General features: G+C 49.1%; 3 protein-coding genes across 3 annotated transcripts in view; all 3 read right to left on the bottom strand.

The window, feature by feature from the left end:
- Positions 1-7,672, bottom strand: part of ccm2l (CCM2 like scaffold protein) — a 9,964-nt gene extending 2,292 nt beyond the window's left edge. Inside the window, 11 exon segments of the mRNA XM_080469526.1 lie at positions 1,266-1,274; positions 1,276-1,411; positions 1,937-2,075; positions 2,207-2,363; positions 3,221-3,284; positions 3,472-3,601; positions 4,345-4,916; positions 5,650-5,833; positions 5,972-6,055; positions 6,125-6,289; positions 7,484-7,672. Coding sequence (XP_080325652.1) covers positions 1,266-1,274; positions 1,276-1,411; positions 1,937-2,075; positions 2,207-2,363; positions 3,221-3,284; positions 3,472-3,601; positions 4,345-4,916; positions 5,650-5,833; positions 5,972-6,055; positions 6,125-6,289; positions 7,484-7,513 — 1,670 coding nt within the window. The 5' untranslated portion in view covers positions 7,514-7,672.
- Positions 7,673-14,046: 6,374 nt separating this feature from the next.
- Positions 14,047-35,806, bottom strand: srpk3 (SRSF protein kinase 3). Its single transcript, XM_080470479.1, has 17 exons — positions 35,384-35,806; positions 33,544-33,637; positions 31,034-32,049; positions 28,813-28,921; positions 27,279-27,366; positions 27,017-27,104; positions 26,791-26,897; positions 24,243-24,408; positions 22,956-22,981; positions 22,309-22,401; positions 22,098-22,146; positions 19,491-19,700; positions 19,320-19,417; positions 17,238-17,345; positions 15,569-15,638; positions 15,389-15,481; positions 14,047-15,086 (listed from the first exon to the last, which is right to left on the bottom strand). The coding sequence occupies exons 1-17, from the start codon at positions 35,391-35,393 to the stop codon at positions 14,902-14,904; spliced, it is 2,610 nt and encodes an 869-aa protein (XP_080326605.1). The 5' UTR covers positions 35,394-35,806; the 3' UTR covers positions 14,047-14,901.
- A 2,972-nt stretch (positions 35,807-38,778) lies between these two features.
- Positions 38,779-70,686, bottom strand: plxnb3 (plexin B3; the record flags this gene model as incomplete). The annotated part of the gene is given in 41 exon segments (XM_080468588.1): positions 38,779-42,725; positions 43,009-43,083; positions 43,265-43,340; positions 44,554-44,618; positions 44,954-45,101; positions 45,182-45,342; positions 45,454-45,620; positions 47,232-47,316; positions 47,397-47,500; positions 47,697-47,775; positions 47,856-47,936; positions 48,021-48,167; positions 48,597-48,663; positions 48,778-48,956; positions 49,088-49,305; positions 50,250-50,350; positions 52,204-52,355; positions 52,935-53,096; positions 53,167-53,271; positions 56,561-56,692; positions 56,782-56,947; positions 57,028-57,201; positions 57,907-58,043; positions 58,151-58,256; positions 58,415-58,566; positions 58,639-58,808; positions 58,962-59,052; positions 62,601-62,714; positions 62,932-63,048; positions 63,709-63,817; positions 63,921-64,029; positions 64,123-64,282; positions 64,362-64,494; positions 65,077-65,177; positions 65,283-65,411; positions 68,031-68,210; positions 69,443-69,520; positions 69,522-69,629; positions 69,631-69,998; positions 70,001-70,176; positions 70,652-70,686. Coding segments are annotated over 41 exon segments (5,322 nt in total). The 3' UTR covers positions 38,779-42,620.
- Between the last annotated feature and the right edge of the window lie 1,056 nt (positions 70,687-71,742).

Here is a 71,742-nt window from a genome sequence, read left to right as displayed (position 1 = left end):
GAGTAAGGAGTGAAGAGTGATGCGTGAGGAGTAAAGAGTGAGGAGTGAGGTGTGAGGAGTAAAGAGTGAGGAGTGAAGCGTGAGGAGTAAAGACTGAGGAGTAAGGAGTGAAGAGTGATGCGTGAGGAGTAAAGAGTGAGGTGTGATGAGTAAAGAGTGAGGCATGAGGAGTAAAGAGTGAGGAGTGAAGCGTGAGGAGTGAAGACTGATGTGTGAGGAGTAAAGAGTGAGGAGTTAGGCGTGAGGAGTAAAGAGTGAGGAGTGAGGCATGATGAGTAAAGAGTGAGGAGTGAAGAATGAGGTGTGAGGAGTGAGGCATGGGGAGTAAAGAGTGAGGAGTGAGGAATACGGTGTGAGGAGTGAGGCATGGGGAGTAAAAAGTGAGGTGTGAGGGGTGAAGAGTGAGGAGTGAAGAGTGATGTGTGAGATGTGATGAGTAAAGAGTGAGGAGTGAAGCATGGGGTAAAGAGTGAGGAGTGAGGCATGAGGAGTAAAGAGTGAGGAGTGAAGCACGAGGTGTGATGAGTAAAGAGTGAGGAGTTAGGCGTGAGGAGTAAAGAGTGAGGAGTGAAGAATGAGGTGTTAGGAGTGAGGGATGGGGAGTAAAAAGTGGGGAGTGAAGCGTGAGGTGTGAGTATTGAAGTGCAGGCATGCCATCGTAACTCTTTCTCTACCTCTCTCTACCTCTCTCTCTACTTCTCTCTCTACCTCTCTCTACCTCTCTCTCTACCTCTCTCTACCTCTCTCTCTACCTCTCTCTCTACCTCTCTCTACCTCTCTCTACCTCTCTCTACCTCTCTCTACTTCTCTCTCTACCTCTCTCTACCTCTCTCTACCTCTCTCTACCTCTCTCTACTTCTCTCTCTACCTCTCTCTCTACCTCTCTCTACCTCTCTCTACCTCTCTCTCTACTTCTCTCTCTACCTCTCTCTCTACCTCTCTCTACCTCTCTCTACCTCTCTCTCTACCTCTCTCTCTACCTCTCTCTACCTCTCTCTCTACCTCTCTCTACCTCTCTCTACCTCTCTCTCTACTTCTCTCTCTACCTCTCTCTCTACCTCTCTCTACCTCTCTCTACCTCTCTCTCTACCTCTCTCTCTACCTCTCTCTACCTCTCTCTCTACCTCCCCTACCCGACCCAGGGTGGGTTGACAAGGTTTGTACCTCCCCCTCATTCTATCTCTCTGTCTATCCCTCCTCTCCTCTATCCCCTCATTCTATCTCTCTGTCTCTCCCTCCTCTCCTCTCCTCTCCCCCCATCCTACCCTCTCATGCGACGCCGACGTGTTGCTCATGCTGCGCTTGATTCTCCCGAAGCTGTCGGTTAGAATCCCACCCTCCCGGATGCCGATGCTTTCCAGGAAACTCTCGAAGGATCCGACGTCTTTGTCAGGGATGAACGGACGCATTCCTGAGACACCGAGGTAAACAACAACAAGAAAGAACAAACAATAATTACTAAACAACAAATAAACAACAAACAAAACAGCAGATCAACATCAATAGAATAGAAATACTTTATTAATCTAAACAGTTTGATGTCATTTAAGTTTTTAATCTCAGTCCAGATTCTAATGAATCTGATAAAACCAGTGATGATAATCTGATGATAAAACCAGTGATGATAATCTGATGATAAATCCAGTCATGGATAAACTAATGAGGGTCCAGCTGCTGACGTCTAGATTTAATTTGACATTGTTATGATCAATCAAGAGGATCAGGAAAAACAGTATGACCCCGTACCCCACTCTGAATGTACCCCCCCCCCAACCACCACCACCACCACCACTCCCCACCTCTGACCCCCCCCCCACCCCCATCACTCCCCACCCACCTCTGTGTCCCCCCCCCCCCCCCCCCCCACCACTCCCCACCCACCTCTGTGTCCGTCCGTCCGTCCCCACCCCCCCCCCCCCCCCCCCCCCCCCCTCACCCAGCAGCAGGAACTTGCGGGTGTCTCCATACAGTTGCAGCAGTTGGGAGCAGAATTGGTGGATGTTGGCCTCCAGCCTGTATTCTCTCAGCAGGACGGCAAACTGCTGCAACTCCACTGGAACCAGCTTGTTACGCAGCTACACACACACACCACACACACACACACACACACACACACACACAACACACACACACACACACACACACACGATCATGATGATGATGATGATGATGATGATGATGATGATGATGATGATGGTGCTCATACCGTGATCATGTACTCCTGCATCATCAGCAGCGCCGGGTTACTTTCTCCTCCGTCACTGACTGAGGCCAGACTGTGATGAGAATCCTGCAGCGAAGAGCTCTCACTGTATGTCTCACTGTAGTAGAGCTCAAAGGCCTCCTGGGAGCCCTCACTGGCACTGAGAACCATGAGAACCATGAGAACCATGAGAACCAATGATAACTCATGATAAACCATGATAAACCATGATAACCCATGATAAACCATGATAACCCATGATAAACCATGATAAACCATGATAAACCATGATAAACCATGATAAGCCATGAGAACCCATGATAAACCATGATATTAATTAAACAGAATTCATGGAAATTCGTGAGAAACCACGATGATTCATGAGGGTGAATGAGGGTGAATGGGGGAGGGTGAATGGGGGTGAATGAGGGTGAATGAGGGAGGGTGAATGAGGGGGGGTGAATGAGAGTGAATGACGGGGGGTGAATGAGGGTGAATGAGGGTGAATGAGGGGGGGGGTGAATGAGGGGGTGAATGAGGGTGAATGAGGGGGGGGTGAATGAGAGTGAATGAGGGGGGTGAATGAGGGTGAATGAGGGTGAATGAGGGGGGGGTGAATGAGGGGGTGAATGAGGGTGAATGAGGGGGGTGAATGAGAGTGAATGAGGGGGGTGAATGAGGGTGAATGAGGGGGGGTGAATGAGGGTGAATGAGGGGGGGTGAATGAGAGTGAATGACGGGGGGTGAATGAGGGTGAATGAGGGTGAATGAGGGGGGGTGAATGAGGGGGTGAATGAGGGTGAATGAGGGGGGTGAATGAGAGTGAATGAGGGGGGTGAATGAGGGTGAATGAGGGTGAATGAGGGGGGTGAATGAGGGTGAATGAGGGTGAATGAGAGTGAATGAGAGTGAATGAGGGGGGGGTGAATGAGGGTGAATGAGAGTGAATGGGGGGGGGGTGAATGAGGGTGAATGAGGGTGAATGAGGGTGAATGAGGGTGAATGAGGGTTACTCACTATGAGCTGCAGCAGCTGAACTCTGGATCGTAACTGTAGGACATGTCAGTCAGACAACTGTCACCTGCACACACACACACACACACACACACACACACACACACACACACACACACACACACACACACACACACACACACACATACACACACACAGGATCAGATAATGTGTTCGGGTTAGAATTGAGTGTATTCGATGCCACCAGGCTGTCTGATTGGTGGACGCTGACTCCGCCCCCTTGTGTCACTCACTCCTCTGCAGCCAATAGCGGTCCGGCATGCTGTGATGGAAACCGGCCCGGTCCACACACTCTATGGTCCGATGGCCGTAAATGATCTGGAACATCTGACAGATCAGAGAGCAGTACTCCTCTGCTGCATCCTGCACACACACACACACACACACACACACACACACACACACACACACACACACACACACACACACACACACACACACACACACACACACACACACACACACACACACACACACACACACACACACACACACACAACCGTTAAATATTGAGGATCATCATGGATGCTTGGATTAGAAACTAATGTGTCCTCTAGTGCCCCCTACTGTTCTCTACCGCCTTCTACTGTCCCGTACGGTCCTCTACTGTCCTCTACTGTCTTCTGTTGTCCTCTACTGCCCTCTACTGTCCCGTACTGTCCTCTACTGCCCTCTACTGTCTTCTGTTGTCCTCTACTGTCCCCTACTGTCTTTTACTGCCCTGTTCTGCTCCCTACTATCCTCTTCTGTCCTCTACTGCCCTCTACTGTCCCGTACTGTCCTCTACTGCCCTCTACTGTCTTCTGTTGTCCTCTACTGTCCCCTACTGTCTTTTACTGCCCTGTTCTGCTCCCTACTATCCTCATCTGTCCTCTACTGCCCTCTACTGTCCCGTACTGTCCTCTACTGTCCTCTACTGTCCTCTACTGCCCTCTACTGTCCCGTACTGTCCTCTACTGTCCTCTACTGCCCTCTACTGTCCTATATTGCCTTCTACTGTTCTCTACTGTCCTTCTGATCCTGTCCCTTTGTGGTACCAACCCGGCTCTAGTACCGACCAGGTTTCCGGTAGAGCAGGTTCTGGTAGAGCAGGCTGTGGTACTGACCCGGTTGTGGACGGCCAGGATGAGCAGGTTGCAGTAGGCGTCAGGACAAGGCGTGGGCTCCAGTGGGTTGTGGTTCCTCCTCTCCCAGCTGCCGTAGCTCTTCCCTCGCTCCCAGCTGCCGGTGCAGGCCTGCCGCCGCTCCCAGCTGCCCCCGGCCCCACCCCTCCGCTCCCAGCTGCCCCCGGCCCCTCCTCCGCCTTGTCTCCGCTCCCAGCTGCCCCCCCCACCTCCTCCTGCCACCCCCCAGCTGCCACTCATGGGCCTGGCGCGCCGGTTCTCCCAGCTGCCTCCAGTTTTCCGTGTGGGTTGCCTCCTCTCCCAGCTGCCCCCCCCCCTCTTCCTCTCCAGACTGCCCCCCCCTCCCCGTTCCAGGTTCTGGTTCTTGTCATGGTTACTTCTAGACAGCGACGGCCTCCAGTCCACCCCACAGATGGTGTGTCGTCGCTCCATGGTGCCCCCTGCAGGACGGGGGTCCGCGTTGCAGCTCATTGTCTGACGACGGCCATCGACACCCGTCGGCTTTTTCCTGTCCAGGCTGTCGTCCCCGGCAACCACCGTGTCCACATCCAGGCCTGCACCGTCACACAGTAGAGACGCCGTCATTCACTTCTCCTACGAGAACGTTACCAAGAGGTTCTAGAGACACTCTAGAGACGTCACCGAGACGTCACCGAGACGTTCTAGAGACGTTCTAGAGACGTTGCAGACGTTAGATCAGGTTATAGGGCTAACCCAGGTTTTAGTTCCTCCCTGCTTCAGCAGACCTGAATCTAATGATGATGTCATCACCAAGGTTGTGAAAAAGCCCAATAAGGAGCCCCTCATTGCGATCAGGTGGGTTAAACTGGGAGGAGCTAAAACCTGCAGGACAGGGACCCTGGAGGTCAGGGACCCTGGAGGACAGGGACCCTGGAGGTCAGGGACCCTGGAGGACAGGGACCCTGGAGGACAAGGACCCTGGAGGTCAGGGACCCTGGAGGTCAGGGACCCTGGAGGACAGGGACCCTGGAGGACAGGGACCCTGGAGGTCAGGGACCCTGGAGGACAGGGACCCTGGAGGACAAGGACCCTGGAGGTCAGGGACCCTGGAGGACAGGGACCCTGGAGGACTGGGACCCTGGAGGTCAGGGACCCTGGAGGACTGGAGCTGGACACATTTCACTATTCAGACGCTTTTACAAACATTTATTACAAAAATTGAGTTGAATGGACTAACTGTCTCCCCTGAGCCTGGTTCCGGGCCAGGTTCTGATCCTGGTTCTGATCCAGGTTCTGAAGGAGCCTGTACCAGCAGGTGGCGCTCACCGGTCTTGAGCACCAGCAGGTGCAGTGCGTCGTCCCGCAGGTAGGAGGCAGCAGCGAGCTGGTGCGTGGGGATCCTGACCAGCAGCTTCTCGTTGAGCCTCCAGGTGAGCAGCAGGCAGCGGGCAGACAGGCTCAGGATGCAGTCCTGCTCGGCGCTGGTCTGCAGCGGCAGCACCTTCAGCTGCTGCTCACACACACACTGATTATTGGTTATTGATCGGAGGTGACTCTGATCAGCAGGATCAATACAGTCTGGGTTGCTGACTGATTGGTGAGGCTGAGGGGGTGGGGGGATGGGGGGGGGGGGGGGGGGGGAACTCACCCGGGCGGCGTCCAGCAGCTGCAGCAGCTCGTCTCGACTGGACGGGTTCAGTGAGACCGACACCCAGGTCAGGTGACCCAGGAACTGAGAGCAGAGGTCAGAGGTCAACGACTGTGATGTCACTGAGGATCTGCGGTGGATCGGCGGTCCTACCTTGACTTCTTTCTCCACGTAGTCGAAGATGAGCCTCTCGGGGTGGATCAGGTAGTCGGGGGGGTAGAGGGGGACGGTGTGCAGAGGGCGGCGGTACGAAACGCCTCCGTCCACCGCCCGGCGGCAAGACCTGGACCAAACCAGACGCCTGATGGGCGAGAATCCCTGAGAGACCAGGGTCAGAGGTCAGACTGGATCAATACTGCAGGGACTGAGCACCTTCCTGCAGTGGATCCCTGCTGTGAACAGTGGATCCAGCAGTGGTTAACAGTGGATCCAGCAGTGGATCCAGCAGTGGATAACAGTGGATCCCTGCTGTGAACAGTAGATCCTGCAGTGGATAACAGTGGATCCCTGTTGTGAACAGTGGATCCTGCAGTGGATAACAGTGGATCCCTGTTGTGAACAGTGGATCCTGCAGTGGATAACAGTGGATCCCTGTTGTGAACAGTGGATCCTGCAGTGGATAACAGTGGATCCAGCAGTGGATCCCTGTTGTGAACAGTGGATCCAGCAGTGGTTAATAGTGGATCCAGCAGTGGATAACAATGTGACGTTTCATAAACTTCCACAGTCGATTCCAGTTTGTCACAGAAATTAAAACTAAATCAAAGTGTCACAACAAGACGTCCAAATTCTGTAGGATCAATAGGATCAATAGAATCAATAGGATCAATAGGATCAGTAGAATCAGTAGAATCAATAGGATCAATAGGATCAGTAGGATCAGTAGGATCAATAGGATCAATAGGATCAATAGGATCAATAGGATCAATAGAATCAGTAGAATCAATAGGATCAATAGGATCAATAGGATCGATAGGATCAATAGGATCAATAGGATCAATAGGATCAGTAGAATCAGTAGGATCAATAGGATCAATAGGATCAGTAGGATCAGTTGGATCAATAGGATCAGTAGGATCAGTAGGATCAGTAGGATCAATAGGATCAGTAGGATCCGTTGGATCAATAGGATCAGTAGGATCAGTAGGATCAATAGGATCAATAGGATCAATAGGATCAGTAGGATCAGTAGGATCAATAGGATCAGTAGGATCAGTTGGATCAATAGGATCAATAGGATCAGTAGGATCAGTAGGATCAGTAGGATCAGTTGGATCAATAGGATCAATAGGATCAGTAGGATCAGTAGGATCAGTAGGATCAATAGGATCAATAGGATCAATAGGATCAGTAGGATCAGTAGGATCAATAGGATCAATAGGATCAGTAGGATCAGTAGGATCAATAGGATCAATAGGATCAATAGGATCAATAGGATCAGTAGGATCAGTAGAAGTACTGATAGTTTTACCTCCAGATGATCTGAACTCAAACATCAGAAGAGACTCAAACCTTCTTGGTCTTCTTTGGTTCATAGTCCATGGTGGTCCAGGTCCAGGTCCAGGTCCAGGTCCAGGTCCAGGTCCAGGTCCAGGTCCAGGTCCAGGTCCAGGTCCAGATCCAGGTCCAGGTCCAGGTCCAGGTCCAGGTCCAGGTCCAGGTCTCAGACTTGCTGCTCTGCACAGTTTTTTACTCGAGTCTTTCGAGCTTCTGACTCGACACTGATTGTTGTTTTGAAACCTCTGCTGGGGACACACACACACACACACACACACACACACACACACACACACTGCTATCTTTGTGAGGACTCTCCATTGTTTCCTTGCTCTCCACTCTAGAACCGACTCTTCCCTTCATGTTGCCTCAGAAAAACTTCATACCCTTTAAAAACAGGTGAGCAGGTGAACAGGTGACCTGGTGAACAGGTGACCTGGTGACCTGGTGAACAGGTGAGCACCTCACAGGTGGGTCAGGCCCCATAAGGTTCAGTTTTCAGTCCCAACAAAGAGAGAAATCCAACACCACAAACACACACAGGAGAGAACAGGAAGCGGGTGAAGACCACTTCCTGTCCGAGAGGAAACTCCACCAGGAGCTGATAACAGCCATTCTTCTCTCTGTGGACACACACACACACACACACACACACACACACACACACACACACACACACACACACACACACACACACACACACAGAGCTGTGACGCAGGGAGGAAGATAAAGTAAAGTACTCCTGGTTAGTTACTTTAGCCGTCCTCCTCAGGAAGCAGGACGTCACCTGGTTCTGATTGTTTCTGCTCTGCACAGGCCCGGTTGTTCAAAACTGGGTTATCTTTTAACCAGCTGTTAAACACATTTAACCCACTGTTAACTTTAACCAGGTTAGTTACCTTGACGTTAAAGTTAACCTCCACTAGCTGTTTACCAGTGGTTAACCCTCACCATGGTGTTGATGATAGCAGGACAAAGGAAGGACAGGGTGGAGGACTGGACTTTGATAGAGTCGATCCTGGAATGAAGAGTTGCTCCTCTATGGAGCCCCAGAGTGGACATAGAGTGGACATAGAGTGGACATAGAGTGGACATAGAGTGGACATAGAGTGGACATAGAGTGGACATAGAGTGGACATAGAGGAATAATAATAATAATAAGAGGTGGGAATGAGATACTAACTAGTAACCTCAGATTACTAACTGGACACAGAGAGTTACTCTCTCCTTCCCTCACCAATGTGGCCTCCATCCCCTCATATTTGCTGCTCTGCAGCTTTAAGAGCCTCGTTTCCACGGAGAACATTAGATCCTGGTGTTTTCTAACTAAACCTGTGAAGTCCAGACGAGTTAAACTCTCCTTGGTCCAGAAAGAGAAGATCTCATTCTCATGTCTCATGTCTCATGTCTCATGTCTCCTCTTTAGCAGGAAGAAAGGATCTCCAGCCGTTTCCATGGTAACCTAGGTAACCACTCTGATTAAAGTTCTCTTTCACATGAAGCCATTAAAAGGCTCATTTTAGCTCTAAAAACTCCAACTTTCATTTCCAGTAGTTTGTAGTTTGTTTAGTAGTTCCTGAGGAACCAGAAGTCTGGCTTCATTAGAAAGAAGTTCTGTGGAGCGTCTCATAGCGGAGCGCCCCCTGCTGCTCATGCAGACCTCAGCCTTCGTCAATCCAGAGATTAAATGATCTGGTTCCCTCGTTCTTATTATTTTTCTCTCTGGTCACTCAGTCCACTCTCTAGATGGTTCTCTCTAGATGGTTCTCTCTAGATGGTTCTCTCTAGACGGTTCTCTCTAGATGGTTCTCTCTAGATGGTTCTCTCTAGATGGTTCTCTCTAGATGGTTCTCTCTGGATGGTTCTCTCTAGATGGTTCTCTCTAGATGGTTCTCTCTAGACGGTTCTCTCTGGATGGTTCTCTCTGGATGGTTCTCTCTAGATGGTTCTCTCTGGATGGTTCTCTCTAGATGGTTCTCTCTAGATGGTTCTCTCTAGACGGTTCTCTCTAGATGGTTCTCTCTGGATGGTTCTCTCGAGACGGTTCTCTCTGGATGGTTCTCTCTAGATGGTTCTCTCTAGGTGGTTCTCTCTAGATGGTTCTCTCTAGGTGGTTCTCTCTAGATGGTTCTCTCTGGATGGTTCTCTCTAGATGGTTCTCTCAGGATGGTTCTCTCTAGATGGTTCTCTCTAGGTGGTTCTCTCTAGATGGTTCTCTCTGGTCAGATTAAAGAAGAAGAGGAACCATGAAGCCTCTGATCCTCCAGCTCAGTTTTCATCTTCCACTTTAACATCCTGGCAGCAGGTAGTTTCTCCTGGTTTATGGTAGTTTCTCCTGGTTTATGGTAGTTTCTCCTGGTTTATGGTAGTTTCTCCTGGTTTGTGGTAGTTTCTCCTGGTTTATGGTAGTTTCTCCTGGTTTATGGTAGTTTCTCCTGGTTTATGGTTTATGGTAGTTTAATAGAGCAGATAAAAACACTGCTCTGCCTCCACCACAACGTTTAAGACAAAACACGGAAGAACGGAGATTCAAAGTGGGCGGAGCCTTGGGCGGAGCGGCGTCAGGGACGCTAACCACTGTTGTTAACCTCATTGTTAACTTTGACGGTAACTAACGGGATGACTAACCATGTTTTAAACTACACATGTTTAACAGCAGGTTAGTTAACCACTGGTTAAAATAATCAAGTTTTGAATAACTGGGCCCTGGTCGTCATACTGGCCCGGTGTCTCGGATCAAGTGGTTTCAGTGTCAACTGGTGACTTCCTGGTTCCTCCTGAACACTTTCATTTATTGTAAAGTCTCAGCTGCAGCTGCACACAGCTCACATCAGTGGACAGTCACCACAGTCAGTGGACACTGAAGGTGTCTGGTTTAACTTCAGGAGGGTGTAGATACTGAAGGTGGAGCTTCGTCTGGTTTGATGAAATGTCCTTTGTTTCCCCTCCTAACACTGTAAAGACCTGTGATGGGAGACGGAGACATTCAGTCTGTCCCTCATGTCTCCAGCAGGTCAAACAATAAACTGAATGAAGAGAAATATTGTGGCGACATGATGTAGAGATCAGGGTCTCTCTCTCTCTCTCTCTCTCTCTCTCTGTCTCTCTCTCTGTCTCTGTCTCTGTCTCTGTCTCTGTCTCTCTCTCTCTCTCTCTCTCTCTCTCTCTCTCTCTCTCTCTCTCTCTCTCTCTCTCTCTCTCTCTCTCTCTCTCTCTCTCTCTCTCTCTCTCTCTCTCTCTCTCTCTCTCTCTCTCGTAATGTAGTTTGTTTACCTGGAGTAGCCGTACATCATATTGTGTTTGACGTCTTTGACAGGCGCAGGAACAAGCCCCGACCCGGACCGATGTGGTACCTACACCGGACCTACACCGGACCGATCTGGTACCTACACCGGACCGATGTGGTACCTACACCGGACCGATGTGGTACCTACACCGGACCGATGTGGTACCTACACCGGGACGCCTTGACAGCTAGATTCTACAACAGGAAGTGAACTTGTGGTGTTGAGCGCCTCCTGCAGGACTCTGGATGAACAGAAAGTCCTTTTGTGGTTCGTGGCTCGGTTGGTAGAGCGTCGTCCCCCAAGTGGAAGGTTCCAGGTTCCATTCCCATCTCTGCCTGTCCATGTCGTTGAGCAAGACTTCCCCAGTGGAGGGACAGCGTGGGAGTGTGAATGTGTGAATGTGACTAACAGATGACGGCTCTAGCAGTGGGGGAGCGCTCTAGAAGGGAAATCATTCACCATTGTAGAATCTTCCCAGCAGGGGCGTTGCCATGGCGGCAGGCTGAAAATCTGATCCTTCGCCACAAAACAGGAAGTGACGTGTAACTGCTCTAGATGCTGCATTCTGCCTGAAACGTTCCATGTGATCACAGTCCTGCTCTGACCAGCAGCGCCCCCTGGAGGAGCTTCCAGTCACTGACCAGTAAGAACACGAGGAAACCTTCAACGCTGCAGCTTCATTCATCTTTATTTCCACAGAAGAAGAAACAACTCACACACACACGTAGAAAAACAACAACTCATTTTATAACACTGTGTGTGTGTGTGTGTGTGTGGGGGGGGGGGGGGGGGGGGGGTCAAGGCACTAGTCATCATATGAACATAGAAATGGAGGAGGGGCTTAGGACAACATGTTCTCTCTTAGTTACACAGATCAATACTCAGAAGGAGGTGAGGATCGGCTACAGTGTGCTCGACTACATGAATCTTCATCATCATCATCATCATCATCATCATGGGGGGGCTCCTCCCACAGATTCATACAAACTCAGTCCAGAAAAAAACAAACAGCAGAACTAAACTAGACCTGCAGCTCCAGCATCACAACAAAACTCCTTTTCACATCCCACAGTCGGAAATAAAAACCTTTCGCTTTAAAAATATTTATCGCAATGAAATGGTTCCTCTCTCGTACCGGAACGACCACAGAACCGCAAACCCACAAAACCAGAAGCTCAACGCTGCCCCCTGCTGCACAAAGTGGCATTACAGCAGTCCAGCCTAATTACTCCATTACTTCAGTAAAGTTCCTCTACTCCATTACTTCAGTGTAGTTCTACTACTCCATTACTTCAGTGTAGTTCTACTACTTCATTACTTCAGTGCGGTTCTACTACTTCAATACTTCAGTGCGGTTCCAGGTAAACACAGCGTGACGCTTGTTCAGAAAAAGTCGCTGCTGGAGTCATAGATGTGAAAGTGTACTCAGTGGGAGTATTTGTACTCAGTGGGAGGATCACTACTCGGAGGGAGTATCAATACGCGCTGGCAGTATCAATACGCACTGGGAGTATCAGTACTCTGCAAGGAACCTTTGGGGTGTTTGGAGGCAGCTGGATAAACTGATGAAGATGCGTTGCCATGGTAACGGGTTATCCTCAGGGTGAAATCTCAGCAGGTATAAAACACCTGACGGGACCATGTGAGTAACTAAAGAGCTACACGACATGTAGAGTCTCTGTAGTCTGTATATAGAGGCTGTTTAACCACGATAGAGCCTCTACACAGTAAACACAACAAGAAGTACTTGGCCACTAGACAGACTAGATAGAATGATTTACTGCGTATAATGCAAAGGAACAGACTATATAACGGACATATAGCAACTAAAATGAAAAAGTGACTGTATAGAAATTAAATGGCGACTATACGCTCACTATGCACACAATATATAATATAACAGAATATATAATATAACACAATATATAATATAACAGAATATATAATATAACAGAATATACAGACACTGAAGTGACGACAGACACTAATGAGGTTTTTCACCCCTGTGATGTCATAAATCCTTGTGCCGCCATTTTGGTTGTTCCTCCTGGGAAGTTTACTGAGGTTGTGTAGTGGTTCTGGTTGCTGCCCCCTAGTGTCGCCTCTCCTACTGGTTGCTGCCCCCTAGTGTCGCCTCTCCTACTGGTTGCTGCCCCCTAGTGTCGCCTCTCCTACTGGATGCTGCCCCCTAGTGTCGTCTCTCCTACTGGTTGCTGCCCCCTAGTGTCGCCTCTCCTACTGGTTGCTGCCCCCTAGTGTCGCCTCTCCTACTGGATGCTGCCCCCTAGTGTCGCCTCTCCTACTGGATGCTGCCCCCTAGTGTCGCCTCTCCTACTGGTTGCTGCCCCCCTAGTGTCGCCTCTCCTACAGGATGCTGCCCCCTAGTGTCGCCTCTCCTACAGGATGCTGCCCCCTAGTGTCGCCTCTCCTACTGGATGCTGCCCCCTAGTGTCGCCTCTCCTACAGGATGCTGCCCCCTAGTGTCGCCTCTCCTACAGGATGCTGCCCCCTAGTGTCGCCTCTCCTACAGGATGCTGCCCCCTAGTGTCGCCTCTCCTACAGGTTGCTGCCCCCTAGTGTCGCCTCTCCTACTGGTTGCTGCCCCCCTAGTGTCGTCTCTCCTACTGGTTGCTGCCCCCCTAGTGTCGCCTCTCCTACAGGATGCTGCCCCCTAGTGTCGCCTCTCCTACAGGATGCTGCCCCCTAGTGTCGCCTCTCCTACTGGATGCTGCCCCCTAGTGTCGCCTCTCCTACAGGATGCTGCCCCCTAGTGTCGCCTCTCCTACAGGATGCTGCCCCCTAGTGTCGCCTCTCCTACAGGATGCTGCCCCCTAGTGTCGCCTCTCCTACAGGTTGCTGCCCCCTAGTGTCGCCTCTCCTACTGGTTGCTGCCCCCCTAGTGTCGTCTCTCCTACTGGTTGCTGCCCCCCTAGTGTCGCCTCTCCTACTGGATGCTGCCCCCCTAGTGTCGCCTCTCCTACTGGTTGCTGCCCCCCTAGTGTCGTCTCTCCTACTGGTTGCTGCCCCCCTAGTGTCGTCTCTCCTACAGGTTGCTGCCCCCCTAGTGTCGTCTCTCCTACTGGTTGCTGCCCCCCTAGTGTCGTCTCTCCTACAGGTTGCTGCCCCCCTAGTGTCGTCTCTCCTACAGGTTGCTGCCCCCCTAGTGTCGTCTCTCCTACAGGATGCTGCCCCCCTAGTGTCGTCTCTCCTACTGGTTGCTGCCCCCCTAGTGTCGTCTCTCCTACAGGTTGCTGCCCCCTAGTGTCGCCTCTCCTACAGGTTGCTGCCCCCTAGTGTCGCGTCTCCTACAGGATGCTGCCCCCTAGTGTCGTCTCTCCTACAGGTTGCTGCCCCCTAGTGTCGTCTCTCCTACTGGTTGCTGCCCCCTAGTGCCTGGTATGTGCCGGTACGCAGGTGTTACCGCCTGTTACTGCAGGTTTTCCTGTTTACAGTCAGGGGACGTCCAACATGGTGGTCCAGTCGTACAGCTTGACCTCTGACCTCACAGGAACAACCTCAACATAGCGACTATGGAGGAACCATATCAAACGGTGATGTTTCTGCAGAGGCTCCATCGTTTCTTGAATTGATAAATCGTAATAATAGTATTATGTCATCATTACATGGAGTCTGATCGTCTCTATTCAGAGGTAATAACCATTTCTGTTCACCTGGTTCACCTGGTTCACCTGGTTTAGTTAGATGGAGCCATATATCGATCCTGCTTCGTAGTACGATCCTCAGGTGAGCTGTGAAGCACCAGTTACCATGGCAACGTCCAAAGTCAACCACTGTGGACCGTTAACCCCGCTTTACCTCTCTAAACTCAAATTCTGCTTCCAGGGTCCAGCTGGGAAGATCTAATGGAGCTCCACCAATCCCAATCCTAATCCTTAATCCCAATCCTAATTCTTACTCACAATCCTTAATCCTAATCCCAATTCTTACTCCCAATCCTTAATCCTAATCCCAATTCTTACTCCCAATCCTAATTCTTACTCCCAATCCTTAATCCTACGTTATCTGAAATCACAGTGTCAGTGACAGCTTTATCCAGCACTCCTAAGTGTGTGTGTGTGTGTGTGTGTGTGTGTGTGTGTGTGTGTGTGTGTGTGTGTGTGTGTGTGTGTGTGTGTGTGTGTGTGTCTAGGTGTGCAGCCAGGCGTGCTGCAGACACTGCGCCGCCGTGGCCCGGCGATCCGGCTGCAGCTCCAACATGGTCAACAGGAAGTCACTGAACTGAGCCGCCTGGTCCAGCGGCCACTCGTACTTCTCCAGAAGAACCTCAAACAAACCCCACGGCTTCAGGCTGGAGATGTGACGCAACTCACCTGGGGGGGAGGGGGGGAGAGGGGGAGGGAGAGAAGGAGAGAGAGAGAGAGAGAGAGAGGGAGAGAGAAGGAGAGAGAGAGAGAGAGAGAGAGAGAGAGAGGGGGAGAGACGGACAGAGAGAGGGGGAGAGAGAAGGAGAGAGAGAGAGAGAGAGAGAGAGAGGGCGGGGGGAGACGGACAGAGAGAGGGGGAGAGAGAAAGGGGGGACAGGTAACTCGGACTGACAGTTGAGTGACTGGTCTGCTGCAGTGGCCGTTGCAGCAGAGGATTGTGGGTAATGTAGTTGTGGGAGCAGCTTCACCTCTCCTGTTGAAGTACTCTCTGGAGTACCTGCCAGACAGAGCGAAGGGCAAAGGAATCGGACCCAGCAGCTCCATGATGTGAGCGATGTGATCTGAAGAGCAAACACACGTCAGCGCTACTGTGTGTGTGTGTGTGTGTGTGTGTGTGTGTGTGTGTGTGTGTGTGTGTGTGTGTGTACCTTCATCTCTGGTGTAATCTTCTCCTGAATGAGGCTCGAAGAGATAATCCCCTGTCGCAAGCTCAAACGCCTGAAACAACAACAGCAGTCAGCTGTACTGAAGACACAACAACAACAACAACAACAACAACAACAACAACAACAACAACAACAACACAACATCCCAGAGGCCTGTACTACAAAGCTGGATTTTCTCTTATCTAGGTAACTTCAAGGATTAACTCTGGTTTTCCAGGAGGAGAATAGAAATGAATTCAGAACAATCTTCTGGACACCTGGTCTGGGCTGAACCAGGGTGGAGAACCTGCTTGGTAGGAACGGTGATCAGGATCAGTCAACCAGGAAACAGAGATCCTGGATGTGTTGATCAGGGTTTGTAGTACAGGCCTCTGGGTTGACTGATCCAGATCACCGTTCTTACCAAGCAGGTTCTCAACTCTCTGGTTCCACCCAGACCAGGTGTGAGCGTTCACGTTGTTAATGCTGACTTGGTGAGATTAGAGCAGATTAATTGATCAGTGATATAAAGGAACAGCACTGTGATCACTCAGTTCCACTTTATTCCAGCAGAAAGGTTCCAGGCAGAACTTCCTCACTGCTCTTCTTTTACTTTACATTCTCCATCACTGGTTCTGGTTCTGAGGTTCTCTTGTGTTTCCTGTTGGAATATTAATTCATCACCATGACGACAGGAGGAGTTCTGGTTCTATAAATTCATGGTTCTGCAGTTCTGTCAGGTGTGATCATGAACCTCATTATTCCAGATCAACCCTCGTGGAGATAAACAGACCTGGAACAAGTCAAGAACCAGAACCAGAACCTCCTTCAGAGCCTCAGAGACCAGGATTTATTTTATTATGTCTAAAGATTGTTCTGGATTAATTTCTCATCTCCTCTCTGCTGCAGCTCAGAGCTGAACCTGCCCACCAATCACCATCCTTTAAGAATGGGCGGGGCATTTCCCAAGAGATCTGATTGGTCAGGAGGCGGAGCTCTGACCTCTTATCTAGAACATATCCTGCTCCAGAGCAGGTTAGACTTTCAGTGTTAGTTACCATGGTGATTTATCCTGGTGAGAAGTGAGCGAGTCGTAGTACAGAAAACCAGAGTTAATCCTGAAGTTACCTAGATAAGAGAAAACCAGGGTTAATCCTGAAGTTATCTAGATAAGAGAAAACCAGAGTTAATCCTGAAGTTATCGAGATAAGAAAAAACCAGAGTTAATCCTGAAGTTATCTAGATAAGAGAAAATCCAGCTTTGTAGTACAGGCCTCAGGAGAAGACACAACATGAACAACACAACAACATCCAGAATTTGGTTTATGTTTTTAATGACATGATGTGAAGTTTTTTTGGGACTAAAAGTTCTGAGAGAAGTTCTGTTATTGGTGAGGTTTTGGTTCTGAGGGGGTGAGGTTTTGGTTCTGGGGGGATGAGATTCTGGTTCTGAGTGGGTGAGGTTCTGGTGGTTCTGGTTCTGAGGGGGTGAGATTCTGGTTCTGAGTGGGTGAGGTTCTGGTTCTGAGTGGGAGAGATTCTGGTTCTGAGTGGGTGAAGTTCTGGTTCTGAGTGAGTGAGGTTCTGGTTCTGAGGGTGTGAGATTCTAGTTCTGAGGGGGTGAAGTTCTGGTGGTTCTGGTTCTGAAGTGGTGCAGTGTGGGTGGAGGTACCATGCAGGCGGTGCTCCAGATGTCAGCTGGAGGTCCGTACTCGGCTCCGATCAGAACCTCCAGGGCTCGGTACTGACGGGTCTGGATGTCCTCTGTGAAGTGTTTGTGCTGAGAGAGAGAGGAGCCGTCTGATTGGTCCATGTGACAGGAAGAGAGGAAGAGGAGGAGGAAGAGGAGGAGGAGTAAGAAGAGGAGAAGGAAGAGGAAGAGAGGAGGAAGAGGAGGAGGAGTAAGAAGAGAAGGAAGAGGAAGAGAGGAGGAGGAGGAGTAAGAAGAGAAGGAAGAGGAAGAGAGGAGGAGGAGGAGTAAGAAGAGAAGGAAGAAGAGGAGGAGGAGGGGAAGTCCAGAGGCCTGAACTACGACCCTGATTAACATAGCAGGATATCTCTGTCCCCTGGATTAACATACCAGGATATCTCTGTTACCTAGATTAACATAGCAGGATATCGCTGTCCCCTGGATTAACGTAGCAGGATATCTCTGTTACCTAGATTAACATAGCAGGATATCTCTGTCCCCTGGATTAACGTAGCAGGATATCTCTGTTACCTAGAATAACATAGCAGGATATCTCTGTCCCCTGGATTAACATAGCAGGATATCTCTGTCCCCTGGATTAACGTAGCAGGATATCTCTGTTACCTAGATTAACATAGCAGGATATCTCTGTCCCCTGGATTAACGTAGCAGGATATCTCTGTCCCCTGGATTAACGTAGCAGGATATCTCTGTTACCTAGAATAACATAGCAGGATATCTCTGTCCCCTGGATTAACATACCAGGATATCTCTGTCCCCTGGATTAACGTAGCAGGATATCTCTGTTACCTAGATTAACATAGCAGGATATCTCTGTCCCCTGGATTAACGTAGCAGGATATCTCTGTTACCTAGATTAACGTAGCAGGATATCTCTGTCACCTGGATTAACATAGCAGGATATCTCTGTTACCTGGATTAACATACCCAGACATTCTGGATCCTGATCAGCATTAACAGGAAGCAGGTTATCACCTCACTAGTTCAACCAGAGTTTCCCTCCAGGATCAGAGCGTTCAAATGAAAGGGGGCGGAGCTTGTAGCGTGTGACCAATCACAGAGGGAGAAACCCTGCCGAGCAGCTGGCTTTACCACAGAGGAGCAGTTAATCTCTGAGATTATCAAGAATTCAAACACATCCAGCAGCTAAGAGACAAGAGAAAACCAGAGTTAATCCTGAAGTTACCTGGATAAGAGAAAACCAGAGTTAACCCTGAAGTTACCTCCATAAGAGAAAACCAGAGTTAATCCTGAAGTTATCTCCATAAGAGAAAACCAGAGTTAATCCTGAAGTTATCTCCATAAGAGAAAACCAGAGTTAATCCTGAAGTTATCTCCATAAGAGAAAACCAGAGTTAATCCTGAAGTTACCTAGATAAGAGAAAACCAGAGTTAACCCTGAAGTTACCTGGATAAGAGAAAACCAGTTAATCCTGAAGTTACCTCCATAAGAGAAAACCAGAGTTAATCCTGAAGTTACCTGGATAAGAGAAAACCAGAGTTAATCCTGAAGTTACCTCCATAAGAGAAAACCAGAGTTAACCCTGAAGTTACCTAGATAAGAGAAAACCAGAGTTAATCCTGAAGTTACCTCCATAAGAGAAAACCAGAGTTAACCCTGAAGTTACCTAGATAAGAGAAAACCAGAGTTAATCCTGAAGTTACCTCCATAAGAGAAAACCAGAGTTAACCCTGAAGTTACCTAGATAAGAGAAAACCAGAGTTAATCCTGAAGTTACCTGGATAAGAGAAAACCAGAGTTAATCCTGAAGTTACCTCCATAAGAGAAAACCAGAGTTAATCCTGAAGTTACCTGGATAAGAGAAAACCAGAGTTAATCCTGAAGTTACCTAGATAAGAGAAAACCAGAGTTAACCCTGAAGTTACCTCCATAAGAGAAAACCAGAGTTAACCCTGAAGTTACCTCCATAAGAGAAAACCCAGCGTTGTAGTACAGGCCTCAGGGGGAAGAGGAGAGGAAGTGCAGGAGGAAGAGGAGGAGCAGGAAGAGAGGAAGAGGAGGAGCTGATGAAGGCTACTCACCACCCAGCAGGCGTTTCCCAGATCAGCGATCTTCACTCGCAGCCGCTCTGCGTTCTGAGTGTCCAAAGGACTGAGGACGAAGTCCGAGGCACTGAACACTAACACCACCACAACGTTACTGACACACACCACCACCTGTGTGTGTGTGTGTGTGTGTGTGTGCGTGCTCACCATCTCGTCCACTGGAGTACCCGGACTGAGTCGACTCGGAGGTCGCTGACATCACGGAACTGGAGAACCCTGATAGGCCGGAGGCGGGGCTGGAGAATCGTCCAGGGGCGTGGCCATTACACTGGTCCTCCAACCAGGACGAGCTGGACTCCGGGCTTGCTTTGCTATTGGCTGTGGAACAGGAAGTGTTGCCATTGACAACCGGAGAGCCTATAAACAGAAACGTGTAACATTAATTCTGCAGTTACAGTTGAGGCCTTCCTGTGCTCTCTGTAAAGCTCATCTGCAGGCCATGACTGCATCCATACTTCACTCTGGGCTCACTTATAACACTCCATAACGTAACGATCCATAATGTTCCATAACGTAACGATCCATAATGTTCCATAACGTAACGATCCATAATGTTCCATAACGTAACACTCCATAATGTTCCATAACGTAACGATCCATAATGTTCCATAACGTAACGATCCATAATGTTCCATAACATAACGATCCATAACGTAACACTCCATAATGTTCCATAACGTAACGATCCATAATGTTCCATAACGTAACAATCCATAATGTTCCATAACGTAACGATCCATAATGTTCCACAACGTAACGATCCATAATGTTCCATAACATAACACTCCATAATGTTCCATAACGTAACGATCCATAATGTTCCATAACGTAATACTCCATAATGTTCCATAACGTAACACTCCATAATGTTCCATAACGTAACGATCCATAATGTTCCATAACATAACGATCCATAACATAACACTCCATAATGTTCCATAACGTAACGATCCATAATGTTCCATAACGTAACAATCCATAATGTTCCATAACGTAACGATCCATAATGTTCCATAACGTAACACTCCATAATGTTCCATAACGTAACGATCCATAATGTTCCATAACGTAATACTCCATAATGTTCCATAACGTAACGATCCATAATGTTCCATAACGTAACGATCCATAATGTTCCATAACGTAATACTCCATAATGTTCCATAACGTAACGATCCATAATGTTCCATAACATAACGATCCATAACGTAACACTCCATAATGTTCCATAACGTAACGATCCATAATGTTCCATAACGTAACAATCCATAATGTTCCATAACGTAACGATCCATAATGTTCCATAACATAACGATCCATAACATAACACTCCATAATGTTCCATAACGTAACGATCCATAATGTTCCATAACGTAACAATCCATAATGTTCCATAACGTAACGATCCATAATGTTCCACAACGTAACGATCCATAATGTTCCATAACGTAACTCTCCATAATGTTCCATAACGTAACGATCCATAATGTTCCATAACATAACGATCCATAACGTAACACTCCATAATGTTCCATAACGTAACGATCCATAATGTTCCATAACGTAATACTCCATAATGTTCCATAACGTAACGATCCATAATGTTCCATAACGTAACACTCCATAATGTTCCATAACGTAACGATCCATAATGTGCCATAACGTAACACTCCATAATGTTCCATAACGTAACACTCCATAATGTTCCATAACGTAACGATCCATAATGTGCCATAACGTAACACTCCATAATGTTCCATCACGTAACGACCCAAAATGTTCCATAACATAACGATCCATAATGTTCCATAACGTAACGATCCATAACATAACACTCCATAACGTAACGGTCCATAATGTTCCATAACATAACAATCCATAACGTAACGATCCATAATGTTCCATAATGTAACGGTCCATAACGTAAGACTCCATAATGTTCCATAACATAACACTCCATAACGTAACGATCCATAATGTTCCATAACGTAACGATCCATCACGTAAGACTCCATAATGTTCCATAACGTAACACTCCATAACGTAACGGTCCATAATGTTCCATAACGTAACACTCCATAACATAACACTCCATAACGTAACACTCCATAATGTAACACTCCATAATGTTCCATAACATAACGATCCATAACGTAACACTCCATAATGTAACGATCCATAACGTAAGACTCCATAACATAACACTCCATAACGTAACGATCCATAACGTAACACTCCATAACATAGCTCACACAAGTGTCCAGTAGTTCTGGAGCATGAGCAGTCAGCGTGTACAGATCACGCCATCACTAAATTTGTGCTGTGTGGCCGGCCACAGATGGTCAGAGCGGTGGACCGCAGAGCGGTGGAACACAGAGTGGTGGAACACAGAGGGTCGGAGCGGTGGAACACAGAGCGGTGGAACACAGAGTGGTGGACCGCAGAGCGGTGGAACACAGAGGGTCGGAGCGGTGGAACACAGAGCGGTGGAACGCAGAGCGGTGGAACACAGAGTGGTGGACCGCAGAGCGGTGGAACACAGAGTGGTGGAACACAGAGCGGTGGAACACAGAGGGTCGGAGCGGTGGAACACAGAGCGGTGGAACGCAGAGCGGTGGAACGCAGAGCGGTGGAACACAGAGGGTCGGAGCGGTGGTCACTGTGCCTGGCGGAGAGCACAGGAAGGTCTTTACACTTGAAGTTGATCTGACTGAACTTCACGGTTTAGAAAATGATCAGTGTGAAGAAACTCACTGCTTTCTGTGTCTCCAGGAGGCTGAAGGCCGAGTTCATCCTCCATCCTCTGGAACAAAGACTGGTGTTAGTGACACACACACACACACACACACACACACACACACACACACACACACACACACACACACACACACACACACACACACACACACACACACACACACACACACACACACACACACACACACACACACACACACACACACACCTGGATGTCGATCAGTCTCTCCTCCAACAGTCTCTGCTGACGCTTTGCTTTTCTTTTTATCTTCTTCTTCTTGTTTTTGGAAAATTTTCCAACCTGTGAACACACACATAAACACACACATAAACACACACATAAACACACACATAAACACACATAAACACACATAAACACACACATAAACACACAAACACACATAAACACACATAAACACACACATAAACACACATAAACACACATAAACACACACATAAACACACATAAACACACATAAACACACACATAAACACACATAAACACACATATAAACACACATAAACACACACATAAACACACACTAAGACACACATACATAAACACTCTATGGTCTACAGGACAGGCTTCTACAGGTGGAGTGGTATGTGAATACTTGTAAAACAAAGCAGCTGAGTGAGTGCTCTCTCTCTTACACACACACACACACACACACACACACACACACACACACACACACACACACACACACACACACACACACACACACACACACACACACACACACACACAATTGGCACTACATAGATAAAACTAAAATCCTCGTCATTGTGAAGAATAAAGAGCTCCCCAGCAGAGAGCCAATCAGAAGAGAGCATCACACCTGGCTCACTCACCTGCACATCTCTGGGAGCCGTGCTAACTACAGGTAGAGAGAAATGGAGAGAAAAAGAGAGAGGGGGAGAGATTGATGGATGGACAGAGAACAGACAGAAAGAAAAGAAAAAGTGCAGTTAGAACTGTGGAGAAGAATAGACTGGAAAACAGGCAGACAGGTGGAGGACAGACAGGATGAGTCCAAAAGTTCTGGAATGAGTCCAATAGTTCTGGAATGAGTCCAAAAGTTCTGGAATGAGTCCAATAGTTCTGGAATGAGTCCAGTAGTTTTAGAATGAGTCCAATAGTTCTGGAATGAGTCCAATAGTTCTGGAATGAGTCCAGTAGTTTTAGAATGAGTCCAATAGTTCTGGAATGAGTCCAAAAGTTCTGGAATGAGTCCAATAGTTCTGGAATGAGTCCAATAGTTTTAGAATGAGTCCAATAGTTCTGGAATGAGTCCAAAAGTTCTGGAATGAGTCCAATAGTTCTGGAATGAGTCCAATAGTTCTGGAATGAGTCCAATAGTTTTAGAATGAGTCCAATAGTTCTGGAATGAGTCCAAAAGTTCTGGAATGAGTCCAATAGTTCTGGAATGAGTCCAAAAGTTCTGGAATGAGTCCAATAGTTCTGGAATGAGTCCAATAGTTCTGGAATGAGTCCAATAGTTCTGGAATGAGTCCAAAAGTTCTGGAATGAGTCCAAAAGTTCTGGAATGAGTCCAATAGTTCAAGAATGAGTCCAAAGGTTTTAGAATGAGTCCAATAGTTCTGGAATGAGTCCAATAGTTCAAGAATGAGTCCAATAGTTTTAGAATGAGTCCAATAGTTTTAGAATGAGTCCAATAGTTCTGGAATGAGTCCAATAGTTCTGGAATGAGTCCAAAAGTTTTAGAATGAGTCCAATAGTTCTGGAATGAGTCCAATAGTTTTAGAATGAGTCCAATAGTTCTAGGGTGCGTCCAATAGTTTTAAAATGAATCCAATAGCTCTAGAATGAGTCCAATAGTTCTAGAATGGGTCAAATAGTTCTAGGGTGAGTCAAATAGTTCCAGTTTAGTCCAATAGTTCTAGAATGAGTCCAAAAGTTCTAGAATGGGTCCAATAGTTTTAGAATGAGTCCAATAGTTCTGGAATGAGTCCAAAAGTTCTAGAATGAGTCACAGTCTTGAATTACAAAAACAACTCATCAACATTGAATTGTTAACTCTCCAAGTATCTAAAGGAGTTCCTGTTGAAAGGTTAACAGATGTTTGAAAAGCTCATCGGGATGTTTCTTCTGTTTAACATGTATTTCTTTAAACTCACCTGAAGATCCCGAAGGGGGCGGGGCTCCAGCGCGTTGCCAGATGGTGGCCTCAGCCGCTAGCCTCCTGATGTAAACCTCGTCAACGTCCAACAGGATGTTCTCTGGCTTGATGTCAGTGTGGATGATCTTACACTTTGTGTGGAGGTAGTCGAGCCCCTGAAGTACCTGCAAGTACACCCCGCCCCCGCTGGTCAGCACACCACCAGCACTGGCTCAAAGACTCCCTGACAGCTACCGAGTCAAAGAGGACCAGTCACAATCTGAAGAGTCGGATCGCTGAGTCCCTCTGGCAGGAAGCCTGAGAAACTAAAAACACCCCAAAGAGTCCCAGAATCCCGTCACACAGGAAGTCCCTGCTGGTCAGTAAAGGTCTCAGTCACTGTCTGGCTCCGGCTTCTCAAAGCCACAATCATTCCTCATTTGTGGTCAGCGAGTCGGACCCCCAGCTGATACACAAGTCTTTGTAAATCTGTCTCAGTCCAAGTTAGGGAGGTGGAGTCACAGAGTCAGCAGGACTTTCACAGGGAGTCCCTATCAAAGAGTCAAAGAGTCCTGGGAGTGACGTGAACTTCCTACTGGTCGCTCAGTCTCAGCTGGTCACTGTGGGGGCTTTTCCACCAGAAAGAACCAGGTTCTAGTTCAGGGCCAGACTTAGCCCCAGTCTTTCCACCACCAAAGCCCCGGCCAAACGGGCTAAACTGCTGCTACACTGGCCCCACATCGTTGCTGGGCCAGACTAGAACCAGACCAGGGCCAGACACATCATCAGCTGGGGGCGGAGTTATCACTACCTACAAGGAGGAAAAGAGGTTGAACCAGCGTTCTGAAATCTACAGCAAACACGGAGCCCCAGAGTGGTTATAGAGAACAAATAATAAAAACGTGTGGGAACGAGATAATAAGTTGTTCCCTCAAGTTACTGATAGGAGGGAGGGAGATCATTTAAAGGCGATGGTGGAGCCGCAGTCAGCTGGTGGATCTAGAACCTAGAACCTAGAACCAGTTCTTTTCAGGCTTTTCATGGTGACATCATTGTGACTAACTTCACCTCCAGGTCTTGTTTGGCGTTCTGACCGCAGGCTGAGGTCTGCATGAGCCAGCAGGGGGCGCTCCGCTATGAGACGCTCCACAGAACTTCTTTCTAATGAAGCCAGACTTCTGGTTCCTCAGGAACTACTAAACAAACTACAAACTACTGGAAATAAAAGTTGGAGTTTTTAGAGCTAAAATGAGCCTTTTAATGTCTTCATGTGAAGGAGAACTTTAATCAGAGTGGTTACCTAGGTTACCATGGAAACGGCTGTAGAGCAGTTCTATCATTCTACACCTCCATTCCTCCATGTTGAAGCTTTTGATTCAGACACGTCCAGAAATAAAGAGAAAGGAGCAGAAAGTCACTATGGAATGTTGGAACGGTGAACAATGAGTTCTTTATGATTTCTTTCCTCTATGGCCACTCCGGGGTTCTGGACTAAAACAAGATGGACGTGGAAAAAGCCCAATAGAGCGACAAGGAGACTCAATGTTTTCTGGCTCTTTGGTCTGCATCCGAGGTTCAGGCCAGACTAGACCAGGACCAAACCTGTTAACAGTCCGGCTCCCGGTTCCTGGATCCTGCCGGCGCTACATTGGTGGAATCAGTGATGCAGTGACGTGGCTTTAACTGGCTCTGTTAACGGTGGAAAAAGAACCGGTTCTTTGGCGGTGCTCATTTAAGAACTGGCCATGAACTAGCTCTGGTTCTTTTTGGTGGAAAAATCCTGTGTGTGGATACAGGTTCCCTGTTTAGACACGGTCCCACTGCAGTAAGTACCGGCACAGTACGGTATGGTACGATAAGGCAAAGCGTGCCCAGACCCAACTCTGCTGGCAGGTTGTGAACGACGCAGGTATGTAACGTCATTATGTGACAGTAGTCGCCGGACCAATGAGGAAGTTGCGTTGCAGTGGAGCCGCAGCTGAGGAGGCGGAGCTGCAGCTCAGGAGGCGGAGCCGCAGCTGAGGAGGCGGAGCCGCAGCTCAGGAGGCGGAGCCGCAGCTTTCAGCCTCGTTCTCTCTGACAGTGAAAACTCCCTCATTGTGAACAGCAGCGTCCAGCTCCTGCTGAAGCTCCTCCTCCTGTTACTGAGAGGAGCGTCTACACCTTGTCTGAACACCAGGGGGCAGTGTCACGCCACATGTCAATAAACCAGTTCACTAAACAAGCAGTGAGCACAGAGTATGAGAACAACAACAGAGGGTTTATACAGCGAGGCCATATTCAAATATTGCTGCTTGTCCAGAGTGACAATCATCACTGACCAATCAGCAGACGGCGGCATTGTGGCTCCGCCCTCTAGAACCGTACTGCTGTGCTAGCTACCTCAACGGAGGGGGGATGAACAACTGTAACCAAGGGTTACGTTTTTTGAACTGAACTGACCCGACCCGGCACAAACAGTCCAGTGGGACCGAGGCTTTAGATACAGGGTCCCTGGTTGAACCAGGCTCTATGGTTGACACAGGTTGAAACAGGCTGAACCAGGCTCTATGGCTGAAACAGGCTACCTGTTTGATGAGGGTCTTGACGCAGACCAGAGGAAGTCCCATGTAGTTTGACTTGATGATCCATTTTAACAGCTGATGGCCCAAAACCTCCAGAACCATGCAGACATCTGAACCAAGCTGAGGAAAGGTCTGACTGATGTGAGGACAGACAGACATGCAGACAGACAGAGAGAGAGACAGGCAGACAGTGAGAGACAGAGAGACGGACAGAGCAGCTGAAGGATACGAACTCCATTGATTCCAGAGATCTTGAAATCGTCAATGAGCTGGACAATGGTTTCCCTGTAGGGGTCAGAGGGGTCACTGTCCCTCACCTGGGACAGACAGACAGAGAGACAGACAAAGAGACAGACAGAGAGACAGAGAGAGAGAGACAGACAGACAGACAGACAGACAGACAGACAGAGAGACAGAGTCAGACAGGTTACACGCAGTGTCCTCAGGAAGTGGCTGCTCCAGGACGAGGTGAGGACGAGGAGGACACTCACACATCGCAGCAGCTTGATTTCGTCCAGAGCTGTCTCGGTGTAATGAGGAGCGCTCTTCACCACCTTCAGAGCCACGAATCGCTTCTTCCTGATCCAGACACACAATCACAGCTTCAGACTGGAACGCAGGCGTCATGTCAACTCTCCTGAAAACTTCTAGAAGTCATGTGGTTTTTGCTTCTTCGTCTTATTTTTATCCAGACGTTTCCACTTCTCACATCCTGTTCAGTTTGAATAAATTCATGAAAATGTTCAGTTCTCACAGAAAATAAAGGCTTCTAAAGCTGGTATTGGAAATAACTAGTGAGTCTGGTAAAGATGACTTTTATGTTTTCACTAATTTATCATTATTAGTTCAGGATTTTGATTTCTGTACAGAATTATTCAATTCCAGAGACTTTGGAAATATTTGATCAAAACAGTTTTAGTAAGAATAAATAGCTTTGTCAATGTAATCTAGTGGATTATTCTGCTTCTGTCATTTTGAATAAATAAAAAATTATGATTGTTGTGTTTCCATATCGTACCCATATCCTCCTGGGAATTGGTACTTTTATTTTGACAGTCACCGTAATAACAGTTGAACTCCCACTGAGCAGAGCAGTCCAGATCACCACTTCAACTCGTCATCATTCCTCCAGAAGACCTTCAGGGAACCAGAATCAAAGGTTTCTGTGAGTCTTTCCTGGACATTTCCTGTCTGAACGTCTGAACTGGACCTCTGGACGACGTGACCCAAGGAAGCAAATAAATGGAGCGGTGACCACACCTGGGATTGAACCCAACCTCTTCCAGGACAGGTGAGACTCTTGTCCACTGGACCAACATCAGTCCATCACATTGATCCTGACAATAGTTTTGTAAGCGTGCCACTTCTACACGACAAACCTTCAAACTATCGTATGAACCAACCTTATGGAGGACCGCTGGTCCACTTGAAGCTCGTCATGTATGAGGGACATGCTGAGAGCGTTACGGTCAGGGTCAATGTGATGGACGGATGTTGGTCCAGTGGACAAGCGTCTCGCCTGTCACACACATGGTTGGGGACCAATTCCAGGTGGAGTCACAAGTTTATTTTATTTTTCATTGCGTCACGTCGTCCAGAGGTCCAGTTCAGACGTTCATATGACGTCCAGGAAATGTCCAGGGAAGACTCACAGAAACCTTTGATTCTGGTTCCCTGAAGATCTTCTGGAGGAAAGATGACGAGTTAAAGTGGTGATCTGGACTGTCCAGTAGAACGTCTGTGTTCTCTCATTGTTCATGTTTAGAACTCATTGTTCTCTGCTGTGTGTGTGTGTGTGTGTGTGTGTGTGCAAAACAAAAACGATGCGTTTTCACTTTGTTGTCATGGAAACAAGTTTGCATAACTTTACACAAGGATTTAAAAGCGTTATGGTTGGAATGATAATGATAACGAGAATGAGAATGAGAATGAGAATGATAAACGTAGGACAGGATCAGAGAGGTGGTGTAAATGAATAAGGTGTAGACAGGATGTGGGGTCTGGGTGGAGGAGAGCGGTTCGTACTGAAGGTCCCAGCAGAGCCAGACGGTGGAGAAGTGGCCCCAGCCCAGCTTCCTCACCACGTGGTACCTCCCGTTGAACAGGTCGCCCACCGCCACCGGGTAGTAGCCGCCTGAAACAGAGCACCCCGTCAGAGCCCTGTCACCTCCTGTCCCCCAGCCGGCAGTGACCTGAGGGAACAGAGCCCCACCTGGCTGTACTAACCTGAAGGAACAGAGCCCCACCTGGCTGTACTAACCTGAGGGAACAGAGCCCCACCTGGCTGTTCTAACCTGAGGGAACAGAGCCCCACCTGGCTGTTCTAACCTGAGGGAACAGAGCCCCACCTGGCTGTACTAACCTGCGGGAACAGAGCCCCACCTGGCTGTTCTAACCTGAAGGAACAGAACCCCACCTGGCTGCACTAACCTGAGGGAACAGAGCCTCACCTGGCTGTTCTAACCTGAGGGAACAGAGCCTCACCTGGCTGTACTAACCTGAAGGAACAGAACCCCACCTGGCTGTACTAACCTGAAGGAACAGAGCCTCACCTGGCTGTACTAACCTGAAGGAACAGAGCCTCACCTGGCTGTTCTAACCTGAGGGAACAGAGCCTCACCTGGCTGTACTAACCTGAAGGAACAGAACCCCACCTGGCTGTACTAACCTGAAGGAACAGAGCCTCACCTGGCTGTACTAACCTGAAGGAACAGAGCCTCACCTGGCTGTTCTAACCTGAGGGAACAGAGCCTCACCTGGCTGTACTAACCTGAAGGAACAGAACCCCACCTGGCTGTTCTAACCTGAGGGAACAGAACCCCACCTGGCTGTTCTAACCTGAGGGAACAGAACCCCACCTGGCTGTACTAACCTGAAGGAACAGAACCCCACCTGGCTGTTCTAACCTGAAGGAACAGAGCCCCACCTGGTTGGTCCAGATGTGACGCAGCACTACCAGCTGCATTAAGAGGAATGACTCTAGGACGCCTCCTGTAGGACAACCATGGTAAAGAGAGATTGCATGTAGCTCTATGATCAACTTTAATCCAGACCATTTCCCAGAGCAGCAGCCTGACGGAGGAGAGGTGGTGGTTCTGGTGACTCTTAGTTCTACTGAAAGGAATCTGAGCTCTTCAGGTTAAACAGTTTCAACATTTGTTCTGTGAAGAATCACAGAACTCTGAATTCTATTCTGGAAAACACTTGGAGAAGAACTAGAACACAGATTACAAGCAGTGACACCAAGGAGGGGAAAACTCTTAGGGTTAGAGTTAACTGGAGCCCAACAGGGTTAGAGTTAACTGGAGCCCAACAGGGTTAGGGTTAAGGTTAGAGTTAACTGGAGCCCAACAGGGTTAGGGTTAGAGTTAACTGGAGCCCAACAGGGTTAGGGTTAAGGTTAGAGTTAACACTAGCCCAACAGAGTTAGAGTTAAGGTTAGAGTTAACACTAGCCCAACAGAGTTAGAGTTAGAGTTAACACTAACCCAACAGAGTTAGAGTTAAGGTTAGAGTTAACACTAGCCCAACAGAGTTAGAGTTAACACTAACCCAACAGGGTTAGAGTTAAGGTTAGAGTTAACTGGAGCCCAACAGGGTTAGAGGTAGAGTTAGAGTTAACACTAACCCAACAGAGTTAGAGTTAGGGTTAGAGTTAAGGTTAGAGTTAACTGGAGCCCAACAGGGTTAGAGGTAGAGTTAGAGTTAACACTAACCCAACAGAGTTAGAGTTAAGGTTAGAGTTAACACTAACCCAACAGGGGTAGAGTTAGAGTTAACACTAACCCAACAGAGTTAGAGTTAAGGTTAGAGTTAACACTGGCCCAACAGAGTTAGAGTTAACACTAACCCAACAGAGTTAGAGTTAAGATTAGAGTTAACACTAGCCCAACAGAGTTAGAGTTAAGGTTAGAGTTAACACTAACCCAACAGGGTTAGAGTTAGAGTTAACACTAACCCAACAGAGTTAGAGTTAAGGTTAGAGTTAGAGTTAACACTAACCCAACAGGGTTAGAGTTAGAGTTAACACTAACCCAACAGAGTTAGAGTTAAGGTTAGAGTGACCACTAGCCCAACAGAGTTAGAGTTAACACTAACCCAACAGAGTTAGAGTTAACACTAACCCAACAGAGTTAGAGTTAAGGTTAGAGTGACCACTAACCCAACAGGGTTAGAGTTAGAGTTAGAGTTAACTCGAGCCCAATAGGGAGCCTGGAGATCTCCTCTCGGTCTCTGGGCAGAATCACCTTTGCAGTAATCCGACGGGTCTTCCTGCTCCTCGTCATCGGAGCCCAGCAGCTGAGCAGGGGGCGGGCTCAGCTGTGGAGGGGGCGGGCTCAGCTGTGGAGGGGGCGTGGTCAGCTGATGGCTGGATGGAGACATGATGGGAGGCAGACCAATGGGAGGAGCCAGAGAGTCGAGGGAGTGCAGGAAGGAGGCGGAGGAGGTGCAGAGTGGCGAGTACAGGTGGGAGGAGACACTGGAGGTGAACGTCACAGAGTTCAACAGGAAGGGGTCCAGGTGGGAGGGGCTTAATGGAGGAGTGGGCGTGGCTTTGTCCGGACAAGAGGCAGATGGTGAAAAGGCTTTGTGGGGAAGATGGCGGGGCGAAGCCAGGGGGGGTTTAAAGAGCTGTGATTGGTCGTCTGGTGTTGAACTCCGAAGGGTTCTGTGAGGCGACCTGCAGGGATTCTGGGTCGGATGTTGGAAAACAGCAGGTGGTGAATGGCTGAAACTGTGGGCGGGGCTTCGTGACTGGCTGAAAAACTGTAAGGTTTGAAGGGTTTGTTGAGGATCCAGGGGGGGTACCAGGGGGGGTCCTGGGTCTAGGAAGGGGGGCGTGCTCTGACTGGTGCTCTGGAGGGGGGGCAGGGGTGGAGAGCGTCTGGTGGTGCTGTGGAGGGGGGGAGTGGGTGGAGAGCATCCAGTGGTTCCCTGTAGGGGGGGCGGGGATGGAGACCGTCTGGTGGTGCTCTGGAGGGGGGGCGGGGTTGGGGAGCGTCCGGTGGTTCCCTGGAGGGGGGGCGGGGGTGGAGAACGTCTGGTGGTGCTCTGTAGGGGGGGAGAGGGGGGAGAATGTCCGATGGTTGCCTGGAGGGGGGGCAGGAGTGGTGAGCGTCTGGTGGTGGTCTGGTGAGGCCGTCTTGGACCTGTACATGCTGGTTCTGGTTCTGTTTCAGGTTCTGTGTCAGGGTAGCTCTGGGGGGTCATTGGCGGTAGGATGTTGTTGTTCAGACTCTCAAGGTCACAGAGGTCGTCGGCTCTGAAACAGGAAACAAAAGGGACGTTTTCTGAAGTGAAACTGACTGAACCTCCACACACACACACACACACACACACACACACACACACACACACACACACACACACACACACACACACACACACACACACACACACACACACACACACACACACACACACACACACACACACACACACACACACACACACACCTCTGAGTCATGAACAATGTTGAGGTTCACTTCAGCTGTACTGAAATAGACTGTGTGTGTGTGTGTGTGTGTGTGTGTGTGTGTGTGTGTGTGTGTGTGTGTGTGTGTGTGTGTGTGTGTGTGTGTGTGTGTGTGTGTGTGTGTGTGTGTGTGTGTGTGTGTATTCTGGGCTCGGACTGTCTTCTGGACCGAGCACCAGACATATTTGTGAGTGGAGGACTCTGCTGGGTGAAGCAGTGTGAATCATCAGACATCTTCAGCCTTCGTTACCCAGCAGCCTCTGCTGGCGGCGGCGACCCGGGTCAGGTCCTGGTGGCCTGGCTGTGGTCTGCCTGGGTTCCTCAGCAAGGACCTCTGGTCCACCTTCATCAGTAACAGACACTATGGTCTGGACAGCCAGATCCAAGAACCACCACAGAACCAGCAGGGAGAACATGTATGACAGGTGAACAACACCAGTGCCTGAACAGTGTTAATGGAGGAACCCGGCACGGATCCCTGAGGAACTCCTAGGGTTCAGCTCCTTCAGGTATTGTACCGGCCTCCAGGTCAACACACTGACTTTCAAACATGAGCAGAACAAAACCTTCACCCAACATCTCCCTGGACCGACTGCTGCTGTTCTGAATGAAACCCTGCAGGACGGATCCCTGAGGAACGCCTCTCATCCTCTCATCCTCTCATCCACTCATCCACTCATCCACTCATCCACTCATCCTCTCATCCACTCATCCTCTCATCCACTCATCCTCTCATCCACTCATCCTCTCATCCACTCATCCTCTCATCCTCTCATCCACTCATCCTCTCATCCACTCATCCTCTCATCCACTCATCCTCTCATCCTCTCATCCTCTCATCCACTCATCCTCTCATCCTCTCATCCTCTCATCCACTCCTCTCATCATCTCATCATCTCATCCACTCCTCTCATCCTCTCATCTATGAGAAAAGAAAATGTGTGCTTGTTCATTTTGAGCTTTAAGATTGAAGAACCAGCGCCGTCTTTAAACAGAGACGCTGTGAAATTAAAGGTTAAGAAAGCCGAGGGAGGAAGGACGTCTGACGTGATTCTTCTTCAGCTGACAGACAGAAAGTCCAACAGGACAGGTGACTTGGTTGAAATGAAACTCGCCCACACATGAACACACTCTGCTATATTTATCCTCTGAGCGTGTGTGTGTGTGTGTGTGTGTGTGTGTGTGTGTGTGTGTGTGTGTGTGTGTGTGTGTGTGTGTGTGTGTGTGTGTGTGTGTGTGTGTGTGTGTGTGTTGGGGTCAGCAGTTCATCTGGTTCCTCACCGGTTCTCGTCCGGTCGCCCTCTCCGGTGCTTTTTGCCCCTCCGGCGGTGTTTCTTGGTGCCGCCGGCAGAGTTGGCGGTTCCAGCGCCGACGGCTGAGGACGGAGGGACAGCAGGAGACATTTTCTCTTACTGGAACATTCAGAGGGTCAAACTCACACTGGATGTACCTCAAAACACACTGTACCTCAAAACACACTGTACCTCAAAACACACTGTACCTCAAAACACACTGTACCTCAAAACACGAGAATGTCAGTGGAAATTCAGAGTTTTCCAGATATTCGTACAAACCAAGGACATCATTTGATCTGTGATCGTTTGGTCCTCCTGATAAGAAACACTCACATGCACCAATCCTGAGGACCGTCACCGTACGATACCACGTCAACACAAACAGCTGGAACAGGAGATTTGATGAGGATCACTAACAGTGCTCTTTCTCTTGGCCCACTGTACATCAGCTGTACGTCTTGTTTATTTTCTGTCTGCAGACGTGGAGCAGTTTGATCATCTGGTTACTTTGATTGAGGCGTCGTTCACAATGATAGTGAAATGATAGTGACACCACTGTGACATTTAAACTTCTGTCACTTTCAATTAGCAGAGCGTGAAAACATCCTGTCATTCCCGTCAATATGATGGCATGTTTCTGTCATATACTGATGAAAAGCTGCTTCACACGCTGCTCAGCCTCCATCCGGTCAGTGACTACGTCAGGTTGTGGTGTTCATTGTGTAGATTTCATCGTTTCACAATGGAGGAACAAGCCGGGGCTCGTCTGCTTTAACTTTCTCATTGAAACTGAATATCCTGATTCTCGTCTTCGACTCTGCTTTGGAATAAAGAGAAATTATCAGCAGGCATCCTAAACATTTTGCGACTAAGAAGTTCAATCGTTGCACTGTGGCGCTCGATGAGAACCAACTCCAGCGTGAAACACTCACTTTAACTTTCTCTCTCTTTCATCTGGAATCAGAGACTTTTATTTTTAGCTTTTAAAACCGATTCTATTACGAATTCAAATAATAAAAAAAAATGGATTGATTGTTAAAAAGGTATTTTATTACCCTGGTAATAGGTCATAAAACCAGTTTCTGATCCTTCCACGAAGCACTGGGCTGAAACTCCCTCTGGAAAGTTGTAATAAGAATTTGATAAGGAGTTAAAGTTAGAAGCAACTAATCCAAAACATTACCAACCCTGATGTTAAAAGCTTGCTCAAATAAAACATATTACCAGTTTTCCATGTTTTTTCTCATTTAGATTTTGTCCTTTAATGTTTATTACATAGTTGTAAGTGATGAAGATCATCACTTCACATTAACTTGTGATTCATGATAAATAATGTTAGAATAATGTTGTCTGTCCACATGAAACTTCTCCTTGATGACTTCCTTTGCTAATTTTACACATTAGTGACCTGCTGACCTTTACCTAACTAACCCAACAGTACGGCCAGAAAGACACCGCGCGCAGCGAGGTCAACCTGAAAACGTCACTTTTTAACCTGCTGGTCTCATAACGGCTGGACGGACCTGCACCGGAGAAGCGACACGTAAAGCTGGTTAACACCGAGACAGAACTAAATGTGCGGGTCAGACCGGAGCCGCATTCACCGGCAGACATTAGTCCTTCTGACAGAACAACAGTTGAAGTTTGGTTTTCTTCAGCGAAACAGCAGCAGAGCAAAGAGTGAAAATGTCTGTTAGTTTAAACGGAGTCTGGTCGACAGGCTGAAGCAGGCGCTCAGCTCGTGCGTGTCACAGGTTGGTACCGGTACCGGAACGGGCTGCTCGGACAGCGGCACCGGGAAACCGTCTAAATCACAGCTGACATACCTATCAACATGTCGGCTACCGGTTCTCACACCGAACCGGTTCGGGAGGTGTCCGACCGGCTGCCGGTGTTCCGACGGTTCCGTTCACCTCCTGTAGGCGGCCCGAGCTCCACCAAAACCGGTTTGGAACCCGGGGGTCCGGCGGCAGTTCCGCAGAGGGTCCCGGTGAGCGTGGCGACCATGAGCCGCTGGCCCGTCCCGGTGGTCCCGGTAAACGGTCCGCTGTCACCGAGCCCGTTAGCCGTTAGCCGTTAGCTCCAGCTGCAGAACAGCGGCTCTCCGTGAGCCGGAACCCGGGTCGGTACTTCCTCAGTTCGCGGTCAGTCTCGGTACCGGGCCCACGTGTGGTTTTCTCGGTGCTGAACGTGCAGAGCGTCGGTCCAACCGTTCATGGACTGAACAGCTGCTCCGCCTGACACCGGACACCGGGCGCGGCGCATGCGCACTGACCAGCACGCTGATGCTGGAGCTAAACTGGGAGCGGGAGTGTGTGTGTGTGTGTGTGTGTGTGTGTGTGTGTGTGTGTGTGTGTGGGGGGGGGGGGGGGGGGGGGGGGGTGTCAGTGTCATTGTGGTCATTTCCCAGCTATAATAAAACATCAGAATCCACTGTCTGTGGTTAGTTTACTGCATTGTAGACCGTCCATTACCTGTGGTCATTCCACCATCAGAAATTAAAGAGTAAGAGTTGGTTGTCTTTAGTCTAGTCACTGTCTGTAACAACAGAATGATAACCCATTGTCTGTGATCACTGTCTGGAGTGACAGTAAGACAGTCCATTGTCTGTGGTCAGTTTAATTTCTGTGATGACAATGATAGCAAGAAAGTCTTTAGTCTGGAATGGACAGTGGTTGTGGTAATATTAATAGAGTCCACTGACAAAATGGGGATAGTTCTGACTGAGAACCGGTTCTGACTGAGAACCGGTTCCAATGGATCAATTCCATCAGAATCATACACCTCATATGTGATCGATTCTTCTTAACGATTCATCTCCAGCACGACGTCAAGTCGCGTTGCGGTACGTTGCATGACGTCACACACTGTGACGCAGAGCTCCTTCAACCAGGAGAAAACATGGAGGAAGAAGGTCTGAAGAGGGAGACGATAAAGGACCAGATAATAGGAGACGGTACTACATGTTCCTCTCACCACGTCCTGAATGCACAGAGTCCACAGCCTGTCCCCACAGCCTGTCCTCACAGTCTGTCCCCACAGTCTGTCCTCACAGCCTGTCCCCACAGCCTATCCTCACAGCCTGTCCTCACAGTCTGTCCCCAGTCTGTCCTCACAGCCTATCCTCACAGCCTGTCCCCAGTCTGTCCCCACAGTCTGTCCTCACAGCCTGTCCCCACAGCCTGTTCTCACAGCCTGTCCCCACAGCCTGTCCCTACAACCTGTCCTCAGTCTGTCCCCACAGTATGTCCCCACAGCCTGTCCTCAGTCTGTCCCCATAGTCTGTCCTCACAGCCTATCCTCACAGCCTGTCCCCAGTCTGTCCCCACAGTCTGTCCTCACAGCCTGTCCCCACAGCCTGTCCCCACAGCCTGTCCTCAGTCTGTCCCCACAGTATGTCCCCACAGCCTGTCCTCAGTCTGTCCCCACAGTCTGTCCCCACAGCCTGTCCTCACAGCCTGTCCCCACAGTCTGTCCTCACAGCCTGTCCCCACAGTCTGTCCTCACAGCATGTCCCTACAGCCTGTCCTCAGTCTGTCCCCACAGCCTGTCCCCACAACCTGTCCTCAGTCTGTCCCCACAGTCTGTCCCCACAGTCTGTCCCCACAGCCTGTCCCTACAGCCTGTCCTCACAGTCTGTCCCCACAGCCTGTCCTCACAGCCACAAGGTCCAGTTAAAAAAAAAAAAGGTCTCGGTCCAAATCCCGGCAGGAGCCTTTCTGTGTGGAGTTCTCATGTTCTCTCTCTCTCTGTGTGCTGGTTCTACTCCGGAACTCCAGGTTACTCTGATAGTCAAAACAACCTGCACCGTGACTCCCTGAGCTACACCCCGGCCTCCATCACCTCTCCAGAGCACCACCCCCAGCCTCCATCAGCTCCTCCTGAGCTACACCCCGGCCTCCATCACCTCTCCAGAGCACCACCCCGGCCTCCATCACCTCTCCAGAGCACCACCCCCAGCCTCCATCAGCTCCTCCTGCGCTACACCCCGGCCTCCATCACCTCTCCAGAGCACCACCCCCAGCCTCCATCAGCTCCTCCTGAGCTACACCCCGGCCTCCATCACCTCTCCAGAGCACCACCCCGGCCTCCATCACCTCTCCAGAGCACCACCCCCAGCCTCCATCAGCTCCTCCTGCGCTACACCCCGGCCTCCATCACCTCTCCAGAGCACCACCCCCGGCCTCCATCAGCTCCTCCTGAGCTACACCCTCAGCCTCCATCACCTCTGCAGAGCACCACCCCCGGCCTCCATCACCTCTCCAGAGCACCACCCTGTGTGGCTGCTGAAGACGGTCCATTTGGTGAAGAAATGTCCTCTCTGAGGACTAATGAGGGACTTTTAATAAATTAACTCCGTCAATCTGTCCCGTGTAGTGAATATCTGCTCCACCTAGCCGACAGCGTAGACATATGCTAGTAGATATTCACTATACCTGTGAGCCTCTAGTTTTCACACCATACAGTGATAAATGATCTACTAGAGTAGGTCTACTGTCTAGACATACAAAGTGTGTATGTCTACAGTGTAGACCAACACAATATGAAAACACAGGATCCCTGCAGACCGAGAGAACGAGTTCCTCCTCCTGCGTCACTTCCTCCCTCCTCTCCAGGCTCCGCCTCCCAGAGAGGCTTAACTTGCCGACAGTGCAAAACTTGAAAAAGTGTAAATTCCAGGAGGCAATGAAGGCAAATACACGTGACTGTTCTTTTTAAGGGAAAAATTATAATTCAAGTTTCATGTTTGGAAAAACTGTTTGTTCCTTTTGGTGCAGAAGACTGTAAAACTACTTTTTCCCCTCAAGAAAATACTCAGGAATTGTTAGAATTGATAAAATCTTATAAATTCCCACCCTTACCTGTTAATTCTCCCTTTTTAAAAAATTATATATAAAAAAAAATATCGATGAGAGAATCGGTAAAGAATTGAATCGTTAAACAGAAAATGGAATCGGAATCAGAAAAATCATATCAATTCTCATCCCTAATAGCAGCACAGTCCATTGTCTGTGTTTGTAACAGTAATAGGACAGTCCATTGTCTGTGGTCAATGTTTGTAATAACTGCCAGGCGAACCATAGCTTGTGGTCACTTCACTGTCTGTAATAAAAAATGTCACTTTGTCATGTAGAATAACAGCAGTCCCCTGACAGTGGAACAGTCCATTGTCTGTGGACAGTTTTCTACTTCAGTGAGCTTCATCGAGACGACAAACTGTTAAAATTAGACTTTATTTGTACATGATACAAATTCCTGCCTTTTCACTGTAGAAACACATTTGTGTTGCCGACAGACTCTTCGTCACCATCGTCATCCTCACACATTTATTTACAGGCACATTTACACACTGTTAGCAAACTGTACACCGTCAGTAGAAAAGCCGTCCTTAGAACCCGTCACACTTATTCTATACAAACCCTGAAAGATTTTATTCCCTTGTAGAAAAAATTCCGTTTCAGATTCAGTAACAAACTGAGCTCGACCAATCAGAGCTGAGGATCAAGAGCTCGGCCAATCAGAGCTGAGGATCAAGAGCTCGACCAATCAGAGCTGAGGATCAAACTGTACAGAGCAGGTGCATCATTAGTGGCACAGCAGAGCAGAAGCCCCGCCCATTATCTTTAAACATAAGCAAAGAAACAAAAGTTGAAGAAGCATCATCATCATCATCATCATCATCATCATCATCATCGTCACACGCATGCAGAATCTATTCTCACCAAAGAACTACACCTACGAGTCAAACACAAACATCATCAGAAATAAGAGAAGAAGGAGAAGAAGAGTCCAGAAGCTGTGACCAGCAGGACCTGGTCCCGATTCTGGATCAGTTCAGCAGGACCTGGTCCCGATTCTGGATCAGTTCAGCAGGACCTGGTCCCGATGCTGGATCAGTTCAGCAGCAGAGGAAACAGAGTCCGTCTGCTGGGAAGTCCAAGTCCAGTCAGTCTGCACCAGAGCAGGTGCAGGACCGATCCTGTAAGGACAAACCTGGACTGTCCTGGACTCATCAGGGCAGGTCAGTATGGTCCAGGACAGTCCTGGAGATTTCTGGAAGATCGACGATTAATTCTATGAGGAACGTTTCACAAAGTCCATCAGAGTTCCAGAAGTTGGCAGAAGGTGTCGGACATGAACCTTCATGATCTTGGTCATGATGAGTCTCGATCATTTCTAGATCAGGAAGGTCAAGGACAGTTGGGGACATTCTGAGAAAGTCCAGGGAGGTCTAGAATAAATCCTGCCATGACAATTCAGCAAACCCCAGGATAGTGCTGGACGTTTCCCAAAGATCTGGAACCTTCAAGTCCTGTCAGGATCTTTCAGGAACACCCGAGACGGGCCTGGAGGTTTACAGAAGACGTAAAAAGAAACCTGCCAGGATCCTTCAGGACCCATCCAGGACAGTCAAGAACTGTCCAAGACAACCAGGGAGAGTCCATCCAAGTCCAGGACAGTCCTGGACTGATCACGCCCCAAAGTCCTGGATGGTCCAGCGGGTTCCAGGTCTGTTACACGACATTTCAGGAAAACCCAAGAGAATCCAGAACCATTCTGGAGGAATCGGGAAGGTTCTTCAGTTTAGGTGAAACCCTGAAGCCTCGGGGGCCGAGGAGGATACCGACACATTCAGGACTATCTGGAACTCACTCTGGTAGGACAGTCCAACAGAATCCAGGAGAGATGGTCTCAGGATCCTGGGCCTGCCAGATGAACGACCATCCAGAACGTAACCTGCCTGGGAAGTCCAGGACGGGCAAGATAGTCCTGAATGCATCAGTTCCACAGCGTCAGAGACGGTCCAGGCGGGTCCAGAACGATCCCAGGCTGAACCAGAATGTCTTGACGTCCCACAAGACCTGGACCCCTGCTGGGACTTTGACCCTGTAAAACCTGTGCGGTAAACCAGATTGTCCCGTTTGAGCTGTTATTGCTTCGTGAGGAAGTCGGCTTTGGATTCAGCCGCTTAACAGCAGAATCACACGTCGCTCTGCGAGTCACCGTCCAATCAGGTGAGACCAGCTGAATGGCGGCAGAGCTCTGAACGGCCTGCAGGGCGGCGCTCAACACCAACATTCAACCTGCAGTGATTCACTGACCATAACAGTTCATTCAAGAAGAAAGTGGGCGATGGCACGTTTGTTACGCCCGCGGTTGTGAGGAGGCGGTGAGCTAGCCTCCGACTCAGTTCATCACGTTAGAAACGACAGTAAAAACCTGACACTTGTAGTAACGTCAAGTACTTTGGGAAGTGGTGAGTACGCATTCATTGTTCCACCACTCTACGCCGTCGTAACACTTACAGTATTACAGTATTTCTATATTGAGACCAAGGCTCAGTTTGGTCCCGGCGCCTCAGCAGATCGTCTCCATGGCAACGGCTACTTCAACTGTTAGCTAACCCGCTAGAAAACGTCTTTTAATACTCGGTTCTGAATCCAGCGCCGCGCTAGCTCGGCTCTTTGTTCAGGTTTCTGGATGCAGCAGTCGTTTCTCTCCACTGGTTCACTAAACGTTTAAAATGTTATTTTCCCATAATGCACCGGGAAACACTTCCAATAAGGTTCTGTCCAAACAGACAGCGCCACCTAGCTGCAAGAGTGAAGGCACAGCTGGGATAAATAAGTATAAATAGGACTTACACTATGTACACACAATAAGTTAGTGACTATCTAGCACACACACACACACACACACACACACACACACACACACACACACACACACACACACACACACACACACACACACACACACACACACACACACACACACACACACACACACACACACACACACACACACACACACACACACACACACTGTTTTTCAGTGTGTGTCGGTGTGAATCCGGCTTCTCATCATTCTTCTCTGGTTTCTTGTTTTGAGATTCGCTCACGTCTCAAACCAAGAAGGGAAACTGTCCCGACAACTCGTCCGTCACCAGATGTTTCCCAATGAACCAGGAATCTGTACTTTAAATACTCTGATTACCTGGGCTCCTCAGGAAACCAGACGACTTTCTGACTGTGACCTCCTGAACAGTCTGACACCGAGCCGGCGACCAGTCGTGTTCTGATCCCAGTTCAGTCAGAGTCCAGTTGAACTTCATGTATTTTGACAGGAAGCGTGAGGCAGCCAATCAGCACCAAGCGGACCCAGGAGGGTTGGACCGGATCACTGAGGTGGTGGACGTGACGTCTTGGGATCAGGGAGAGTTTCTATCTCAAACACCTCCAAGGACCTTCCAGTTTGGTCCCAAACAATAGACCCGATCCAAATAGAATCCAATAATGAGCTTGAACAAATACGTTTCTTATTGCTTGGATCAGTTGTTCTGCAGATTCATCACTGCTCGTGTCCAAATCAAATCCAATGAAAACCTGCACTCATGTAGACCTGAGAAGTCCTGGCGAGCCGATCGAGACCCGACCTGGAACTGAGGAAGACTCAAAGGACTGGCCCCTCTGGCACCGGTCCGGCGGAGGCAGCACTCGCTTGGTGGGAAAGACGACGTAGAACCCGGAGTCACAGTGAAATGCAACTTTTAGCGCCCCCTAGTTCTGATTCTGGTATTGCGTTTGGTTTAAAACTCCTAAACGCCAGAGCTGGTTCACAGTCAGAGCCGCTGGTTTTAAGTAGAAAAGGCAAAAATGTAGAAAGAGATCAGCAGGAGAAACCTTCCAAATTGTGCTTCTAGACTCAGGCAGCAGCGGAGAGCAGGGGATTCTGGGAAATGTAGTGCAAGGTAACCAGGGTGTTCCCTGATGTGATTGGTTAGATTGTCGATGTCTCACACAGCTGGTTAGTTCAGGGTCACTAAGTTCAACTTTACTTTCATGTTAGATTAACGGCTGCTGTGTGGAGGAACCAGAGACCACACACACACACACACACACACACACACACACACACACACACACACACACACACACACACACACACACACACACACACACACACACACACACACACACACACACACACACACACACACACAGCAGGAAGACACAGCGTAATAGCTGTCCAATGGGATTCGCTCGACGTGACTCCTCCTCCTCAGAGGTCAGTGACCTTGTTCTCCACCAGGGCGGCAACCTGCTGCAGCCGGTAGGCCAACTGCATCTTCTGCCCCGAGCTGTCCTCCTCCAGGGACATGATGATCTGACACACACACACACACACACACACACACACACACACACACACACACACACACACACACACACACACACACACACACACACACACACACACACACACACACACACACACACAATAATAATTAAATCATTTCCTGTTTCCTATTTCAGTCCAGAGACTTTTAATGTCGATTCTGAAACTTCCAACGGACTCATTCAGCATGAACTCGTCTGAAATACAACTACTGTCAAACTAGTTCTAAACTAGTCCCAAACTACACTTTAATTGATTGATTTATTGTTACCTGGTCGTAGTACTTGTTGATGTACTTGTAGAGTTCATGCAGAGCGACCAGACTGTTCATCTCTGAGGCGAAACTCTACACACACACACACACACACACACACACACACACACACACACACACACACACACACACACACACACACACACACACACACACACACACACACACACACACACACAGTGGGTGTAGTTAACATCTGCATCTGGACAACAACACACACATTCAGTGTGGGGTGTGGGTACGGTTTACTGACCCCTGAAAGCTCCGTCAGGGTGGAGTTCATCTCCTGGTAGCAGCCAGACGCAGCGCTCTGGATGTCACTGTAATACCTACACACACACACACACACACACACACACACACACACACACACACACACACACACACACACACACACACACACACACACACACACACACACAGACAGTTGTTTCAGGAGTTTTCAGCTTCTCAGACGTTATTTCATCAGTTTTAGTTGTTTTTAGCCTGTTTAGCTTGTTTAGCCTGTTTAGCCTGTTTAGCTTGTTTAGCTTGTTTAGCCTGTTTAGCCTGTTTAGCTTGTTTAGCCTGTTTAGCCTGTTTAGCTTGTTTAGCTTGTTTAGCCTGTTTAGCTTGTTTAGCCTGTTTAGCTTGTTTAGCTTGTTTAGCCTGTTTAGCTTGTTTAGCCTGTTTAGCCTGTTTAGCCTGTTTAGCTTGTTTAGCCTGTTTAGCTTATTTAGCCTGTTTAGCTTGTTTAGCCTGTTTAGCTTGTTTAGCCTGTTTAGTTTGTTTAGCTTGTTTAGCCTGTTTAGTTTGTTTAGCTTGTTTAGCTTGTTTAGCCTGTTTAGCTTGTTTAGCTTGTTTAGCCTGTTTAGTTTGTTTAGCTTGTTTAGCCTGTTTAGCCTGTTTAGCCTGTTTAGCCTGTTTAGCCTGTTTAGCTTGTAAAAACCATGAAGAAGTTTAAAAAGTGCTTCCGGCTGCTGAAGCACTTTTACATTTTCTCTTTATTCTCTTTATTTTGTTCATTTTGACTTCTAAGATGTTTTAACAGTTTCAGGCTTTTCGTCACTTTCTCTGTTCTGGCAGGTTGTTTTTGTTTTGTTTTGTTTTTAATGCAAATTTGAGCCCAATTAGCTTTTATTAAGCTGCTTCATAGGTTTTAAATTATTTGGTCATTTTTGCAGTTTTCAGCCATTTTGAAACATTTAATTTTGTTGAGCTATTTTAGCCATTTTGCTCTTCTGAAGCGGCTGCAGCGTTTTAACAAATTCCGTGGTTTCACTGTAGGAACTATGGGCTGTTCTACTTTATACTTTGTTTACATCTTTATACTTTGTTTACATCTTTATACTTTGATTTGTGTTCTTTGGCTCATTTCCACGGCGGCTCGCTGAGCGGTTGAAGCTTTAAAGGTGTTAGCTGTTGTGCTAGCTAGCGCGGCTGTTCGTCTGTCCTGTTCAGGTTCTGGGTGTTTCCGGTACCAGAAGCAGGTAAGGTCTTCCTCGAGGCCAGACTGGACCCGGTGGGACCAGTTCTGGCCGGCGGCGTCTGGGTCGGACTCACCTCTCCACCAGCTGCTTGTATCGCGGGATCTCTCTGGCGTACAGCAGCTTGTTGACCGGGGAGTCCTGATTGGACGAAAAGCAGCGTGAGGTCACAGGGCTAAAGCAGACAGACAGGCGGAGGCAGACAGACGGGTGGAGGCAGACAGACGGGTGGAGGCAGACAGATGGGTAGAGACAGACAGACGGGCGGAGGCAGACAGACGGGTGGAGACAGACAGACAGGTAGAGACAGACAGACGGGTGGAGACAGACAGATGGGTAGAGACAGACAGACGGGTGGAGACAGGCAGACGGGCGGAGGCAGACAGACGGGTGGAGGCAGACAGACGGGTGGAGACAGACAGATGGGTAGAGACAGACAGACGGGTGGAGACAGACAGACGGGTGGAGGCTCATACCCGTCCCACTTTGTGCTCAGAGGTGGTGCAGGAGTCGATGAAGGTCTGGGCGATGACGGAGAGCACGGCGTCGATGCTGTCGCTCACCTGGACGTCTAGAACGAACTGAGGGTTCTTCAGGATGTTGACCCAGAATCGCAGAGGGAGACTGGACACCCAGAGAGACAGACAGGTCAGACAGACAGGAAGTGGCTGTCAGGGTAGTTGGGGTCCAGGTGTGGCCCTCACCTGTTGGTCTTCCAGATGTGGACGGTCTCCGGGTCGTCAATTCCGTGTTTCTCCGCCATGTCGTCCAGGAAGTCGAAGAAGAACCTGACGGCGATCGGCGGCGGTCGTTTGGTACTGAGGATCGATACGAAGACGTCGTCCACAAACTTCTGCAGCGTCCCCTGCAGACAGACAGGTGAGTCAGACAGGTGAGTCAGACAGGTGAGTCAGACAGGTGCACCAGACAGGTGAATCAGACAGGTGCGTCAGACAGACAGGTAGATGTAGGTTACCTTCATGGACAGAAGTCTGGTCAGGTAGATCTCCGGGATGGCCTTGGCCCTCTCGCGCTCTCTCATGCTGCTCTTCCGATGTTTTGGGACTTCCGGGTCCTCGCTGCTCTTCACCAGGTGCCACAGATGCAGACCCTCCTCCTCCTCGCCCTCCAGCATCGGCGTTTCTATGGCGACCACAGAGTCTGTCAGGTCAGGTGTTTCCTCTCAGGTAGTGGAGGTGAACCAGAAGAACCGTCTCTCGTCTGTCTTCAGACCAAACGTCTCAGTGAAGACGAGCTGGACCACTCATCCTCTCATCCTCTAACCCTCTAATCCACTCATCCGCTAATCTTCTAATCCACTCATCCTCTAACCCTCTAATCCACTCATCCTCTAATCTTCTAATCCACTCATCCTCTAATCCTCTAATCCACTCATCCTCTAATCTTCTAATCCACTCATCCTCTAATCCACTCATCCTCTAATCGTCTAATCCACTCATCCTCTAATCCACTCATCCTATAATCCTCTAATCCACTCATCCTCTAATCTTCTAATCCACTCATCCTCTAATCCACTCATCCTCTAATCCACTCATCCTCTCATCCTCTAATCCACTCATCCTCTAATCCACTCATCCTCTAATCCACTCATCCTCTAATCCACTCATCCTCTAATCCTCTAATCCACTCATCCTCTAATCTTCTAATCCACTCATCCTCTAATCCACTCATCCTCTAATCCACTCCTCTCATCCTCTAATCCACTCATCCTGAGCGCTTTGAGATGTTTGTTGATGTGATTTAGCGCTTTACAAATAAAACTGAATTGAATTGAATTGAATCCTCTAATCCACTCATCCTCTAATCCACTCATCCTCTAATCCACTCATCCTCTAATCTTCTAATCTTCTAATCCACTCATCCTCTAATCCACTCATCCTCTCATCCACTCATCCTCTAATCCACTCATCCTCTAATCTTCTAATCTTCTAATCCACTCATCCTCTAATCCACTCATCCTCTCATCCTCTAATCCACTCATCCTCTAATCCACTCATCCTCTCATCCACTCATCCTCTAATCCTCTAATCCACTCATCCTCTAATCTTCTAATCCTCTAATCCACTCATCCTCTAATCCTCTAATCCACTCATCCTCTAATCCACTCATCCTCTAATCCTCTAATCCACTCATCCTCTAATCTTCTAATCCTCTAATCCACTCATCCTCTAATCCACTCATCCTCTAATCCTCTAATCCACTCATCCTCTAATCCTCTAATCCACTCATCCTCTAATCTTCTAATCCTCTAATCCACTCATCCTCTAATCCTCTAATCCTCTAATCCACTCATCCTCTAATCCTCTAATCCACTCATCCTCTCAGTTTTATCTGCTTTTCCTGCAGTTTGAACTCTAGTTTCTAACAGAGAATCAGTTTTTAGTGATTCACGACCAAACGGTCTACCTGCTGCTTCCTGTTAGATCTGGTCCTGATCTGGTCCTGTTCTGGTCTCTGTTCTGGTCCTGATTTTGTCCTGTTCTGGTCCTGTTCTGGATCAGTCTGGTTCAGGCCGGTTTATTTCGGATCCATCCGGTTCAGTCTGGATCACTTCAGTTCAGACCAGGCCAGTCCAGTTCAGTCCGGTTCAGTCTGGATCAGTCCGGTTCAGTTTGGATCAGTTCGGTTTAGTCCATTCCGGTTCAGTCTGGGTCAGTCCGGTTCAGCCCGGTTCAGCCCGGTTCAGTCTGGATCAGTTCGGTTCAGTCCGGTTCACTAGGTTTGTGTTCTTACTCTCTCCGGTCTGGAAGACCTGGTTGATTCCGACTCCTGAACCCTGGGACCGAGGAATCAGAGCAACCGTCGCTCCGTCTGGAACCTGAGGGAGGGCGGAGTCAGAGGTCAGCAGCAGGTGGGGTTAGAGGGAATGCTGCGCTCTGATTGGTTGGAGGGTTTTACCTTGTAGTGCTGCAATGTGTTGATTCGTTTCCAGCGACCCTGAACAACCGCAGTGACATCATCGTCTGACAGGGTCAGGTGACCCGCCTGACCTGAACGCCACTCTGCAGGGAAACACAGACACCACACACAGGTGAGACAGGGCAGGCTGGTGGGACAGGGGAGACAAACAAAGACGGAAGAGACAGGTGGGACAGGGGTGACAGGTGGGACAGGGGAGACAGATGGGTCAGGGGAGACAAACGAGACGGAAGAGACAGGTGGGACAGGTGAGACAAATCAGACAGGTACAGAACATACCTAGGTCCAAGCTGTCTGCTGCTGGTCTCTGAGTGAACGGGGCTCCTCTGTAGACCTGATCCAGGATCTTATCCTTCACCTGCACAAACACAGACAGACTGGTAGGTGAGAGGCAGGGAGACAGGTACGTGACAGATCAAGAGATAGACAGGTTCCTACCTGTGTGATAGTGTCAGTGTCCAACACTTTAACGGGACATGGCTGAACCTCGACGCCATTTTTCACCAGGACCGTCAGAGTCTGAGGGGCAGAGAGAGAGACAGGTGAGAGCTGCACAGAGGAGACCAACAGGCAGGTAGACAGGTAGACGGGGCTCGTGGTCACCATGGCGCAGTAGTCGATGTCCTCTCGTAGCAGGTGACTGTCGTTCAGCGTCCGCTTGGCTTTCCCCGTCACCGAGTCCACCGGACCTTTATCCACCTGGTACTTTATGGCTCTGTAGAGCATGTAGAGCGGCTCGCCTGCCACCTCCTGGGGGGGGCAGAGAGACAGGTGAGGGGGGGTTATAGACAGGTGAAGGGGAGGTGGGGAAGAGAGACAGGTGGGGGGGGTAGGGACAGGTGAGGGGCAGAGAGACAGGTGAGGGGGACAGGTGAGGGGGTCGAGAGACAGGTGAGGGGCAGAGAGACAGGTGAGGGGGGTAGAGACAGGTGGGGGTGAGGGGGGGAAGGTGAGGGGGAGGGGCAGAGAGACAGGTGAGGGGGGACAGGTGAGGGGGTAGAGAGACAGGTGGGGGGGTAGAGACAGGTGAGGGGGGACAGGTGAGGAGCAGAGAGACAGGTGAGGGTGAGGGGCAGAGAGACAGGTGAGGGGGGTAGAGACAGGTGGGGGTGAGGGGGGGAAGGTGAGGGGGAGGGGCAGAGAGACAGGTGAGGGGGAGGGGGGCCGACAGACAGGTACCTTGAGGAAGGAGTAGAGACAGATGGACATCCAGTTGGTCAACATCTTCTCAACGACGGTTTCCGTCCTGAAACACAAGACTCAGTCTCATCCTGCTGCACCTGCTGCACCTGCTGCACCTGCTGCACCTGCTGCACCTGCTGCACCTGCCAGGGACTGAAGGTGCGTTCGATTCACGTACCGGCGCAGCATGAGCTTGGGGTTCTTGGCGACGTACTGCTGCACCAGGTCCTGCAGCAGAGTCTTCATCACCTCGGTGAAGTACTCCAGCTTATCGTGCAGCGCCATGGTGAGCAGGCTAGCCACGTAGCCGCGGTCGCGCTGGGAGAAACCCTGCTGGGCCTCCAGCGTGTGGATGAACTGAACACAGAGTAACTAGTTACACGTAATCTCAACCTGCTGGGCCTCCAGCGTGTAAGCAGTAACCAGGTAACTATTTTCACTCCAGTCATGCAGTAACCAGGTAACCACCAGCAGGTGGCTCCACCCACCCTGGTGAGGAACAGTCTGTTGTTGAGCAGGTTGTTGAGCTGCTGGAGGCCTTGCTCCACCGTCGGCCTGCGGGAGTCCGGTAGGTCCAGCTGCCGGCTCAGCGGCGCCACCTGCTGGCCGGGGAAAAACACCCGCTCTGCGTATGTCCTGTAGTCCAGCAGGGGGAGCCCCGGTCCGCCCACGTCACTGCTCAGGTCCATCATCTCCGTCATCAGGTCTGCAGGAGGACAGTTAGCATTAGCATTACACACACACACTGTGTAATCAGATGACTTATGTTTGTTAGAGCAACACTGACGTGGAGCAGTTAGCATTAGCATTAGCGTTGCCTCTGCAGTGATCACATGACACAGGGTGGCATTAATCATGGTGATCACATGACACAGGGTGGCATTAATCATGGTGATCACATGACACAGGGTGGCATTAATCATGGTGATCACATGACACAGGGTGGCATTAATCATGGTGATCACATGACACAGGGTGGCATTAATCATGGTGATCACATGACACAGGGTGGCATTAATCATGGTGATCACATGACACAGGGTGGCATTAATCATGGTGATCACGCAGGACATGGTGGACATGTAGAGACACAAACTCAGAAACAAGCTGACATCGACTCACAGCAGCAAGATGAGAGTTTCTAACTTTAGGATTAAGATTAGGGTTTAGGATTAGGGGTTGGATGTCAGGGGTTAGAGGTCAGGGTATAGAGGTCAGGGTATAGAGATCAGGGTATAGAGATCAGGGTATAGAGATCAGGGTATAGAGGTCAGGGTATAGAGGTCAGGGTATAGAGGTCAGGGTATAGAGATCAGGGTATAGAGGTCAGGGTATAGAGATCAGGGTATAGAGATCAGGGTATAGAGATCAGGGTATAGAGGTCAGGGTATAGAGATCAGGGTATAGAGATCAGGGTATAGAGGTCAGGGGTTAGAGATCAGGGTATAGAGGTCAGGGTATAGAGATCAGGGTATAGAGGTCAGGGTATAGAGGTCAGGGTATAGAGGTCAGGGTATAGAGATCAGGGTATAGAGGTCAGGGTATAGAGGTCAGGGTATAGAGGTCAGGGTATAGAGATCAGGGTATAGAGATCAGGGTATAGAGATCAGGTTTAAAGTCAGGGGCTTCCCACTAGTCATGTGTGAGTACCGGTAAATTCTTTGCGACACTGGTCGCCCACGTTGATCTCCAGTGTTTCCAGCTGCAGCAGCACCTTCTTGTAGTCTCTGAGGGCTTGTTTACTCTTCCTCCTGTAAACAACAACAAGAAAAGGTGAGCAACAAACAACAATGACAAGAAATGTGGTGAGACCAGGGGGCCTGTACTACAACGCTGGATTTTCTCTTATCTAGGTAACTTCAGGGTTAACTCTGGTTTTCTCTTATGGAGGTAACTTCAGGGTTAACTCTGGTTTTCTCTTATCTAGGTAACTTCAGGATTAACTCTGGTTTTCTCTTGTCTCTTAGCTGCTGGATGTGTTTGAATTCTTCATAATCTCAGAGATTAACTGCTCCTCTGTGGTAAAGCCAGCTGCTCGGCAGGGTTTCTCCCTCTGTGATTGGTCACACGCTACAAGCTCCGCCCCCTTTCATTTGAACGCTCTGATCCTGGAGGGAAACTCTGGTTGAATTAGTGAGTTGATAACCTGCTTCCTGTTAATGCTGATCAGGATCCAGAATGTCTGGCTATGTTAATCCAGGTAACAGAGATATCCTGCTATGTTAATCCAGGTAACAGAGATATCCTGCTATGTTAATCCAGGTAACAGAGATATCCTGCTATGTTAATCTAGGTAACAGAGATATCCTGGTATGTTAATCCAGGTAACAGAGATATCCTGGTATGTTAATCCAGGTAACGGAGATATCCTGCTATGTTAATCCAGGTAACAGAGATATCCTGGTATGTTAATCCAGGTAACAGAGATATCCTGGTATGTTAATCCAGGTAACGGAGATATCCTGCTATGTTAATCCAGGTAACAGAGATATCCTGGTATGTTAATCCAGGTAACGGGGATATCCTGCTATGTTAATCCAGGTAACGGAGATATCCTGGTATGTTAATCCAGGTAACGGAGATATCCTGCTACGTTAATCCAGGTAACAGAGATATCCTGCTATGTTAATCCAGGTAACAGAGATATCCTGCTATGTTAATCCAGGTAACAGAGATATCCTGCTATGTTAATCCAGGTAACGGAGATATCCTGGTACGTTAATCCAGGTAACAGAGATATCCTGGTCCGTGATCCAGGTAACGGAGATATCCTGGTACGTTATTCCAGGTAACGGAGATATCCTGGTATGTTAATCCAGGTAACGGAGATATCCTGCTACGTTAATCCAGGTAACAGAGATATCCTGGTACGTTAATCCAGGTAACGGAGATATCCTGGTATGTTAATCCAGGTAACGGAGATATCCTGCTATGTTAATCCAGGTAACAGAGATATCCTGGTATATTAATCCAGGTAACGGAGATATCCTGCTATGTTAATCCAGGTAACGGAGATATCCTGGTATGTTAATCCAGGTAACGGAGATATCCTGCTACGTTAATCCAGGTAACAGAGATATCCTGCTATGTTAATCTAGGTAACAGAGATATCCTGGTATGTTAATCCAGGTAACAGAGATATCCTGCTATGTTAATCCAGGTAACAGAGATATCCTGCTATGTTAATCCAGGTAACGGAGATATCCTGGTACGTTAATCCAGGTAACAGAGATATCCTGGTATGTTAATCCAGGTAACAGAGATATCCTGCTATGTTAATCCAGGTAACGGAGATATCCTGGTACGTTAATCCAGGTAACAGAGATATCCTGGTACGTTAATCCAGGTAACGGAGATATCCTGGTACGTTAATCCAGGTAACAGAGATATCCTGCTATGTTAATCAGGGTCGTAGTTCAGGCCTCTGATCTCTTGGGGAACCAGTGTGATGACGGAGATGTAGCCATGAGCGACCAGAGTTACCGTAACACCACAACCTAACGTCTCTCTATGGACGGCTTTCTCTGCGCTTGCCTTAGCATTAGCAGAGCTGTGCGCTCCATAGTGAAGAAATGCTGTTGACCGGCAATGTGACTCCGCCCACCTGTACATGAGGATGACCACCAGCACTGACAGGATGATGGCGGCGGCTCCTGCTGCCAGACCGACCTGCACCGCCAGCGGGACAGGGGGCAGCAGAGAGTCACTGTCGTACTGAACCCAGCCCAGCTCCACCTGCAGGTTTCCCATGAACACCTGGGACACACACACACACACACACACACACACACACACACACACACACACACACACACACACACACACACACACACACACACACACACACACACACACACACACACACACACACACACACACACACACACACACACACACACACACACACACACACACACACAGGCAGAGGGTGAGGGTGAGTGAAACAAACATTCCACCTCATCCTCAGCTGTGTGAGGAAGATCAATGACGTCAGTAGAAACAATAAAATCTCGTTTTAATCTGAGTTCAAGAGTAAAAAGAAGAAAAACCTCTGAGCTCTGATTGGTCCAAACATCCCAGACACGCCCACTCTCACCGCATTGGACAGTTTCTCAGGTCCGATCGTTATTCTCTTCTACTGATTCTATTCATAAGATTCTAAAGTGACGATCGACTGTTCATTATATTTTATTCAATTTGTTATATATTTATTACAAGAAATATTTATTCTATTTCATTAATGTTAATCTGATCTGATGTTAATCCCATTGGACCTGCAGCTGTCTGGACCTGGACCTGGACCTGGAGGGGTCTAGACCTGGATTGGTCTGGTACCTTGAGGCCTGGCAGCTCGTTGTTCTGGTCCACGCTGACGGGCTGGACCTCCGGCGGTTCGCAGTACAGGTGAGTACTGTCCAGAGTCTTGACTTCACACTCCCGGTCTCCCAGCCGGGCCCGGACCTCCAGCCTGGACATGGCTCTGGTCAGGTCCAGACCCTGAGGGACACATAGCACCATGAAAACCACAACAGAACCAGAACCAGTGCTGTGAACCGTCCGGCGGTACCTCCACTGCGATGACTCCTCCAGGTTTGAAGCGGTACGGAGCCTCTGGAGCTTCTCTGTTCAGAGGGAAGAACTGAGGGTTCGGATGATACATGAAGGTCTTTCCCTGAAAGAGACATGTTTATGAAAGTTCTAGATTATTACCTTGTTCTCTAGATTATTACCTTGTTCTAGATGATTACCTTGTTCTCTAGATTATTACCTTGTTCGCTAGATTATTACCTTGTTCTAGATGATTACCTTGCTCTCTAGATTATTACCTTGTTCTCTAGATTATTACCTTGTTCTAGATGATTACCTTGCTCTCTAGATTGTTACCTTGTTCTCTCGATTATTACCTTGTTCTAGATTATTTTGTTGTTCTCTAGATTATTACCTTGTTCTAGATTATTACCTTGTTCTCTAGATTATTACCTTGTTCTAGATGATTACCTTGTTCTCTAGATGATTACCTTGTTCTCTAGATTATTACCTTGTTCTCTAGATTATTACCTTGTTCTCTAGATTATTACCTTGTTCTAGATGATTACCTTGTTCTCTAGATTATTACCTTGTTCTCTAGATGATTACCTTGTTCTCTAGATGATTACCTTGTTCTCTAGATGATTACCTTGTTCTTTAGATTATTACCTTGTTCTAGATGATTACCTTGCTCTCTAGATTATTACCTTGTTCTCTTGATTATTACCTTGTTCTAGATTATTTTGTTGTTCTCTAGATTATTACCTTGTTCTAGATTATTACCTTGTTCTCTAGATTATTACCTTGTTCTAGATGATTACCTTGTTCTAGATTATTACCTTGTTCTCTAGATTATTACCTTGTTCTCTCGATTATTACCTTGTTCTAGATTATTACCTTGTTCTCTAGATTATTACCTTGTTTTCATCCTGCAGGAGGCAGACATCTAACAACATTGTGTTTTTTCTCAAATCAGCTTTCGTACTGAATCTGAAGTCTAAAAGTCCCTCTCGTGAGTTCTACCTTGTTCTTTAGATTATTACCTTGTTCTCTAGATTATTACCTTGTTCTAGATTATTACCTTGTTCTAGATGATTACCTTGTTCTCTAGATTATTACCTTGTTCTAGATGATTACCTTGCTCTCTAGATTATTACCTTGTTCTAGATTATTACCCTGTTCTCTAGATTATTACCCTGTTCTCTAGATTACCTTGTTCTAGATTATTACCTTGTTCTCTAGATTATTACCTTGTTCTAGATGATTACCTTGCTCTCTAGATTATTACCTTGTTCTAGATCATTACCTTGTTCTCTAGATTATTACCTTGTTCTAGATGATTACCTTGCTCTCTAGATTATTACCTTGTTCTAGATTATTACCTTGTTCTCTAGATTATTACCTTGTTCTAGATGATTACCTTGTTCTAGATGATTACCTTGCTCTCTAGATTATTACCTTGTTCTAGATTATTACCCTGTTCTCTAGATTACCTTGTTCTAGATTATTACCTTGTTCTCTAGATTATTACCTTGTTCTAGATGATTACCTTGCTCTCTAGATTATTACCTTGTTCTAGATCATTACCTTGTTCTCTAGATTATTACCTTGTTCTAGATGATTACCTTGCTCTCTAGATTATTACCTTGTTCTAGATTATTACCTTGTTCTCTAGATTATTACCTTGTTCTAGATTATTACCTTGTTCTAGATTATTACCTTGTTCTCTAGATTATTACCTTGTTCTAGATTATTACCTTGTTCTCTAGATTATTACCTTGTTCTAGATGATTACCTTGCTCTCTAGATTATTACCCTGTTCTAGATTATTACCTTGTTCTCTAGATTATTACCTTGTTCTAGATTATTACCTTGTTCTCTAGATTATTACCTTGTTCTAGATGATTACCTTGCTCTCTAGATTATTACCTTGTTCTAGATCATTACCTTGTTCTCTAGATTATTACCTTGTTCTAGATGATTACCTTGTTCTCTAGATTATTACCTTGTTCTAGATTATTACCTTGTTCTCTAGATTATTACCTTGTTCTCTAGATTATTACCTTGTTCTAGATGATTACCTTGCTCTCTAGATTATTACCTTGTTCTAGATTATTACCTTGTTCTCTAGATTATTACCTTGTTCTAGATGATTACCTTGCTCTCTAGATTATTACCTTGTTCTAGATTATTACCTTGTTCTCTAGATTATTACCTTGTTCTAGATGATTACCTTGCTCTCTAGATTATTACCTTGTTCTAGATTATCACCTTGTTCTCTAGATTATTACCTTGTTCTAGATTATTACCTTGTTCTCTAGATTATTACCTTGTTCTAGATGATTACCTTGTTCTCTAGATTATTACCTTGTTCTAGATGATTACCTTGCTCTCTAGATTATTACCTTGTTCTAGATTATTACCTTGTTCTCTAGATTATTACCTTGTTCTAGATGATTACCTTGCTCTCTAGATTATTACCTTGTTCTAGATTATTACCTTGTTCTCTAGATTATTACCTTGTTCTAGATTATTACCTTGTTCTCTAGATTATTACCTTGTTCTAGATGATTACCTTGCTCTCTAGATTATTACCTTGTTCTAGATTATTACCTTGTTCTCTAGATTATTACCTTGTTCTAGATGATTACCTTTCTCTCTAGATTATTACCTTGTTCTAGATTATCACCTTGTTCTCTAGATTATTACCTTGTTCTAGATTATTACCTTGTTCTCTTGATTATTACCTTGTTCTCTAGATTATTACCTTGTTCTAGATTATTACCTTGTTCTCTAGATTATTACCTTGTTCTAGATGATTACCTTGCTCTCTAGATTATTACCTTGTTCTAGATTATTACCTTGTTCTAGATGATTACCTTGCTCTCTAGATTATTACCTTGTTCTAGATTATTACCTTGTTCTCTAGATTATTACCTTGTTCTAGATGATTACCTTGCTCTCTAGATTATTACCTTGTTCTCTAGATTATTACCTTGTTCTAGATTATTACCTTGTTCTCTAGATTATTACCTTGTTCTAGATGATTACCTTGCTCTCTAGATTATTACCTTGTTCTAGATTATTACCTTGTTCTCTAGATTATTACCTTGCTCTCTAGATTATTACCTTGTTCTCTAGATTATTACCTTGTTCTAGATTATTACCTTGTTCTCTAGATTATTACCTTGTTTTCATCCTGCAGGAGGCAGACAACTAACAACATTGTGTTTTTTCTCAAATCAGCTTTCGTACTGAATCTGAAGTCTAAAAGTCCCTCTACTGAGTTCTACTGAGAACAGGGGGGAAGATACCGTGTGCTGACTTTTTAACAGTGGATTTATATTTAAAACTTTAGAAAACTTGATATTGGTCAGACTGTTCCTGGAGTTCTGGGGCGGGTCTGGACCCAGAACCAGAACCAGAACAGGTACCTTGATGGTCTCGTAGTGGACCCGGACGTTGTCCAGCTGGAACCAGACGTCCTTCACTTTGACGTCGGCGGTCACAGCGGGCGTCGGACACGTCATCTGAGTGGCCGACAGAACGGAGCAGCGCTCCGACACCTGACAGGAAATGACACGGGTCAAAATAGGAAGTGCTGTGGACACAATGAGCACTTCCTATTCATCTCTGATTGGTCGCCTTGTCTCACCGTTGCCATAGTGCTGTTGAAGACCAGCTGCTGCTTGGCGGTCAGGAGAGCCAATCGCCGCTTCCGCTTCACCCTCTGGACCTCCACCGGCTCCACCCACACCGAGATGATCGGCTGCTGCACCACGTCCAGGTTGCTGCCCGTCACCATGACGACGCGCCCGCCGCTGAGGACATGAGGAGGAAGTCGGCGTTAGGACGGGAGCGACAACACGGATGGTCTTTCGGCGATCGCAGCGGTTCTTACGCATAAAAGCTCTCGGCCGGCACGGCGTCGCTGATCACGGGGTCGTCAAGGTAACGGAAGGTCACGTTCGGGACGGTCCGCTCCGCTTTACCGAACAAAACCCGAACCAGAACGTCGCCGGTCCGACTGGAACCCGTCTGACACACCAGCTGGGTGTCACTCACTTCTTCCACACTGAGGACGCAAGGAGAGGACGCAAGGAGAGGACGTAAGGAGAGGACGTAAGGAGACAAGGAGAGGACCCAAGGAGAGGATGCAAGGAGACAAGGAGAGGACGTAAGGAGACAAGGAGAGGACGCAAGGAGAGGACGCAAGGAGAGGACGTAAGGAGACAAGGAGAGGACGCAAGGAGACAAGGAGAGGACGCAAGGAGAGGACGTAAGGAGACAAGGAGAGGACGCAAGGAGAGGACGTAAGGAGAGGATGCAAGGAGAGGACGCAAGGAGAGGACGCAAGGAGACAAGGAGAGGATGCAAGGAGAGGACGTAAGGAGACAAGGAGAGGATGCAAGGAGACAAGGAGAGGATGCAAGGAGAGGACGTAAGGAGACAAGGAGAGGACGCAAGGAGAGGACGTAAGGAGACAAGGAGAGGACGCAAGGAGACAAGGAGAGGATGCAAGGAGAGGACGTAAGGAGACAAGTAGAGGACGCAAGGAGAGGACGTAAGGAGACAAGTAGAGGACGCAAGGAGAGGACGTAAGGAGAGGATGCAAGGAGAGGAGGCAAGGAAACAAGGAGGCGAGGAGAGGAAACCAGAAGGTGTAACAGTAATCTTAAAAGTACTAGTAAGTTCGAATACCAACTAGTTACACTCTGGGTCCAGCAGTACCAGTAGGTATTTACCTGGTAGTGGTGACAGTACCAGTACTAGTACTCACATGTAGCAGGGCTCTGGTCCCAGGTAGGCCCTCAGGTCCGAGGTCTGGCCGGTCAGCAGCTGGCGCCCCCTGATGGTCAGTCTGGTCCCTCCAGAGACCGGACCTTTAGCAGGGACCAGATCCAGGAGCTGAGGGTCCTGAACACAGAACAGAACCAGGATTGAGAACTGCACCTGTTCCTTGTCTGAGTGAAGCTCAGTAACTAAGTTACTTTCCCACCATGAGTTAGTTACTCAGGTCTCACCTGATAGGTGAACGTCTGACTGGACCTCCCAGGAGGAGTCGTTCCCATGGCAACCAAGACAGGCCCCGCCCCCGGCTGCCCGGTGGGCTGCAGCTCACACACAACCCTGAAACACACAATGTTGTTGAGTGACAGGTGAGTGACAGGTGAGTGACAAGTGAGTGACGGGTGAGTGACGGGTGAGTGACAGGTGAGTGACAGGTGAGTGACAGGTGAGTGACAGGTGAGTGACAGGTGAGTGACAGGTATAGAAATAACCCTCACCTGGTGGAGATCTCGTATCCATCAGGCTGTGGCGGACACTGAACTCCTGCCACTGTGACTCCGCCCACCACATCTTGGTACCTCATGCCCAGGTTGGACCCGGTGATGGTCACCAGGACTCCGCCCTCCAGGGGGCCGGTCACCGGCAGCACCTGCAGCATGCAGTGGGTGGAGTCAGCATTTCCATGGTAACTGGAGACAGACGGGCGGGCAGGTGGACTCACCCGGGTGATCTGAGGGGGCGGGCACGTGTCAGCAGGGGCGTTGGAGCACGATTGGTTGTACACACAGCTGGGGGCGGGGCTTCCTGGACACCACACGCAGCCATACTCCTCAGGTACTGCCCTGCACTGCGAGCAATCTGATTGGCCGGCGGAGCAGTCGTACAACTGCACTGTGTGTAACAGACAGAAAGACGTGACCAACGTGTGTGTGTGTGTGTGTGTGTGTGTGTGTGTGTGTGTGTGTGTGTGTGTGTGTGTGTGTGTGTGTGTGTGTGTGTGTGTGTGTGTGTGTCACGTGACACTCTCACAGGTGCGATGCTTACTGCTCAGTCCAGGTGAGGCGTCGACTCGCCACTGTCCGATCCGCAGGAAGACCGGCGCCCAGTACCGCAGCTGACTGACCGCATACTGGAACTACACACACACACACACACACACACACACACACACACACACACACACACACACACACACACACACACACACACACACACACACACACACACACACACACACACACACACACACACACACACACACACACACACACACGTTCACCAGGTACCACTGTTACACACGAGAACACCACTGCTCAAAAGTTTAGGGTCACCCAGACTATTCTGTGTTTTCCATGAAAAGTCACACTTTTATTTACACACCAGCTGTAAAATAAATAGAAACTATCGTCCAGACATTAACAAGGTTAGAAATCATGATATTTATTTGAAATAATAATTTTTGTTTTGGTCAAAGAATCCTCCGTCTGCAGTAATCCCAGCATTGCAGTACTTTGGCATTCCAGCTGTTAATTTGTTGAGGTAATCTGGAGGAATGTCACCCGACACTTCTAGAAGCTCCTCCCACAAGTTGGACTGGCTGGTTGGACACTTCTAGAAGCTCCTCCCACAAGTTGGACTGGCTGGACGGACACTTCCTGTGTCCCATACGGTCAAGCTGCTCCCCCAGCAGCTCAATGGGGTTTAGATGTGGTGACGGTGCTGGCCACTCCATTCCAGATAGAAGACCAGCTGCCTGCTTCTCCTCTAAATACTCCTCCACCCTCTGGAGGTGCTCTGGCTCATTGTCCTGCTGGAGGATGAAACTGGCTCCAACCAAGCGCTGTCCTCAGGGGACGGCATGGCGCTGGAACATGGAGGGATAGCCTTCCTTATTCAAGGTCCTTTTCCCCTGAACAAACCTCCCACCTTACCAGCACCACAGCAACCCTACACCATCACCTTACCCCACCTTACCAGCACCACAGCAACCCCACACCATCACCTTACACCACCTTACCAGCACCACAGCAACCCTACACCATCACCTTACCCCACCTTACCAGCACCACAGCAACCCTACACCATCACCTTACCCCACCTTACCAGCTCCACAGCAACCCCACACCATCACCTTACCCCACCTTACCAGCTCCACAGCAACCCCACACCATCACCTTACCCCACCTTACCAGCTCCACAGCAACCCCACACCATCACCTTACCCCACCTTACCAGCTCCACAGCAACCCCACACTATCACCTTACCCCACCTTACCAGCACCACAGCAACCCCACACCATCACCTTACCCCACCTTACCAGCTCCACAGCAACCCCACACCATCACCTTACCCCACCTTACCAGCTCCACAGCAACCCCACACCATCACCTTACCCCACCTTACCAGCTCCACAGCAACCCCACACCATCACCTTACCCCACCTTACCAGCTCCACAGCAACCCCACACCATCACCTTACCCCACCTTACCAGCACCACAGCAACCCCACACCATCACCTTACCCCACCTTACCAGCACCACAGCAACCCCACACCATCACCTTACCCCACCTTACCAGCTCCACAGCAACCCCACACCATCACCTTACCCCACCTTACCAGCTCCACAGCAACCCCACACCATCACCTTACCCCACCTTACCAGCTCCACAGCAACCCCACACCATCACCTTACCCCACCTTACCAGCTCCACAGCAACCCCACACCATCACCTTACCCCACCTTACCAGCTCCACAGCAACCCCACACCATCACCTTACCCCACCTTACCAGCACCACAGCAACCCCACACCATCACCTTACCCCACCTTACCAGCACCACAGCAACCCCACACCATCACCTTACCCCACCTTACCAGCACCACAGCAACCCCACACCATCACCTTACCCCACCTTACCAGCACCACAGCAACCCCACACCATCACCTTACCCCACCTTACCAGCTCCACAGCAACCCCACACCATCACCTTACCCCACCTTACCAGCTCCACAGCAACCCCACACCATCACCTTACCCCACCTTACCAGCACCACAGCAACCCCACACCATCACCTTACCCCACCTTACCAGCACCACAGCAACCCCACACCATCACCTTACCCCACCTTACCAGCACCACAGCAACCCCACAATTCAATTCAATTCAATTCAATTTTATTTGTAAAGCGCTAAATCACATCAACAAACCTTCCAGAACCTCTTACAATGATAGAGAACAACAGAACCCAACTAAACCTTCCAGAACCTCTTACAATGATAGAGAACAACAGGACCCAACTAAACCTTCCAGAACCTCTTACAATGATAGAGAACAACAGAACCCAACTAAACCTTCCAAAGCAGCAGGTGTAACAAGCAACAGTGGCCAGGAAAAACTCCCTCGCATGGAGAGAAGTTCAAGAACTCCCTCTTCAGGAAGAAACCGTGGGGCGGACCCTAGACTCTGGAAGGACGGCCATCCGCCTTGACCGGTTGGGGGGAGATCCACACCATCACCTTACCCCACCTTACCAGCACCACAGCAACCCTACACCATCACCTTACCCCACCTTACCAGCACCACAGCAACCCTACACCATCACCTTACCCCACCTTACCAGGACCACAGCAACCCTACACCATCACCTTACCCCACCTTACCAGCACCACAGCAACCCCACACCATCACCTTACCCCACCTTACCAGGACCACAGCAACCCTACACCATCACCTTACCCCACCTTGCTTGACAGGTGGAGTCAGACACTCTTCCAGCATCTTTTCAGTTGTTCTGCGTCTCACTAATGTTCTTCTGTGTGATCCAAACACCTCAAACTCCCATCCGTCTGTCCATAACACTTCTGTCCAGTCCTCCTCTGTCCAACGTCTCTGTTCTTTGTCCATATTAATCTTTTCTTTTATTATCCAGTCTCAGATTTGGCTCTTTCTTTGCCACTCTGCCCTGAAGGCCGGCATCCCGGAGCCTCTTCACTGGAGAGGTTGACTCTGGCGTTTAGCCGGTACTATTTAATGAAGCTGCTAGTTGAGGATCTGTGAGGCGTCTATTTCTCAGACTAGAGACTCTAATGTACTTCTCTTCCTGCTCTGGTTAGAGCCTGTTACTGCTGTTCTCTGGAGGGACTAGGACACACCGCTGGAGGAAAGCTTCACTTTCCTGGAGATGGAATAACCTTCAGTTCTAAGAACCAGAGCAGACTGTCGAGTTTCTCATGAAAGTTCTTTTTCTGGTCATTTGGATCCTGAATCCACCCACATGTGACCCTCCAGATGCTCCAGATGCTCCAGATGCTCCAGCTGCTCAGAGGAAGCTCAGTCTAGAGCTTCTCTCAGCAGCTAAACTGTTTTCAGCTCTGCTGACATGATTGCTCAAGGGTTCTAACCATCCATCAGCCTTCTGACACAACGAGCAACACATTGGAGCTGGAGGGACAGGCCTCGATACACCTCTGTAGGTATTGAACCAACAACCAGACATTTGCAGTTGGAATAGTTATTTACTACGTTAACAATGTATAGAGAGTATTTCTGATTAGATTAAAAAAAACTGCTTTTCTTTCAAAAATAAGGACATTTCCAGGTGACCCCAAACTGGGAGTCAATGTGTGTGTGTGTGTGTGTGTGTGTGTGTGTGTGTGTGTGTGTGTGTGTGTGTGTTACCTTGTGCGGGCTGCAGGTGAAGGTGTGTGTGTTCTCATGTGTTTTCTGTACACGGGCTGTCAGGTTGATTTGAATTCCTTCGATTTCCACAACACACATGTATGGAGCTTCATCCTGGACACACACACACACACACACACACACACACACACACACACACACACACACACACACACACACACACACACACACACACACACACACACACACACACACACACACACACACACACACACACACACACACACACACACACACACACACACACACACACACACACGTTGAGGTGCACAGGGTGACAGAACCCTTCTGCAGCTGCTCGGTGACTCACAGAATAGACGTCCAGGTTTCGACCCTGCAGCACCACAATGCTACTCAGGCTCATGGGCACTAAGGCAGAACTCTGCAGGGCAAAGATGACAGGACAGGAGGGGGGGCCGGGGGAGTCCTGCAGGCACAGAGACGGGGGGGGGGGGGGGGCGGGGTTATAGATGTACAGAGACAGAGAGCGTGAGACAGAGAGTGAGACAGAGAGAGAGCCAGAGAGAGAGAGAGAGAGACAGAGAGAGTGAGACAGAGAGAGAGACAGAGAGAGAGAGAGAGACAGAGAGAGTGAGACAGAGAGAGAGACAGAGAGAGAGACAGAGAGAGAGACAGAGAGAGTGAGACAGAGAGAGAGAGACAGAGAGAGAGAGACAGAGAGAGAGACAGAGAGAGAGAGACAGAGAGAGAGAGACAGAGAGAGAGAGACAGAGAGAGAGACAGAGAGAGTGAGACAGAGAGAGAGAGACAGAGAGAGAGACAGAGAGAGTGAGACAGAGAGAGACAGAGCGAGAGAGACAGAGAGAGAGTGAGACAGAGAGAGTGAGACAGAGAGAGAGAGAGACAGAGAGAGAGTGAGACAGAGAGAGTGAGACAGAGAGAGAGACAGAGAGAGAGACAGAGCGACAGAGAGAGTGAGACAGAGAGAGTGAGACAGAGAGAGAGAGACAGAGAGAGTGAGACAGAGAGAGAGAGACAGAGAGAGAGACAGAGAGGCAGAGAGAGAGAGATAGAGAGATAGAGAGAGACAGAGAGAGAGACAGAGACAGACAGGTATGTGTCTCACCCTCTGGTTGAGGATGATGTGTTGGGACAGACAGCTCTGGTTGTGAGAGCAGAGTTGATCCAGAGGACACCAGTTGCACCTCCACACACTGCTGACACACGCCAGACACCTGAAACACACACGCACTGTCTTCATCATCACTATCATCATCATCATCATCCTCCTCATCTTCATCATCAGTGTTTCTGTATTCATGTTCCTGGGAGTCTTACTGGGAGCTCTGGTTCAGGCGGCTCACGGCGACGCAGTCGTAGAACGTCATGTTTCCCGTGGTGATGGTCACATGACCAAACATCAGTGAGACGGGCATGATCATGTGATCTGTGGGAGGAGGGGACAGGAAACAGGAAGTATGAGTCACACAGCGGATGAGGAATTCAGACAACTTCCTTTTGAAAAGCGGTATCCACCCACCACTTCCTGTCGGCATGTCGGGGAGCAGCTCCGGGAGCGGCGACTGGCATGTGATGCTTGTTCCCATGACGACCACTGGCTGAGGTGGGAGGAGCCCAAAGACACAGGAGAGAGACTCCGCCTCCGTGAGGGCGGGCAGCTGGATGACTGACAGTGTTACCTTGGAGACAGACGGAGAGACGGTGTGAAGGCTGACAGTCTGACCAACAGACACACTTCCTACTCTAAGCCCCGCCCACCTGTGTCTGCTCGTGCTTGCTCTGATTGGCCGGCTGCAGGCTCTGCACGGTCACGCACTGATTGGTTGGCCCGAAGCTCCAGAGCCAGTGATTGGACAGCAGGTGGCGCCGACACTCGTGTTTACGAGAACATCTGGAAGATAAATCCTCAAACTGAAAACTCCTCCAGATAAATTACAAACAAACAAATCTCAGCTTTTGTATTTGTAATTTTTCGAGACAAATAATCTGAAGGTTTTTGTTTTATAGTGAAATTAATCAGAATGAAACTTAAAGACCTGAAAACAAAAGTCTAAAAGATCTAAAGTCTGAGACTCATCAACGTTCCAAGATCTTAAAATCCTGTTTGAACCGTTACAGAGCTTCTGTCTGGAACTGATGTGGTCCAGCAGTGGTGTGCAGTGGTCGTGTGGCGGTGCAGTGGTCGTGTGGCAGTGCAGTGGTAGTGTGGCGGTGCAGTGGTCGTGTGGCGGTGCAGTGGTAGTGTGGCGGTGCAGTGGTAGTGTGGCGGTGCAGTGGTAGTGTGGCGGTGCAGTGGTCGTGTGGCGGTGCAGTGGTCGTGTGGCGGTGCAGTGGTCGTGTGGCGGTGCAGTGGTAGTGTGGCGGTGCAGTGGTAGTGTGGCGGTGCAGTGGTCGTGTGGCGGTGCAGTGGTCGTGTGGCGGTGCAGTGGTCGTGTGGCGGTGCAGTGGTCGTGTGGCGGTGCAGTGGTCGTACCTGCCCTCCAGGACACACCAGCCACAGTACGGGTCTCTGGCTGACAGACAGGACCGACAGTCTCTGTGCTTCTGGCAGGACGAGACGGGAACCTTGGAGAGCTGCGGGACAGGAAGGAGCTCAGGCCACTTCCTGTTTACATGGGAAGGTGTGTGTGTGTGTGTGTGTGTGTGTGTGGGGGGGGGGGGGCTGTCACTGTGTCTCACCCGGCTGCTGGTCAGAGCATAAACATGCTGCTGGCTCTCGTCCAATAGGAGGTCAGCGCTGACTGCGCTGCCGCCGTCCACGTCCACGCTGCCGTAGAGAACGCCGGACCAATCAGGACGCACCAACACCTGAAACAACAACAACAAGCGGAGGAGTCACAGTCTGACTGAAATGATTTCTGACATGTTTCATTTGGATTTATGATTTTATTCACATTTATTGATTCTGGTTTCACTTCCTGTCCAGTCAGCAGGGTTGTCCTCCAACATGTAAACTAATCTGTTCTACCGCTTTACTTCTTGTTGTTAATAGTGTGTGTGTGTGTGTGTGTGTGTGTGTGTGTGTGTGTGTGTGTGTGTGTGTGTGTGTGTGTGTGTGTGTGTGTAATTGTGTCACTAATTTTAAGGCTGTTTTCTTTTCTATGACATCATCATGGTCATTTGACACCTGGCTCTGAGTGTTCCAGTATGTTAGAATATCTTGATTAATGTACTTTGTGTATATTAACTCTCAACAGTACAAGAGAAAAAGCGCATGAAGCTGCAGTAACCGGCTGCTGCCAGCAGGCGGAGCTGCTTCACCTCAGCTGAGGAGAGGAAAGATGTTCAGAAATGTTCTGGTTCACATTCAGCCTCAGGCTCCGTAACCATGGCAACATGGAGCGTAAAGAACCGTCATAATGAGGTTCTCAGGATCTAGTTGGAGAAGTGGATCTCCAAACCCACCAGAACCCCAGAGAGCCTGAGTTAGTCCTCTGGTTCTATTCCTCTGACCTCCAGGAATCTGATCAGCCAGTATTGATTGATCTGTCCAGGTTTGACTCATTTTGGACTCAAGGTCCAGGTTCAATATGTGGACCTCAGGACAGGTTGAGACCAGACCAGGGTCTAACGTTGCAGCACTGGACCAAGAACCAGACTGTACTCCCCCCCACCACCCCCCCCACACACGTGCAAACTCAAAACAGAAACAGTGGAAACATCTGGATCTGAACCTTCTCGCTGTGGTGTGAGAACGCTAACCACTAATGCTAACCACTAATGCTAACCACTAAAGCTAACCACTGAAGCTAACAAGCTAATGCTAACAAATAATGCTAACCAATAATGCTAACTAGCTCATGCTAACCACTAATGCTAACTAGCTCATGCTAACTAGCTCATGCTAACTAAATGGAGCAACTGCTGGGCTGAAGAACTTCCAGAGGAACTTCGGAAGCCGTTCAGAGTTGATGTGTTTCTGCTGATAACAGCCTGTTCAGGTGGTTGTTGGTCCCCCAGGTGCATTGTGGGTAGAACTCCAGCAGGACCTGATACATTTACAGCCGGATGATTAAATATTAAACAGCAGAATCAAAGAGGAGAGGCAGGATCACACACACACACACACACACACACACACACACACACACACACACACACACACACACACACACACACACACACACACACACACACACACACACACACACACACACACACACACACACACACACACACACACACACTAGCTCCAGGGGGCATCTTGCTGGATCCTTACCCAGAATGCACCTGGGAGCCCGTTAGCCAACCAACAACAAAAGTCTGTGCAGTCCCATGTGACCAGTCCCCGAAGAAAACACGTCCAGATCCCCAAGCCACACACACACACACACACACACACACACACACACACACACACACACACACACACACACACACACACACACACACACACACACACACACAGAGAGAGCAGCTTGTAGCCTGCAGCTCCACAACATAATGATACTGAGTGTCACCTCCACCTCTCTCCCTCCACCTCTCTCCCTCCACCTCTCCCTCCACCTCTCTCCCTCCACCTCTCTCCCCCCACCTCTCTCCCCCCACCTCTCTACCTCCACCTCTCCCTCCACCTCTCTCCCCACCTCTCTCCCTCCACCTCTCCCCCCACCTCTCTCCCCCCACCTCTCTCCCTCCACCTCTCTCCCTCCACCTCTCTCCCTCCACCTCTCTACCTCCACCTCTCTCCCTCCACCTCTCTCCCTCCACCTCTCTACCTCCACCTCTCCCCCCACCTCTCTCCCTCCACCTCTCTACCTCCACCTCTCCCCCCACCTCTCTCCCTCCACCTCTCTCCCTCCACCTCTCTACCTCCACCTCTCCCCCCACCTCTCTCCCTCCACCTCTCTACCTCCACCTCTCTCCCCCCACCTCTCTCCCTCCACCTCTCTCCCTCCACCTCTCTACCTCCACCTCTCTCCCCCCACCTCTCTCCCTCCACCTCTCTACCTCCACCTCTCTCCCTCCACCTCTCTACCTCCACCTCTCCCCCCACCTCTCTCCCTCCACCTCTCTACCTCCACCTCTCCCTCCACCTCTCTACCTCCACCTCTCCCTCCACCTCTCTACCTCCACCTCTCCCTCCACCTCTCCCTCCACCTCAGAAAGATGAACAGACTGATCCGAGGCGACACTGAAGACACGATGAGGAAAAACCCAGAAAACATCCAATTAACAAAAATAGAATCTAAATCAATGCAGAGATTAAAATCCTCAAATCAAACAAGTGTGATGAATTAGTGAGGAGAAACGGCAGCCAGGTTCAATATGTCCAAGAGAAACACAACAACCAGGACCTTTTACACAGAAAGATAAAAAAGAGTGTGTGTGTGTGTGTGTGTGTGTGTGTGTGTGTGTGTGTGTGTGTGTGTGTGTGTGTGTGTGTGTGTGTGTGTGTGTGTGTGTGTGTGTGTGTGTGTGTGTCACCTTATGTAAACGCCCCGCTTTGTCACCCAGGAAGGCGATGGTGTGTCCCGCCTCTGTTGCCGTGGTGACGGCAGTCAGCTGGGTGGTGGAGGTGAAGGTGGGCGTGGCCGGGAGGGGCACGGCGCTGGCGATGGGGTTGGGGGTGTGTTCGCCTCCGCAAGGGTATTCAGAGAGGGAGTCCTTCAAAACATCGTAAACAACAAACAACACGGCGCTTTGTTTAGTCGACGACACTCATCCTCCCAGCTGAGTGTTTGAGTGACAGCTGTCTGATGATCAGTTCAGCTGCACACACACACACACACACACACACACACACACACACACACACACACACACACACACACACACACACACACACACACACACACACACACACACACACACACACACACACACACACACACACACACACACACACACACACACACACACACACACACACACACACACACACACACACACAGTATCGGGGTCAGCAGCTGAGCTGTGATGTCATCAGACGTCGTCTCAGCAGATTCATGACTTTTCATGTTTCTAACGTAGAAACGAAGATTTAAATGTTTCAAATGTTTCCTGCCTCGTGTGAAGAAACAGACGAAGCTGTCGACACTTTTCATGCTGGTTCTTACTGACGTGACGTTCTCGTCTCGGTTCTGCTGGTTTTTACTGACGTGACGTTCTCGTCTCGGTTCTGCTGGTTTTTACTGACGTGACGTTCTCGTCTCGGTTCTGCTGGTTTTTACTGACGTGACGTTCTCGTCTCGGTTCTGCTGGTTCTTACTGACGTGACGTTCTCGTCTCGGTTCTGCTGGTTCTTACTGACGTGACGTTCTCGTCTCGGTTCTGCCAAGTTTCACAAATTGGCACAAACTTAATTACAGCTCCGATTCCCAGAAAAGTTGGAACAGTGAAATCTAAATTAAAGACGCGCTCACGGATTTTATTATCGACACAAACATGGAGCTGCAGTAACTCTGAGACCACCGCAGGTAGCACTGCCACGGCAGCAGGAACCACTGCACGCACTCTGGAAACAATCATCTGAGAACACTTTACTGCAATAGTGTCTGTGAACACTCCTCATTGGTGTGAACACCACTGCCTGGTATCACTCCTGAACACCCACTGTCTGGTATCACTCCTGAATGAAACACCACCGTCTGGTATCACTCATGAATGAACACCACTGTCTGGTATCACTCCTGAATGAACACCACTGTCTGGTATCCACTCCTGAATGAACACCACTGCCTGGTATCCACCTCCTGAATGAACACCACTGTCTGTGGACGACAGTGAATTGTCTAACACGCCATTGTCAGAGACACTTCTGAAAACTAAATTGGATGAACTCTCATGAAATCCACTGTCGGTGGACACTCCTACCAGACGGCTGCGTGGGCGCTCACCTTTGGTAGCTTGAGGCACTTTGAGGAAACGGCGTACTCGATGTAGGCCTCCTCCTGGCCGCCGAGGCCCCGCCCCCCCCTCGGTGTAGCACACTTCCTGTGCCCTCAGCAGCATGGCGTCCAGCTCGGCCATGCCGTACACGCACAGCGCCGAGCGGCCAGTCGCCACGGGCGTGGACGCCTGCCCCCGCCGCCATGACGACGAAGAGGGCGGGGTCGCCGGCATGGCTGCCTAGCCACGCCCCCTGAGCCAGGTTGTAGCCGCCGTGGCAGAGCAGCGGAACCTCCACGTACGAGTAGAAGCTGCGGTCGGAGCTGCAGAGCCGTGAGGCGTACGTCCGGTACTCCTTCTTGTGCCACATGTCACGCCGCGAGAACAGGAAGTAGACGTGGTTGCCGTGGGCGACCGCCTTCACAAAGTGGTTGTTGTACTCGGAGTAACTTCCCACCACGAGCTTCCCGAGCTCCTCCTCCTGGGAGAACGCCCGGCGGGGCAGAGCCACCGGGAACAGGCGCCGCGTGGTGATGGGCGGGATGTCGCCGGGACCTCTGCTGGGTAACCTCGACCAACCAGCAGGAGGCGCAGCAGGCCGCCGCCCCCACCGCCCTCCTGCCTGCTTCTCGTGGTGATGACGACTCCGACAGTGGAAACTCGGGGGTCGTTGGCGGCGACGTACTGCGTGTCGACGGGGTTGGAGGTCTGGTAGATGAGCTGCGAGATGTTGGAGAGACTCCTGCAGAGGAAGAACGGTCACATGGTCACATGGTCACATGGTCACATGGTCAGACCGGGAGTTCTTCTAATGACGCTCCAGTCTGAACTGGACCGGAGTCAGTCTGTACTGGACCGGACTCAGTCTGAACTGGACCGGAGTCAGTCTGAACTGGACCGGACTCAGTCTGTACTGGACTTGCTCAACAATCTGTTCTGCTGCTCAACGAGCTGCTCTGCTGCTCACGGTGACTCTTCAGAACAGCTCCAGAAGATGGAGCAGCAGAGGTTTTAGCAGCTCACAGAGCGATTGATCTAGAAGGACGGCAGGATGGATTTCCTCTCCCAGTGGTGTGAGTGCTGCTTTCTCTGGATTAGTTTGGGCTGCTGTTGGAATTTGCTGCCGTTTGACAGTAAAGTCTTGTTTTCTAAACAATCGATTAAATGACTCCGGTTCTGGTTGGACCGACGCCACGCCGCTCCTCCACCTCCTCCACCTCCTCCAGCTCCTCTCCAGCTCCTCGTTCTCCATCATTGGGCTTCACACAGAGCGATGAGCAGGCGTGACACCAGAGCACCAGATGTGACAAATATTTACTAAAGGTTTTATATGAATATTCCAGAGGAGAACAAAAGGAAAAAATATATCAAATTAAATAACACAAACACTTGTTCCAATATGCTTCTTATTAAGCTAAATAAAGAAATAACTCGTTTGACTCGTTCCAACTAATTCTGACACTTTTAATATAAAGTGTTATTTAACACGACGGAGGTGTAACAGCCTCAAACATCTGAACAGAACCTGGGATGGTTCTGGTGAATGTGTGTGTGTTAGTGAGAGGGGGGGGGGGGGGTGAGGGAGGGAGGGGGGGGGGGAGGAGAAAGGGGGGGCGAGAGAGGGAGAGGGAGAGGGAGAGAGGGGGAGAGAGAGGGAGAGGGAGAGAGGGGGGAGGAGAGAGAGAGAGGGGGGGAGAGAGGGAGAGGGAGAGGGAGAGAGGGGGGGAGAGGAGAGGGAGAGAGGGGGGGAGGAGAGAGAGAGAGAGGGGGGGGAGAGAGGGAGGGGAGAGAGAGGGAGAGGGAGAGGGAGAGAGGGGGAGAGAGAGGGAGAGGGAGAGAGGAGAGAGAGAGAGGGGGGGAGAGAGGGAGGGGAGAGAGAGGGAGAGGAGAGGGAGAGAGGGGGAGAGAGAGGGAGAGGGAGAGAGGGGGGAGGAGAGAGAGAGAGGGGGGAGAGAGGGAGAGGGAGAGGGAGAGAGGGGGGGAGGAGAGGGAGAGGGAGAGAGGGGGGGAGGAGAGAGAGAGAGAGGGGGGGGAGAGAGGGAGAGGGAGAGGGAGAGAGGGGGGGAGGAGAGGGAGAGGGAGAGAGGGGGGAGAGAGGGAGAGGGAGAGAGAGAGAGGGGGGGAGAGAGGGAGAGGGAGAGGGAGAGAGGGGGGGAGGAGAGGGAGAGGGAGAGAGGGGGGGAGGAGAGAGAGAGAGAGGGGGGGGAGAGAGGGAGGGGAGAGAGAGGGAGAGGGAGAGGGAGAGAGGGGGAGAGAGAGGAGAGGGAGAGAGGAGAGAGAGAGAGGGGGGAGAGAGGGAGGGGAGAGA

The sequence above is a fragment of the Lipophrys pholis genome (genome assembly GCF_963383615.2).
Source record: "Lipophrys pholis genome assembly, chromosome: 8".
Lineage (NCBI taxonomy): Eukaryota > Metazoa > Chordata > Actinopteri > Blenniiformes > Blenniidae > Lipophrys > Lipophrys pholis.
This window is presented reverse-complemented; position numbering and strand designations above follow the sequence as displayed.

What these genes read in the sequence shown, in the direction of transcription:
- srpk3 (XM_080470479.1), bottom strand. An exon ending in TGGGAAACGCCTGCTGGGTG is followed by an intron (nt 17,346 to 19,319) that starts GTGAGTAGCCTT and finishes TCTCTCTCTCAG; the next exon opens with CACAAACACTTCACAGAGGA. An exon ending in AGAGTACTTCAACAGGAGAG is followed by an intron (nt 15,087 to 15,388) that starts GTGAAGCTGCTC and finishes CCTCCCCCCCAG; the next exon opens with GTGAGTTGCGTCACATCTCC.